The sequence below is a fragment of the Cibotium barometz genome, chromosome 4 (genome assembly GCF_041138505.1).
Source record: "Cibotium barometz isolate CiBa-2024 chromosome 4, ASM4113850v1, whole genome shotgun sequence".
Lineage (NCBI taxonomy): Eukaryota > Viridiplantae > Streptophyta > Polypodiopsida > Cyatheales > Cibotiaceae > Cibotium > Cibotium barometz.
Genome location: NC_141049.1, coordinates 5,500,235 through 5,572,323, shown reverse-complemented (window position 1 = coordinate 5,572,323; position 72,089 = coordinate 5,500,235). Strand labels below are relative to the sequence as shown.

Sequence of the window (72,089 nt, the reverse complement as noted above, 5' to 3'; positions counted from 1 at the left end):
AAATGCACCTCCCAATACCATTTTCCATGCCGACAATGAGCGTGTCATCGGGATTTATGTCCCTTGTCAGATAAATCCCTCTGATGTGGTCCTTTACCTAACACTACCACAAGACCTAAACCTTTAGAAGTGCTAGGCACCAACCCTTTGCAACCCCTAAATGCCCAAACCTTGGACATATTAACTAATCTAGGAGGAGGGGTTGTCCAAGGACTAAATGAGATCTTAACCACATTAGCACCCACACACGGCCTCAGTGACATCCAAAAACACGGCTGTATAGATTTCCAAAATCATGAGCAAATACGATGGCACGACTGATCTTGTTCAATTTATGCAAATGTTTGATCAGAGATGTGAAGCCTTTGGAAATCCAAACTGCCCCACCAAGGTACATGCGTTGAACCTTTGCTTAGTGGAAAAATCTAGTCGATGGTTCATCACATTGAAGTTGCCGATCAAAGCAAACTTTAAAACCTTGAAAATAGCCTTTATCTCTAGGACTTTTTAAGACAAGATGATCAGTGGAGTGCAGTAAGAGAATTCGATTAAGCGAAAACAAAATGAAACCATTAGAGATTTTATCATTCGAATAAAAATCTTGGACCATGACTCACGATGTGAGTCATGGGAGAAACTAAACAATGCTCAATTTTGAAGAGATGTTTTATGATGGGCTTAAAGAATAAGAGCTTACACAACTTGATCATTGTATCCAATCTAGAAACATTCAATCAATGTTGTAAAGAAGCAATACGTTTAGATGACAACATGATGGAGGATGATCATGATATAAGATGTTCGTCATCTAAACCATGTGAAGTAAAGACTAAAGAGAAATTGATTTGAGAATTATCATTCCTTGAATTCTACACAGCCTTGCTTAAAAGCTTTGAACCAGAATCTCTGAGAGAGGATGAGTTCCCTCAAAACCAAACATCTTTAATGCCTCTCAAATTGATGGGTGAAATGCCTTGTGTTCATCATTGCCATCACTACGTCCATCCCAATTCCCAATGTGCATACCCTAAGCCTATCTTTCTATACTATATACATTGTAAAACCTTTGGTCACAAAACCCACAACATGAGTTATACTAAGATATCAAGAGGTACATAGAAAAGGCCTTTAAGGATTCAACATTTTGGAAATAGACCTCAGTTAAAGTTGTCAAAGAACCAATTGTGCCATTGTACACATTGGGCACTCTTGAAAAAGCTGAGAGCCAAGAAGAGGGTGATAGTGAATGGGAATATGAAACTAAAACAGGAATTGATCCTAAAACAAAAACTGAAACTTCCATGGTTCTGCTTGAGGATTCTTTCATGATATGGTTAGATTTCCCTATGAGCAATGATGTTAAGCACAAACGCGCATTGATCAGCCCTCGAGCTAGTCATAACATCATGACAATAGACACTTGGGTATCATTAAGATAACCTAAAATCATCCCTAAAGACAACGGTCTTGTAAGAGGTGCCAATGGACAAAACATTGAAATCCCAGGTTGCTTTAGCTATGCTCAAACAATCGGTGGAAATGTGGAATTTAGATTCCATGTTACCCCAGATCCCCTTAAGTATGATGTCACCTTGAGTAGATGGGTACATGACTTGTGGTATTCAATTGATGAATCCATGCAAACAATCACCTTGAACACTCCTATAGGCATTTTGAAATTTCTCTTACAGGAGGAAGAGGCCTTGGAGGAGCTGGAATTTCCAACATATCTAACTCAGAATATTCCAAGAGTTATGGTGGGACTAGAACTTTACAATAAAATTACCACAATCTAAGCACAGCTTTATCCACAATGAGAACATAATCTCATGATCCTCGAGTTATTGGATTTGTTAGGTCAACCAACCCTCAACGCCGCTCACCCTGAAAAAATTCCGTTTACACAAGACATCAACATGCCATGTTTGGGGTACTTTGAACAAACAATGCATATAGAATCTAATCCCCTTACATGTAAGTTTTTTGTGGTTGAGTATGTGTTAGAAGTAGTTTTGATCTTGGGGCATAAATGGACTATTGCTACCCATGCACCACTGTGCTTTACTAGAGCGATAGAGTAATCATGATGGTCAGTGACATAAAGTTGACAATACCATACTACAAGGAAGAGGATCCAACCCTAATGGATTTCTATGATGCTGAATGTAAAAAGCTATAAGCCTCTTCCTTGGAAGCCCCTCTACACAAAGACCTACCATCTACATTAATGAGACTGACTCCGATAAATCATAAACCCCTTCAACTCCATCCTCACCAATAAAGTCCAATGCCAAAACCTCGTAATCAAAAGCTATTCTTAAAGAAGTTCCCAAGCACAACCATCTATCTCTAAACAGGAACTCAAAGAAAAAGCCTCGACCTTGACAACTCCTCTCATTGACCACCCTCACCACAGGAGAAGGTTGCATGCTCAAAAGCCTCCTCATCTAAAGCCACTCAACAAGAGACTCAAGCCTCATTGTCAACAACGCCCATGAGTCTCAAAACTGCAACCTCAACCTCAACGCCACCCAACAGGAAGGAAGGCCCCAAACCTTCCACTTCAATAAAAAAGAAAACTACACCACACTAGACAAAATTAAGGTATCTTAATGGTATCAAAATGTGGGTGGAAAAGCAATTACTTGTAGCTCAAGGCTACTATGAAGGTGCCAATCCAATTTGGGTGCCTCGACATTCAAAGCCTCTTTCTAAACACAAAACTCAAAGGCCAAAAAAGAATAAAAGTACTCCAATCCTATCATATGGTTGCCAACATCTAACCAAATGAAGAAATCCTCACCACATCAACTTTGACTCCGAAAGCTTCACCTAAAGTTCGACAAGAATGGAGGCCCAAACAACACCAAGCAAGCCACTCAACCTTTCTCATGCATGTAACACATACACAAGAGCTTGCTTATTCAGTTAACCCCAAGGGCAACTAGCCAAAAGCTGTACCTATCGCCTCGACAACACTTGAGCCACAAATTAAAGAATCAATCCCCATGTCTACAATAGAAACTTATGAGCACATCAAGGACAAACTCACAATGCTCTTTTCACCCCTCTGGATGAGAATCATGAGTGCAAAAGCTACACGACAGACATAAGAAGTAGCCACCATAACCTATTACTTGCAAGGTGGTAACCCACAACAAAAAAGAAAAAGATAAAAGAAAAGACAAAAACACAAGGGAGTCACACAAATGACCTACTGAAAAATGGTAGAATATTATAAGAAACTCCCCACGATCTTCAATATCAAATACATTTTTGTTCAACTTATAGCTTACTATTCTTTTGGCTAAGTTAATGTAGCAGTTGCTGCATGAGTACACATCCATACTCATGCACTAGAGGACATTTGCACCACACCTCACCGTTGACAACTTTCCAAGTACATCTCTGGATGGGGGGGCCATGGTGGGTGAAAGTCCATCAATGGTACAACCCATCGCCTAGAATTTTCCTTCAAATTACAAACCTCTCTAAACAAAAACTTAAGTGTTCACAACACATTAATCTCCAATCCTTAGTGAAGATGTCTATATTCGCCTCGCAAGGCGATGTAATTCTTTCATGCCTTGCTAACAAGTGGCTACTTCAACAGGCATCAGCTCAATAAGAGTCTATGTACTTCATGTATATTTGCTTTTATAGAGCACTTAAATATACATAAAAGCATAAAAATCACAAGGGAAGAAGCATGCAGGAATAGGTCCCACTTAACAACATTTGACAAAAATCATGCCACAAAAAGGGACATTATCGAGAAGGCCAAATTCTGATGATCATAATCTCATTTTAATGATTTTGTCTACGTTTCTCTGGATCCTTCCTTCTCTTCTCTCCCACTATTGTAAGATTCCTCTCTCTAGCTTTTGATGATGTAAAGATGTAAGAACCTTCCCCTCAGTCTCTTGTAATCATTCCCCCCTTCAGAAATGGAAAAAGATCTTGTTTGACCCTATTTTGGTCTAGAGAGAGAAAATATTCTAGAGAGAGAGAGATAATACAGTTTTAAGGATAAGTATTTTTTTCCAGTCATCAATAGGAAGTGATCCCCTAAAACAGAATTTTAATTAGAAATTCCTAAGTTGCATTAAATTTGGATGGTGGGTGGACCAAGGAGTCCCCTAGTTCAAAGTTCTAAGCTTTATTAAATTCTTTTGAGATTAAAAAAGTGATATCCTTATCCATTAAGGTTGGAAAATAAGAATTAAAGAAAAATGGAAAAATTTAGAATTATCCACAAAAAAATATTAAAGAAAGACTCACATAAGGTGAAGGTTCCACAATTATGAGTTTCTAGATATTTTAGGAGACTTTTGTGAAGCTTTGTGACACCTCAAGAGAGGGAAAACCCCTCATCAAGGAGGTGCCTAGAAATCACATCAAGGGGGCATTTTTTTATTCAAAAATATTATAAAGTGGCTAGATATTTCATCTCTCATCTCTCCTCTTCCAAACTAGATCAAAAAGTGGGCAAAACTAGTCTAAAACTTGTCCAAATTGCATCAAACTAAAGCTGGAAGCCTCTAGATCTCAGTTGGGCTTGGTTGGTGGCCTCCCTCACCTATAAATAGAACCCCATTCCTTTGTATTTTCATCTAGAGTAATTCTATGCTAGTGTAATTTTCATTTTAGTGTAAATCCTTCTTCCCTCTTCCTTGCCTCTCCATTGTAAAGTGGCTAGATATTTCATCTCTCATCTCTCCTCTTTCAAACTAGATCAAAAAGTGGGCAAAACTAGTTTAAAACTTGTCCAAATTGCATCAAACTGAAGGTGGAAGCCTCTAGATCCCAGTTGGGCTTGGTTGGTGGCCTCCCTCACCTATAAATAGAACCCCATTCCTTTGTATTTTCATCTAGAGTAATTCTATGCTAGTGTAATTTTCATTTTAGTGTAAATCCTTCTTCCCTCTTCCTTGCGTTTCCATTGTGAAGCTTGGTGTTTCACTAAACCTCTTCTTCTCTTTAAGATTACCCTCTTTTCTTGGTGGTCAAGCCTCTTCCTTGAGGGCTACACAACTTTTGCAAGGTAAAGAATCAAGAAAACCAAGGGTAAGCCTAAATAATGAAGTTTATTCTCTCTTTTTGATGTTAATCTTCTTCCTAGCCTCCCTCATGCTTGGGAAGCATTTATTTCATGGTTTTCCTCTTAAAGCCATGCCTTTCTTGATTTATGTTGTGGTTTAGATGAAATAATGTTTATGTTTATGCATAAACTAATCTTTATACTAAAAGTGAAAATTTGAGTATTTTCATTTCATAGAAAATGCGGGGAAACTATGGCAAAATTTTTATCATTAGAATATGAGTTTATGCATATATTAAATTTTATGCTAAAAGTGTAATTTTGAGCATTCTTATTTCATAGAAAAAGTAAATGCAGGGAAGTTATGGTAAAATTTTATCATTAAAAAATGAAGATTTATGCATAAACTAATTTTTATGTTAAAGGTGGAATTTTAAGCATTTTCATTTCATAGAAAATATGGGGAAGCTATTGTAAAATTTTTAGAAAATAAATTTAAATTTATGCATAATAAATTTTATATTAAAAGTGAAATTTTAAGCATTCTCATTTCATAAAAAATGCAGGGAAACTATTGCAAAATAAATTTTATGCTAAAAGTGGAGTTTTGATCATTATTCATTTGCCAAAAAAATAAGGGAGGTTATGCACAAATTTTTCTAGATTCATTCAATGAGAATTATGGAAAGGATTATGAATATAATTCATTTAGATCAAAATGAATTAGTAGGTGTGCATAAATATTTTATGCTAAAAGAGAGATTTCCATGATATTTTATTTTGGGAAAATAGATAAAAGAATGTGAAAATATTCATAGGGGGCATCGAGAAAACATAGATAAATTTTAATCAGAAAGAGAAATTATGGGTATAATTGATTTTGTAAATCCCATGAGATTGTATGCATAAATCTTTTATTCAAAAAGAGGAATATTGAGCATATTTTATTTTGGGTAAATTGAGAAAAGAATGTTAAAATATTCATAGGAATGCGTTGAGAAAACATGGATAAATTTTTAATCAGAAAGAGGAATCATGAAAATAATTAACTTTTGGAATTATGAAGTATACGTCTAGATTCTTAAAAAATAGAATCTTAAGTACACTTTGATGAATGGGAAAAGGATTTCCCAGAAAAAGACCAGAAACATGCTTAGTTCGATGAATGTAAATCCTTGTGACTGACTTATTCTTAGATTCCTTTGGGAGGAAAGGAATCTGGAATTTTTAAAAGGATCGAGGATCCAAAAGTGAACGGAAACTTAGACTTAATTGACATGAGCCGAGAAAAATTTACCTTTAACTAAGTCGAGTAATGGCCGAGACTTAGAAAGTTATGTCAGTATGAAAATTAGAGTAATTATACCTTTAACCTGGTTGATTGTGGAACAAAAATTCTGATAACTAGATCAAGGAAAGTTGACAGTCAAAACTGATTCGCTCAAAGCGAAAAGAGACCCTCTTGTTTGTAGAAATTGGAATGATGAGAAGTGATGTGGTTGATGTGGATTAATGTGGAATGATGTGAGTGATGTGTGGATTGATGTGGAGTGATGTGTGGAAGGATGTGGAATGTGTGGGTTGATGTGGATAGATGTGGAGTGATGTGGATTGATATGGATTGATGTGGTTGATGTGGATTGATGTGTGGATGGATGTGGATTGATGTGGAATGATGTGGATTGATGAGAATTGATGTGGATTGATGTGGATTGATGTGGTTGATGTGCATTGATGTGAAATGAATGTGGGATGATGTGGAATGATGTGAAATGATGTGCAATGATAAGAAATGATATGAAAAGATGTGGAATGATGATAACTGATGTGGAAAGATGTGAAATGATAAAGAATGATATGGAAAGTTGGGAATTTTGCTTGGAATCTGTATTTGCATGTGAAACTTGTTTTTTTTAAAGATTATTTTACGTCAAGAATGTGGGAGAAACATTTTGACTATCTTATGGCGGAAAGAGGTCGTAGACCTAGGTTGAGAATGTTACAATAGCCAGACGGAGAGTCAAAGATCTCTTGTCCGGACATTTTGTGGGCGAGGCCCCGAGTGGGAAACTCTGCCTTACGTGTGAGGTTGCTACTTCTGCTCTGCCAGCACTCCATAGAGGGCAAGGATCTCATAATTATTAACATCTCTCAGTTTCCCAACTAACACAAATAACATGTAACTCTGCTTATGATTGCCAAAAACAAAGTGAGCAAAAAATATAACCCACATACAAATGCTCACAAAAATACAAAAATGTAATCAATAAATAAAAGCCCCCATCCCTTTAGGAATTCCCGCTAATCTCGGATCTTTTCATTTACTACATAGCCTTTCTTATTCCTACCGGAGGAATAAGGACCATTGAACGTCACTTAACATCAAAAGCCACCATCACCAAACCTTGTCAATTCTCCCCACACAAAGGTCTTCAATGCGATTATGAGGACGTGATTGGCATCAAGAAGGGGGGGAATGCTAACTCATTACTAGGGTTAATAAGAGCTACTGCCATTATCTTACATCAAGGATTCAAGGTAGATACACCAAAAGATCATATATTCAAGATATGAAGCAATGGTGTCCAAATCTACAACTTGGATGGGTGCGCGTAATGGTCCGATGGAATACTTATGGGCAATTTCTGCTTTAAGAACATATGGTAGTAAGTTAGGAGATGAAGTCCCAAGTGATGTACTTCATGGATATATTATGAGAGTAGTCATTGTAATAGCATTAACCCCCTTATAAGCCTTAGGGGCCCGACTGGCCACATTTTAAGTGAGTGTGAACACTTATGGTGGCCATGTATATAAGTGAATATCTCTCATATTACAAGGGACTCTCCCATTGTGCAATAGAGTCTTGCAATTGCTAATCACTCTCCAACACCCATGCTAGAGTGAGTGTGTGTGAGTGAGGTGAGGTGAGAGGAGGGACGAGTACACGTAGTGCAATGGGGCGGTGTGACAATGCTTGTGGGAGGCATGGTGGAATTGCTTCTCAAGGAGTTGTGGAGCTTGGAGACCTTAAGGGTTACGAGATCGGCCAATAGATATATCCTTACGACAGTTGCGGTTTACTAGGTAATCTTCTTGTTAGATGTGTTTTGAAGGGGGTTTGGGTGAGCCATAACATGATGCAAGGGAGGAGCAACTCACAAATTAATCTTCTCTTATGGAAGTACATGAAGAAAGCAATGTCAATGAAGCGGCACATGAGGGTGTTAATGTGTTGGAGATAACTAAAGTTACAGAGTACATGAATGGTGTCTTGTACTTCATGTGGAAACTTTGACCGAATGGGTAGAAATTATAACTTAACCATGGAAAGGCATGAGAACTTGCTGGACCGCATGGATCAAATATTTCAATTCATGGTTTGACAAGTTTCATGCTTTGGAAATCCAAGATGGAGTCTCTAAATTGAAAAAAGAGTGGAGTATAGGTAAAGATATGTTGGGTGAGCTAACAAAGCATGCTTATGCATCAAACAAACCACAAGTTAGTGGGACACAATCCTGTATGCCATTTGTGGATGCAAGACATATAAATGGATCAAATGCTTTACACAAGCTAGTTTTCCTTTCGACCATGGCCATCATGGTTTTACGCATGGAAAAGAGAATTTGTCTCTGCTATTGATGCACTATAGTAGGTCCCACATGCATGGAATGTCTATGCAACAAACAAATGCAAGGTTCATCATCAATGCGAGGAAGAAGCCTTGACAAGGACAAGGGCTTAGCTTTGGATGAGCAAATTGTGGATGAAAATTGGAAGGCATCACCTATGGTTGGTCATTACTTCAACAAGCTTGGAGCTAATCATGCTAAACCACATGAGAATCATAGAGGTGATGGGAACCAATTTAAATGGATGAAGGATAAAATTACCTTCACAAAGTTCAAAGGTCAAGGCTCTTCTAATGAATAATTTAAATAATGGATCGACAAGGTCAAGGCTCTTCTAATGAACAATTTGAAGAATGGATTGACAAGATAGATCTTTACTTTGAGCTTAGTCCTCGTATAGTGATAAAACCAAAGTGTTGTTTGCTACATTGCATTTGGAAGATTATGCTCATGCGTGGTGGCGGCACTTGAATGCTCATGATTACACTAGTTGGGTAGATTTTAAGAATAAGATGAGACATATATTCATTTCGGCCCTAAGCCAATCTAGGATGGTGGAGAAATGGGATGATTTCACTTAAGTGTTAACACAATCCTAGGGTTAACAAGAGATAGAACCAATATCTTATATCAAGGAGTGAAGGTAGATACGCCAAGAGGTCATACATTCAAGATATGAAGTAATGGTGTCAAAATCTATAACTTGGATGGGCACCCATAATGGTCTTATGGAATACTTATGGTGATTCTTGCTTCAAGAGTGTATGGTAGTAAGTTAGGATAAAGTCCCAAGTGATGTACTTCATGGATATAGTTTGAGTGTGAACACTTATGGCCATGTACATAAGTGAATATCTCTCATAATACAAAGGACTCTTCCATTGTGTAATAGAGTCTTGCTCTTGCTAATCTATCTCTATAATGCATGCTAGGGAGTGTGTGTGAGTGATGTGAGGTGAGAGGAGAGACGAGTACACGTAGTGCAACACGGTGGTGTGACAACGCTCATAGGAGATGCGATGGAATTGCTTCTCAAGGAGTTGTAGAGCTTAGAGACCTCAAGGGTTATGAGCTTGGCCATTGGAAAGATCCTCACAAAAATTACAGTTCACTAGGTAATCTCCTGTTGGATGTGTTTTAAGGGAGGTTAAGGCGAGCCATAACATTTTTGGCGCCACTGTGGGGAGTCATCCATTGGCTTTTCCATGATTTGTCTCTAATCTACACATTACGCATTGCCCATTATCTTGATTAATGGTTTCCAATGAAAAGGATGTGGTTTTGATAGAGATTTGTGTGTGATTTTACTTAAATGTGTTGTTTTGTTAGTTTAAATTTAGTTTTTAGTGTTTGTTAAGTGTACACATAGTGTATGCTAGGTTTAATTTGTATCCATTGCATCAAACAATGTAATAGAATGCAATTTTTAGTGATTTTTAGCTCTTTTTAGAGTTAAACATAGAGCGACAGTTGCGGTTCACGAGGTAATCTCTTGTTGGATGTGTTTCAAGGGGGGTTAGGGTGAGCCATAACATTTTTGGCATCGCTATCTCTCGGGGAGTCATCCCTTGGTTTTTTTCATCATTTTTCTCTAATCTACACATTATACATTGCTCATTGTCTTGATTAATGGTTTCCAATGAAAAATATGTGGTTTTGATGGAGATGTGTTGTTTTGTTAGTTTAAATTTAGTATTTAGTGTTTGTTATGTGTACACATAGTGTATGCTAGGTTTGATTTGTATCCATTGCATCAAACAATGCAATAGAATGTAATTTTTAGTGATTTTTAGCTCTCTTTAGACTTAAACATAGAGCTAGAATCATTAATTTTTGTTTACTTTGTATGTTTTTTGTTTAAATTGTATGCATTACAGTGTTAGTAAGCATTAAGAGTAGCTTAATCATTTAAAAAAAATCTCAAAATCATAAAAAATCCTTGAAATAGACTAATCTTCTTTAATTGACTGGTTTTTATCATTAAGGGTGATTAATCTAGCTCAAAAGGCAAAAGGTTAGAAAATATGTTTTTTGGAGTTGAAATTAATCATGTAAGAGGTCAAAATTAGTGTTTTTGAGTGTTTTGAGAGCATCTAGATGCATCAAAACACCTAATTAAATCAATTTCTTCATCAATTGGATGAATTTCTCTCACTTTTGATTAATTTTGCATAAAGAGGAGATTAAAATTAAGAGTTTAATTAATCTCCAATTATAGATTAATTTATATATTAGCTGATGCACATAGCTTAGCAATTTCAAGCTCTATCCAATGATGTGCTCAATGGTGTGAATTAATTAGTGATTAGTGGCTAATTAAAGTCCTTGATTAGTCTAAAAAAGGAGAAAAGATTAGTGGTAGGATTAATCTTTGACTAATTTCTAAGCACTTTTTTACATAGCTCATTAAGACTAATAAGCATTGAATGAAAAGATGCCAATGAGTTGTCAAATTATCCATTTTGGGGATCATTTATGAAGGGTGTAAGGGGGTGTCATAAAAGTGTTGACTTTTTTTTATTCCCACTTGCCTTTTTGGAAAAATGCCCATATCTCCCCAATTTAAAATTCAAAAAATATTCCCCCCAAACAAGGAAATTTGAATTTCCCTCTAGACTAAAAAAAAGAAAAGAAAAATTGTGAACCACCCAGTTCATGCTATGAACCGTAACTGCTGTTTCACATCACGAAACAGTCTCCACACTAAAAAAATAAAAAATAAAAATAAAAATAAAAATTCGTGAATCACCTCGTTCACGCCATGAATTGTATCTGCTGTTTCATATTGTGAAAGAGTCCACATGCCAAAAAAATAAAATAAAATCGTGAACGACCTTGTTCGCACCATGAATCGTTGCCTACTGTTTCACGTCATGAACCGCAACCCTACTGGTTCACGTCATGAACCGCAACCCTACTGGTTCACGTCGTGAAAGTGGTTCGTCGACCAAAAAAAAGTATGGAAAATAGACTTGTTTGGAGGCTCATATATCTTAAACTGTGAATCTGATGAACGCCCTCTAGTACTCATTGGAAAGTTGGCATCGAGCTCTTCAAAATTGGTCTTGAGCGTCCGAGGGAAAAATCCATCATTTTGGCCTCTGACGAGCAGCCTTAAAATTCGACCCCTAAATTGAGGCAAAACGGCCCTTAAAGCACTAAAAATTGACAAAAACGTGGCCGTTGTAATGGTCGTGGATGGCAGGACAGGTCACCACAATAGAATTTTTAGCTTACATATGGTGCTAGAGGTGGTCATGGATGCGAACCATATTTGGGCTACTTTTTGAGTGTCTAAACAACGAAATCACGAAAAACTCAGAGAGACATAGTTGTAGTACTACAATTCTCTCATACAAAGTTTTCCTTTTGGAACACATTCAAAAACGGGCTGCGAAACATGAAAAATCTTTTCAAAAAAAAACTTTATCTTGAGATAGTGATGGAAAACAGGTTTTGAGACCTCCTCTTCCATATGGGGGGTGGTTGCAAGATCAGGGTGCCCAGTTTTGTCCACTCAGGCACCCTGTACACAGTAAAAAAATAGGCATTTGTTTACCTTTAGTGGCTAATCTCTCCTAGTAAATGAAGGAATTTCGTTTCAATTGCTTTTGTTGGAACATCATATTCAAAGTTGAAAATATAGTTGCATAATTTGATTAAGCATTAGATAGTCAAAAGTCCTCATTTTCTTAGGTACAAAGTCAATGTATACACCCTGTCCCAAATTAGAACTTATTTCATAAAATGCTAATATCTTTTACATATAAACTCATATGAGATTCCCACTTTGTACCTTAGATCTTCACATAATATGGAGCTTAACTTGATTTTTTAAGAAAATTTTAAGGTATTTGTCTATTTTCTTTAAATATTTCAAGGTCTTTAAAGTGTTATAATATACACCACTTTTTGTACCCACAATAGCTACCACTTAAAATCCTCAATCTTGTAGGTCAAAAGAGTGGGTAGATACTAAGACATTAGTACAATGTGGTGGATAGTAAAAATTACAAATCCAATGGTTGGATTTTTTATGATCTCTTTTTCAAAATTCTTCCAGACTATCAAAAGGCCTGCAAATATTAATAATCTAATTAGTAAAATTACATTTTTGATGTGAATCATCTAAAACCTATAGGGACTAGTGTACTTGTAATGGTGCATCTATGGAAAAATAAATTGGATCACTCTAAGTATGGAAAGATCATTTGTTTATCATTTCGTCATATTTTTGATTAATTTTGATTAATTAGACTAATTTATATTAATTTAAGTTATATTGGGTTAATTTAAGGGCAAGTGTATTATCTATTATTTGCTTGATCTCATTTTAAGTACCTTACCTCCCAAAATTTGCTCTCCAAGCATTGTCCCAGTCCAGCATAAACTGGACAAAACTGGACACCCTGATCTTGCAAAGACCCTGGGATGCTACTGGCATACACTTTCTCAGAAAAAATATCTCTAAAAGATTCACATACGTGTAGCGTCTAAGCTAATTAAGGCAAACGGACACCCGTTTGACCCAGCTAAGGGTACGCTAGGCCTTTTGAGGCTGTAACGGGCTGTAAGAAAACCTAAGAAGAAAAAAACTATGCTATTTATTAAAGGAGCAATTGACAACATCAAGATATGGCAACGATAGAGGGATTATGTGGCCTCACACCCCAATGGCCAATATCTTTGAGACATTGAGGTCCATGCCCCAAATGCATCTCCCCATTCCTTTTGCCATGCCTACAACAAGCGTGTCATTGGGTTTTACACCCCCTGTCACATCAATCCCTCTAGGATTTGGTCCCTTTCCTAGCACTATCACAAGTTCTAAGTCTTTAGACATGCTAGGTACCAACCCTATGCAATCCCTAGATTCCCACACCTTAGACGTATTGACTAATCTAGGAAGGGGGGTATCCCAAGGTCTAAGTGAGTCCCTACCCACATTAGCACTCACACACCGCCTTAGTGACTCATACAAAAACACGGCTGTACAAATTTTCAAAATCATGGGCAAATATGATGGAACAACTAATCTTGTTAAATTCATACAAATGTTTGAACAACGATGTGAAGCCTTTGGAAATCCAAACTGCCCCACCAAGGTACATGTGTTGAACCTATGCTTAGTGGAAAAGACTAGTTGATGGTTCATCACATTAATGCCAACGACAATCAAGATGAACTTTAGGACTTTGAGAACAGCCTTTATCCACGGCTTCTCAAGACAAGGTGATCGGTGGAGTGCAGCGAAAGAACTCTATTCAATTGAACGGAAACAAAACGAAACCATTAGAGATTTTATCCTTTGGATAAAAATCTTGGACTCACGATGTGAGCCATGGGAGAAACTAAATGATGCTCAATTGAAAAGATGTTTCATGATGGGCATAAAGAATAATAGCTTACACAACTTGATCATTGTATCTAATCCGAAAACATTCAATCAATGTTGTAAAGAAGCAATACATTTAGAGACAACATGATGGAGGATGATCACGATACGAGATGTTCTTCATCTAAACTAAGTAAAGCAATGGTTAAAGAAAAATTGATCTCGGAATTGTCATTCCTTAAATTCTATTCAACCTTGCTTAAAAGGCTTAAACCAGAATCTCCAAGAGAGGATAACCAAACATCCTTATGCCTCTCCAAGTGATGGACGAGATGCCTTGTATTCAATGCAATCACTACATCCATCTTAATCCCCATTGTACGTATAAGATGCCTATTTTTTTGTACTACATTTATTACAAAACCTTTGGTCAATGATGACACACCCTAATGTCCCAATTCACCTACAATTAACGCAAAACCTCCATCTCCCGTGCCCCAACCAATCATAGTTCAAAGGGTCGAAACTGCTCAAGAAACAGTTTAATGAACACTTTAGTGTTTCTATTGTCGTGGATTGCACAAAGTAGTAGACTACACAATTTGGAATACTTCCATGCCCACAATCACTGACACTTTGCAACCCATATGTGAACGATGTGGCATCGATCACATATTCCAAGATTTCCCAAGGTGACTTGCTTCACTCTGCAACGTCTCATAGAATATAACTCTTAACATCTTAAGTGTACAAAACGGCCAATTGTCCACGGTACCTTTGAATGTGCTTACACACCTACAAGGTAAGGTACGAGAAACAGTAAAAAAGAATGCAAAGGAAAATACTTCGAAATGGATAGAAGAGCATGTTTTAAAATAGAAGCCAAAAGAGGAAACAAAACCTTCTAAGCTCAAGAAAAACAAGGGCAACCAAACTGTCAAAACTAAGGTTGAAAAAAGAACAAGGGAAAAGAGCCTGTGGTGGAGGAATGAGCCAAAAGCTACACATGATGTTGAAGCATCCACCTCAAAGGCTACCACTCAAACCACAAAACAAGAAGAGTCATTAGAGATAGATTGCACGAATGATGCGGTTAAAAAAGCACGTGAGAAATTCGATGAATTCCTAACAAAATTAAAGTAGTCTCTCAAATCCTCATTTGGAGGAGTGCTCTTCTCTCATAGTGAAGCTAGCATAGCATCAGCATTTGCACCTTTAAAGGCTAAACATGAGTTATACTGGTCAAGACATAAAGAGCTACCTAGAACATGATTGTATAAATTCGCAAGTTTCCAAACAGACCTCACTTAGAATTGTCCGAGGGACCAAGTGTGCCATTGTACACATTGGGTATTGTTGAAAAAGTTGAGAGCCAAAAAGAAGATGAAAGTGAATGGGAATATGAAACCGAAACGGGATCTGAAGCTGAAACAAAAATTGAAATGTCCATGGTTCCACTGGAAGATTCTATCATGGTATGGTTAGATTCTCTCGGTTAGATGTTAAGCGCAAACATGCATTGATTAGCTCTCAAGCTAGTCATAACATCATGAGACAATAGACACTTGGGTGTCATTGGGACAACCTAAAATCATCCCTAAAGACAACGGTGTTGCAAGAAATGCCACTAGACAAAACATTGAAGTTCTAGGTTACTTTAGCTATGCTACTCAAACAATCGGTGGAAATGTGGGATTTAGATTCCATGTTATCCCAGATCCCCTTGAGTATGATATCATCCTTGGTGGAATTTGGGTAAGTGACCACTTGTATTCAATTTATGAATCCATGCAATAGTCACCTTGGACACTCCACTAGACTCACCACAATTCAAGTATAGCTTTATCCAACACATGATCAGAATCTCATGACATTCGAGTTATGGGATTTGTTAGGTCAACCAACACTCACGCCTCATCATGAAAGAACTCCATTTACAAGAGACTTGAACATGCCATGTTTAGGGTACTTTGAACAGACAATGTATATTGAAACTAACTCCTTTACTTGTGCAAGTTTTTTGTGGTTGAGTATGTGTTGGAAGCAGATTTGATCTTGGGGCATAAATGGACTATTGCTACCCAAGCACCACTATGCTTTGCTAGCGATAGGGTCGTCTCATGATGGTCAATGACACAAATTTCAAAATACCATACTGCATGGAGAGGATCCAACCCTAATGGATTTCTATGAACCCTGATGCATGGAGAGGATTCAACCCTGATGCTGAACGTAAAAAGTTATAAGCCTCTACCATGGAAGTCCCTTTACACAATGACCCACTATCTGCATCAATTACCGACTCTAATAAAGCATCTACCTCTTCAGCTCCATTCGCAATCAGTAGCTATTCTTGAAAAAGTTCCCCAAGTGCAACCATCTATCTATAACAAGGAACTCAAAGGAAAAGCCCCAGAGCCAACACCTCTTCATCGACAAACCTAACCAAAGGAGACGGTAATATGCTCAAAAGTAACATCTTTGAAAGCCACTCTGCAAGAGACTCAAGCCTCATCGTCAACAACAAACATGACCATGAGTCTCAAACCTGTAACCTTAGCGCCGCCAACCAAGGTGAAGGAGGGCCCACAACCTTCCACTTCCATCAAAAAGAAAACTCCACCAAGACAACCAAGATCGAGGTATCTTAATGGTATCAACATGTGGGTGGAGAATTAGTTACTCTTGTAGCCCAAGGCTACTATGAAGGCACCAATCCAATTTGGGTGCCTCGACAACCAAATCCTCTTTCTCAATGTAAAACTAAAAGGCCAAGGAAGAATAAAAATACTCCACAACACCATCCACAAAAGCCTATGCGAGCTCCTTAAAGAACTCAAACATCTTAATAAGTGTGGGTACCAAAAAGATTACTGCCAGCACAACGGTACTACCAAGGAAATACCAAAGCTTGGATTCCCAAGCGAATCTAAAAAGTTCCCTAAGCCTCCACAAAAAAAGAAACCTCAACACCAAATTCATAACCAAAAACTCCTAATGTTCATCAAAGATGGGTGCCTATGAACGTGCTTTAACAACAAAGGTATTATGATGGTAATATCTTCATATGGTTGCCAAAATCGAACAAAGTGAAGAAAGACACCACCGACTTCAATCCCAACAGCTTCACCTAAAGTTCGACAAGAACGGAAACCCAAGTAACACCGAGCAAGTCACTTAATAAATACACAAGAGCTCGTGTGTTCATTCATTGAATCGAATGGCAACCAACTAGAAGCTACCTGACCGCCTCGACAACACTTAAGCCATAAATTCAAGATTCAATTCCCACGTCTGTAAAACAAAGACCTATGAGTGGATCAAAGACAAACTCATAATGCTCTTTTTACCCCTCCTCTAGATAAGAAGCAGAAGTGTAGAAGATATGAAAGATCCCTGTCCCCTCTGCGCAACGAATTCTGGGGTACTAGCAACGGAAGTAGCACTTCTTGCACAGGGCAAGGTCCCTCACTCGGGGCCTCGCCCATGTATATCCGGACAAGAGACTAATCCCTCGGTTCTTCCAAAACCGAATCCGGAAAAATTTCCCTCGCCCGGAAAGCACCGGCGATTCCTCTAGGATATTTTTACTCTAACGTAGTCAAGAGCCTTAACTAACTGAACTGATCTGACCGAACCCGTAAGTCCCATAGTCAGATCAAGGAAAAGAATTACACTTGGATCATAGAGACCAACGCTTTTTTCCTCATTGAGAGGCACAGCTGTTGATTCTTTTCCATAGAATAATTTTTATTCGGGATTTACTTCTTCTATCGTACCATAACAGAATTGAGTCTCATTTTAGGGATCCATCAGTCCAGCCTACTAACCCCATCCAGACCTGTGGGTTAGCCAACCGCCTAACCACTGTGGTGATGGGATCCATTTAAGAATTTGATTAGGTTTTGCCTTGGGTACCAGGGAAAAGAGTTCCCAGGCCCCCTAGCCGGATATTCATGCAAACTTAAAATTAGTCACACCACTTACACACCCACCAATATGGAATTGCCCTTTTCACAGATTCAGTTGTTTTTAAAACAATCTTTTAATAAAACTATAGTATCATTGATCATAATCCTCCAAAATATCCGGTTGAATCCTAATTTCTAAATTTTCCCATCGGTGTACCTATGGCATCATTGGCAACCAGAACGCTCACCACCTGTCCACTCTAGGGCCTTTTCGATAGTTCCTAGCTCATAGTACCCGGCAATATATTCACTTATAAAAATCAAAATGGAAACTCTGTAGAAGATCAGCAAGATCAACCAACAGATCCAGATAAAAGAGTCATGGACTCATCCGTTGAGGACCAGCAAGGTCTATCAACCAAATCCATGCCCAGTTTCAGAAAACAACTCTTACTCCTTGTTCCAATATCTTCCACGACACACGTGTGGGTATCTTCGATGACCTAGAGCACGAGCACCGTATGGTTAGCACCCTTTAGGATCCTTTGCAGCTCACCTAGCGCTTCACTCATAGGCCGCTTTTTAGTCCCTCATCCACCGTACCGGAAGCTCACCATTTAAATAGAACCGAGGCTAGTCAAGACCTCGGTCGACGACCTTGCTACGCGAGATGTCCTCCATTGACTCTCCGTCAACTGTTGCAACTTTATCAGTTAGGTCTCCAACGACCTCATTCACAAGACGGTCAAAATGCTTCCCCAGCATTCTTGACATAAAACAGTCATTTAAATACACTTTCTATAATGAACTCTCGTCTTTCCACTTCGTTCCACATCAATCCACATTATTTAATCCACATCTATTTCATATGTATTCCCATTCTCATCCAATCACATCATTTTCATCTCATCACATCTTTTCTCATTTATCCTCATCAGATCTCATCCACTCGCATCTACCCATATCCACATCTCATCACATCACATTCATTCACATCTCATCCATTCCTATCTACCTCGATCCACATCGCATCCATTTCACCTCACATCTCATTCATTCACATCTATCCCGATGCACATCCCATCACATCTCATCCATTCACATCACATCACATCATCATTCACATCACATATCATCCATTCACATCTATCCCAATTTACATCACATCCATTTCACATCGCATCTTATTATCACACATTCCGATTCAATCGTTCACATGTACGACTACCCACATCTATCCATACATTCATATCTATCACTTCACATCCACATATATTCATGTCACATCACATCTCTTTACATCACATCACATTCTTTCACATACACATCTACATCCATTCTTTCACATACACATCCACATCCATTCTTTCACATACATCCACATCCATTCTTTCACATACATATCCACATCCATTCTTCACATACACATTTACATCCATTCTTCACATACACATTCACATCCATTCTTCGCATACACATCCACATCCATTCACACCTATCTTATTCACATGACATCTTATCACATCTATTCACATCACATCCCATCCATCCATTCATTCACATCTATCTGATTCACATGACATCTCATCACATCACATCTATTCACATCACATCCCATCCATCCATTCATTCATATCTATCTGATTCACATGTCATCACATCTCATTCTGGCGTAAGACAGTCCTTTAAAAAAACAGGGTTTCTATGCAAGCTTTCAGTTTGATTTTTTTTAATATAAGGGGTATTTCTTGAATCAGTATCCCCAAAACTTCTTGATCGGAATTCTGAATTTCATACTAGAATTCCTCGAATTCTATAACCTTGATTCACAGATCAATTCGAAGGGTCTCAAACTTAGTTTCAGATTTGGTAGGAGTTTTGAATGTATTTTTCTAAAGTGATAACACCTTCTTTCCTGGAAACTGACGAAAGAGTTGGGTCTTGGTCATAGTCTGATTCAAGGTTTGAGTCGGATAAGATTTTTCCTGAACTATCTTTCTCGAAAAAATTTGATAATTTAGTTATTATTTTACTGAATTTCTTTCTTTGAATATTCACTTAACTGATTTCTAAATTCGTTACAAATTTCAATGAGAAATAAATTAATCATTTATCTGAATATTTCGATCTCGATAGATTTCATGAATTTTCTTTTTTAAATCCGTGTGAATATAAAACGATAGAAATTTCTCTCTTGGAGTATTTAATTTTTCATTTATCAAATACTCATAGAATTTAAGAGAATTCTAATTTTGATATAAAAATTCTTTATACATCTATTTATGCATAAAAATCAACTTTAATGGGAATAACACTTTTATAAAAAAAATCCCTTATGCATCTTTCTATGCATAGAAATCAAATTTAATAAGAATATCAGTGATATCCATGCATATTCATAGGTGAATATGTACATGGAGTAATTAGAATATTTCTTTTAGATGCAAAAATGGTGGGAATTACTCTTTTGGAATAATAGAAAAAAAACTTTCTTTTTCATAAAATTTTAGAAAATTTTGCAATAACCTCCTTTGTATGGCTGACCATTTCTCATTTTTATCTATCTTTATTTACTTAATTAGCCTAATTTAGAATTATAGAACTCTAATCTACATAATTTAGAATTATAGAACTCTAATCTACATAATTTTCTAAATTCAAGAGAGTAAACAATAAGAAGAGTTTTATTAATCACTTAGTTAATCTTTCTAGGATTAAGAAAGGTTGGAATGTAGAGAAGAGAAGGGGGTGGCCTTTTCAACAAAGGCATAGCATTTGAATTTAATTCAATCATTTGCAAAACATGAAACATTAAGAAAACTATAGATTTTTCATTAAATTCGTAAACAAAGTAAGCTCACATGAAGCTTGTAAGCTCTCCTTTGGCTTGAGGGATTGAGGGTTCTACTCTTGTTTGAGGCAAGAGTGGCCACCAATTCACTTTGGAGAGGATTAGGCCAAAAACAATTGAATTATTAAAAATTTAATGTAGATGGCTCAGGACAGAAGTAGAGTAATAGTGCATAAACACCATTTTTGGGTCAGTTCAGCTTACTTTTTGGATCTAGTTTTGAAATAGGAGAGAGGAGAGATAAAAATATCTCATTTTATTGATTAAAAATTGGGAGTAATGACGAGAAAAAGGTGCCTACTTCATGAGGGGAGATCCCCACACTGAGGTGTCAAAATTCAGTTTTTTAATTCTTTTCTTTGGTCCTTAGTCCACTCTTTATCTTATGTGAGTATTTACTCATTTTTGGAGGGTTTTTCGTTTATTCTTCAATTTATCTTCTCCCTACACTTGGATTGATCCTATTGGCTCCCATAGGAACCTTAATTGGACCATAATCCAAAATTTTTTGAAAATATGGACCCTTAGAATAAGGTCCTTTATACCTATTTTCAATTAATTCCAATTTCACATTGGAAAGTTCTTTTTGAATTTCTGTTTCAAGGAAAATAATTTTAGACACTAGGAGGATTTTTATATCCAAAAATATCTCAATTTTGAATTACCTCCCTCTAGACATTTTCTCTCTCTAGGCCAAAACAGGGTAAAACAGGATCTTTCTTTTATTTCAGAGAGAGGAATAAATTATAAGATCAGAAGGGAAGGTTCTTACACTTGTATACCTCAAAAGCTGGAGGGAGGAATCTTACATCCTACCCCACTTAAAAAACGTGAGATGTACTCATCTCACAAACTAGAGGACAACTCTTTCCCTTAAGATCCAATTGATTCTTGGGTTCTTTATAGTCTGGTCAACCTAACAGAATCTTGGGATAAAGATTCCTTATATAGAACTTCATCAGATAACAATTCATTCAGATCATATCATTCATATCTTTAACATATCATTCAGATAACATATCATTCAGATTATATCATTCATATCTTTAACACAATAATGGTCCATTAGACCAAAGTTTCCATCTGAACAGTCCTCCATGGGAATTTCAATTATACAGATTTTTAATTTGCCATCCCTTAACTTGATCCACTGGGTCAAGTGTTAACAGTAGCAATCTGTCCAGCACAATCCACTAATCTCATAGTGATTTACTAAAGTCATTATCATCATTCCAGTTACGAACATCATCACAGGGACTCGTCCCATTCATCCTCATTCTGGTTTTGCTCAGCTTATCAATTTTCAACCAAAATTCAAGAATCATCATTTTTTAATTAGAATCCAAATCAACTCATCAGTTCTCAACCAGAATTTTAAAATCATATCAACAACCACATTCGAATTCATCATCTAGATAGCATTTTTGCTTCTAATTTCAAGGTCTTAGATTTACTCATATATACTGCAAGTAAAGATCTGCAGTTATACCCTCGGTATATATGGATAGTCACCGTCCTTGGAATTTTAAGGTAAATACCATCATGTCTAGGCCTCAAGCAAGTCAGGGATTCCATACAATTGCGGTACTTCCATTTGAATACCCAATTACCTATTTATAAATCTTCATTCTGAATATCAATTTGTATGAATTTCATCACACAATTACAACCTTTTACTGCTACTTCATAAATTTTTGACATTTTTGGCTTCTCGGTTGATCCACTTTAGCCAATTTGCTCTGATACCAGCTGAAAGATCCCTGTCCCCTCTGTGCAACGAATTCTGGGGGTACTAGCAACGAAAGTAGCACTTCTTGCGCGAGGAAGGGTCCCTCACTCGGGGCCTCGCCCACGTATACCCGGAGAAGAGACTAATCCCTCGGTTCTTCCAAAATTGAACCTAGAAAAATTTCCCTTGCTCGAAAAGCACGGGCGATTCCTCTAGGATATTTTTACTCTAACATAGTTAAGAGCCTTAACTAACTGAGCTGATCTCACCAAACTCGTAAGTCCCATAGTCAGATCAAGGAAAAAACTTGCACTTGGATCATAGAGACCAACGTTTTTTCCCTTATTGAGAGGCACAACCGTTGATTCTTTTCCATAGAACAATTTTTATCCGGGATTTACTTCATCTATCGTACCATAATAGAATTGAGTCTCATTTTAGGGATCCATCAGTCCAGCCTAATCCCATCCAATCCCATGGGTTAGCCAACCGCCCAGCCACTGTGGTGATGGGATCCATTTAAGAATTTGATTAGGTTTTGTCTCGGGTACCAGGGAAAAGAGTTCCCAGGCCCCCCTAGCTGGATATTCATGCAAACTTAAAACTAGTCACACCACTTACACACCCAATATAAAATTACCTTTTCAACAGATTCGGCTATTTTTAAAACAATCTTTTAATGAAACTATAGTATCACTGATCATAATCCTCCAAAATATCCGGTTGAATCCTAATTTCCAAATTTTCCTTCATCGGTGTACCTATGGCATCATTGGCAACCAGAACGCTCACCACCTCTCCACTCAGGGGCCTTTTCGATAGTTCCTAGCTCATAGTACCCAGCAATATATTCACTTATAAAAATCAAAATGGAATCTCCGTTAAAGATCAGCAAGATCCTCATAAAAGAGTCATGGACTCATCCGTTGTTGAGGACCAGCAAGGTCTATGAACCAGATCCATGCCCGGTTTCAGAAAATAACTCTTACTCCTTGTTGCAATATCTTCCATGACGCACATGTGGGTATCTTCGGCGACCCAGAGCCCGAGCACATATGGTCAGAACCCTCTCTAGGATCCTTCGTAGGTCACCTAACGCTTCACTCATAGGCCGCTTCTTTAGTCCCTCATCCACCATATCAGAAGCTCACCATTTAAATCGAACTGAGGCTGGTCAATCGGCCTTGCTACGCGAGACGTCTTCCATTGACTCTCCGTCAGCTGTTGCAACTTTATCAGTTAGGTCTCCACGACCTCATTCACAAGACGGTCAAAATGCTTCCCCAAGCATTCTTGACATAAAACAGTCATTTAAAAATAGGTCATAAATATAGTTTCTATAACGAACTCTCGTCTTTCCACATTGTTCCCATGAATCCACATTATCCACATCCATTTCATATGTATTCCCATTCTCATCCAATCACATCATTTTCATCTCATCACATCTTTCCTCATTTATCCTCATCAGATCTTATCCACTCGCATCTACCCATATCTACATCTCATCACATCACATTCATTCACATGTCATCCATTCCTATCTACCTCGATCCACATCACATCACATCACATCCATTTCACCTCACATCTCATTCATTCACATCTATCTCGATTCACATCCCATCACATCTCATCCATTCACATCACATCTCATTCATTCACATCTTTCACATCACATCACATCACATTCATTCACATCACATATCATCCATTCACATCTATCCCAATCTACATCACATCCATTTCACCTCACATCTCATTCATTCACATTCCGATTCAATCGTTCACATGTACGACTACCCACATCTATCCATACATTCATATCTATCACTTCACATCCATATATATTCAGTCATATCACATCTCTTTACATCATATCACATTCTTTCACATACACATCCACATCCACATCCATTCTTTCACATACATCCACATCCATTCTTTCACATACATATCCATTCTTTCACATACATCCACATCCATTCTTTCACATACATATCCACATCCATTCTTCACATACACATCCACATCCATTCTTCACATACACATTCACATACATTCTTCACATACACATCCACATCCATTCACACCTATCTGATTCACATGACATCTCATCACATCTTATCACATCTATTCACATCACATCATATCCATCCATTCATTCACATCTATCTGATTTACATGACATCTCATCACATCTATCTGATTCACATGACATCTCATCACATCTATTCACATCACATCCCATCCATCCATTCATTCACATCTATCTGATTCACATGTCATCACATCTCATTCTGGCGTAAGATAGTCCTTTAAGAAAACAGGGCTTCTATGCAAGTTTTTAGTTTGATTTTCTTTTGAATATAAGGGGTATTTATTGAATCAGTATTCCCAAAACTTCTTGATCGGAATTCTGAATTTCATACCTGAATTCCTCGAATTCTATAACCTTGATCCACAAATCAATTCGAAGGGTCTCAAACTTAGATTCAGATTTGGCGGGAGTTTTGAATGTATTTTTCTAAACTGATTACACCTTCTTTCCTCGAAACTAACGAAAGATTTTGGTCTTGGTCATAGTCTGATTCAAGGTTCGAGTCGGATAAGATTTTTCCTAAACTATCTTTCTCGAAAAGGTTTGATAATTCAGTTACTATTTTATTGAATTTCTTTCTTTGAATATTCACTTAATTGATTTCTAAATTCGTTACAAATTCCAATGAGTAATAAATTAATCATTTATCTGAATATTTCGATCTCGATAGATTTCTTAAATTTTTTTTTTCAATCCGTGTGAATATAAAACGATAGAAATTTCTCTCTTAGAGTATTTAATTATTTATTTATCAAATACTCATAGAATTTAAACATAGAATTTAAGAGAATTCTAATTTTGATATAAAAATTCTTTATACATCTATTTATCCATAAAAATCAACTTCAATGGGAATAACACTTTTATAATAAAAAATTCCTTTATGCATCTTTCTATGCATAGAAATCAAATTTAATAAGAATATCAGTGATATCCATGCATATTCATAGGTGAATATGTACATGGAGTAATTAGAATATTTCTTTTAGATGCAAAAATGGTGGAAATTACTCTTTTGGAATAACATAAAAATAAACTTTATTTTTCATAAAATTTTAGAAAATTTTACCATAACCTCCTTTGTATGGCTCACCATTTCTCACAATTTTCTAAATTCAAGAGAGTAAACAATAAGAAGAGTTTGATTAATCACTTATTTAATATTTCTAGGACTAAGAAAGGTTGGAATGTAAAGAAGAGAAGGGGGTGGCCTTTTCATCAAAGGCATAGCATTTGAATTTAATTCAATCATTTGCAAAACATAAAAAATCAAGAAAACCATAGATTTTTCATTAAAATTCATAAAAAAGGTAAGAAAATTAGCTTACATGAAGCTTGTAAGCTCTCCTTTGGCTTGAGGGATTGAGGGTTCTACTCTTGTTTGAGACAAGAGTGGCCACCAATTCACTTTGGAGAGGATTAGGCCAAAAACAATTGAATTATTAAAAAATTCAATGTAGATGGCTCAGGACAGAAGTAGAGTAACAGTGCATAAACACCATTAAGCTTTTACAAAGGAGAAGGCTTCTATTTATAGGAAAAAGTGAGCCTCTATCCAAGCAAACTGATTCTAAAATTATCCAGATCAGTTTGGTCAATTTTTGACCATTTTTGGGTCAGTTCAGCTCACTTTCTGGATCTAGGAGAGATGAAAATATCTCTTTTTATTGATTAAAAATTGGGGGTAATGATGAGAAAAAGGCACCTACTTCATGAGGGGAGATCCCCACACTGAGGTGTCAAAATTCAGTTTTTTAATTCTTTTCTTTGGTCCTTAATCCACTCTTCATTTTATGTGAGCATTTACTCATTTTTGGGGGGTTTTTCTTTTATTCTTCAATTTATCTCCTCCCTACACTTGGATTGATCCTATTGGCTCCCATAAAAACCTTAATTGGACCATAATCCAAAAATTTCTGAAAATATGGACCCTTAGGCTAAGGTCCTTTATACCTATTTTCAATTAATTTAAATTGCACATTGGAAGTTCTTTTTGAATTTCTATTTCAGGGAAAACAATTTTAGACACTAGGACAATTTTTATATCCAAAAATATCTCAATTTTGAATTACCTCCCTCTAGACATTTTCTCTCTCCAAGATCTTTCTTTTATTAGTAATATTGAATTGATATATATAAATCTACTTACATTGTGTGGATTAAATGGCTGACATTGAGGTAAAGCCACCATACAGATCCACAATATGGAGTGACCCATCTATTGTTCAAGGGATGGTTCAAATTGTTAATATGGTTGTAGGGGCTCGATGAGTTCTTGTTTGTTTTTTTAAACATTTAGATAAGCAAATGTTTAGCTTTTTACTTGCTTTCATTTAAAATGGCTTTATTTATTTTCTTTCTTTACTTGAAATATTGAACGTCCCATAGAGAGAGAGAGAGAGAGAGAGAGAGAGAGAGAGAGAGAGAGAGAGAGAGAGAGAGCTCAAAACTTGATTTGATATCACAGGTATATTTCTTAGCATGGATGTGGAAATGAGATTATTTACATTTATTTATGGTGATGGACAAGATATTGAAGGTATCCTTCTTAATGTTCGCTATAATTTAGTCATCATTGTTTACCATAATCTATTTAATTTTCGTGGTTCAATTGTAGACCCGTCGTTTTCGGAAGGAGGACAAGCAACATCATCTCTAATAATCGAACTATTAGAGAGCACATGTGTATTACAGTATGAAAAATAGCTTTTTATGTTGCTTTTGTGTTTTATGTCAATAAAATTTATTAATGATTTTTTTACAAACAGGGAATATCTTTATTTTTTGGAACATAGATTATTGCTAGATTTGTCTAGTCGAGACACTTATAACAATAGTTTTGGGCTCCTTGGAATTTACAAGCTAAGATTGCAAAAGATTATGGATCAACTTCATGTATATAATGTTTGTAGACTATGGAAAGCCTAATACGTTAAATATTCGCTGCATAGGCACTGGACACTACAAAAATATTCCACTTTGCTGTCTACAAGCCTATTGAAATGCCATTCGTCTCAAATGTTGATCCACCGAATGATTTTTGTAAGGTTCCATCTTTTTGCTTTTTCTCGGCATAAATTAAATCTTGCAATAACTAATGTTATTATCTTAAATATATTTTTTGGACAAATGGAGACGAGGAGTACAGGCTTCCAAGGAGAGATAATCCTGTCGCTCGAAGATTGTTTTAATGCTCTCAGATGTGTTAAGATTGTCAACACTATTTTGGTTGGAATGCTAGATGTATATCTTTATAAAAAGTTTGGTACTTTATTCAAAGAAATGTAAGTGCTTTAGGAGCTTCTACATGGATATATATGGCAAGCATGGTGTGTATATATAGGTTGGCACGTTGAGGACCATGAGACCCAAAATGGGCTTCAAATATAAGGCTTATCTGTACTAACTTTACATGACAAGCCTTTTATTTTTATGCATGCAAGAACACTCTTACCCGTTAGGGATGGGTCATACCACTAGGTACGGGTATAGGTTTGTGAGTGTGTAAATAAGTAAGTGCCATGCCACTAGGTACGGGTATAAGTTTGTGAGTGTGTAAATAAGTGTGTGTGTGTGTGTGTATATAGGTACATGTATGCTATGTTTGTTCTTATGTATGTCTAGAGATAGATAGATGTTGTTCATATGTATAGGTAGTCTACATGAGTACCATGTACACATATATGTGCAAATATATGCATTTACATAAGGATAAGTTAAATATTCATATACATGTATGTATACTTGATTGCTTCTAGATGCATGGGTACATATGGATGTATAGGTATGAATGCGTATATATAATGTATATATGTATGTGAACATATATATTTACAAAAACATAAATATGTGTATCTATTTGTATGTAGTCATATATGTGTGTGTACGTAAATATATATGAATATACATTGTAGATGTATGTGTATATGTATATATGTTATATATGTGTGCTAGTTCCTAAAGTATGCATGTATGTGTGTATGTATATGCAAAGAGATTTTGTGTGCACGTATAAACATGAGAGAGAGAGAGAGATGTCCATGATTGTCTTCAAATATAAGGCCTACTCTATGGTATCAACCTTCCATGTCCGGAGGATGGGGGATGGGTTATCTCCTCATGAAGTTGTCTAATTAATGGTGCGCTTAGCTCAACCCATCGGCGGAGACAGGTCTTGCCCCCACTAGTGTATACAATACCCACTCCACTCTTTCCCAGAACATAGGTAGACACTTGGCTATGCTTTGCTGCTCTGAGTTGGGTTGCCGGCTGGCATTCCTTAATGCATTGTGCGTACTTGTGTCGTGGCCATGATAGCACCTCTTGGCCACTTTGCATTGGCCATTGGGAGCAAAAGTTTGTCCTTTCACTTCAACGGTGCATGCACCCTTCCTCTCTCTTCTCTTTGGCTCCAACATTAAATGCTTTAGCTCCAACATTAAATGCTTTGGCTCCAATATTTGTCATGTTTTCCTCCACTTTCCTCCCTTATCCCCCCCTACTGTGAAAAAAGGATAGGCTAGCTTTTCTATTTCTAGATTTTTTGTTTTTTGTTTTTGTTTTGTTTTTTTTTGTTTCTCCCTATCCTAATTAACTAACTAATACTAACTAATTAAAACTAGTGTCATAACACTAACCTTATATTTAAAAAACACTAACTAATGATGAAAAAGGAGAAAACCCTAAAATAAAATCACCTACAAATTAAACCCAACCAAAATGATACTCAACAAAATCGAAACAATGAAATCCAACCACCACACCAGATCTCTCATCGAGTGCTACGATGCTTGCAACTCTTCACACTTAATCTTTCACAAAGTATTAAAAGGAAAAAAAAACCTACACGAGTCTACGTAAATGCTAAGGAAAGCAACTGTGCTCCCTAGTACCAGTGCTAATGGTGGAAAGCCCAAATACACAGCATTCTAGCACAAGGCTAACCAAATGAGGAGTACTTACCTTTCACGTGTCGTGGGAACTTAGTAGCTTGTCTACCATCTCATAGAAGAGAAAATTGCACGAATACAAGCTAGCACTTGTGTAAGGTCCCCACCCTAGCTCGGTCAAGGGGATCCTTTTGATAGGCAGCTAAGTCCCCTTATCTTCGATTGACGACAACTCGATCTCTTGGAAATACGAGGATATGAGCAAACAGAGGGACCTAACTCTATCTTTCAGGAGAAACATAATTATTCTAATAGAAATCTATTCCTTTGATCAAATGGCACTCAATGTGCATGATTGAGGATGAAACAAGTCCGCACTTAAATTGAAGCCAACGCCTTTTTCCTTTTTTCTTTATGAGGCACGACCATTGGGTGGTTCTCCTAAAACGACACTTGTTTGGGCGGTATTCTATTACGGATTATAAATAACTAATTTTGTTGGAAAGCTATCTAACTAATTGAGTCCACCTGTCCATAGGATGGTGCCGTTCACGACATTCCATTCTCCCACTTTCCACCCAACTCACGTGGCAATCTTCTAGGGTCTTCCTTTCTTGGGTTAGCTCCAAAAAATCATTCATTTTATCCTCCCGAAATCTTGGAGGACAAAACCTTTCACAAAGGTTTACTTTCATGGCATCCCATGACAACTGATTCTAGTTCCATTGGTTGGATTCACAATAGTTCTCCTAACTAATCCGACATTTCTTGCGATTTTTAAACAAGCAACAAGGGAAAACTTTCTTCTTTCATTGTATCCAGCTACATCAAAATACTCGTCCATGGAATCTATCCAAGCCTCTATTTCTTCTCCCAAATTCTTTCCTTCACCTTTGAATAGTTCCAGTTGGGCTCTATGAAGGACTTCTTTAATGCCATTATCCAAGCTTTCTTGGTGAGACACTTCCTCTTGCCTAAAAAATATCTAAGAAGTCTCTCAAACTCAAACTCTCTTTCTTAAGGAAAGGCCTTTACTTAGTTGGTCTATATAAATTTCATAATATTTCCTTTATGATATTATAAGTACAAGACTTAACATGGTTAACTGATGGGACACTCTCCATCCACTCGATAAGTCTATTCATTTAAATCAACTCCTCCATAAAATCTAACCTCATATATTATAGGAAGAGTAATACTCTCCTTAGATTGCTCTAATAGGCTAAAGTAATAATTATTCATTATCGTCAATGATAGTTGACTAATTTTACTTATATTCTTGGTCATGGACATGTTAATCTAGAATTTTCATCACAATAAAATCATGAAAGGGTAAACTTTCAAGTTTCCCTCGGTAATACTCGAGATTTTTGTTCAATTGTTTACTTATTTATTTTTGGCTACTGAGTCACCTTCCTTTCAAGAAATAACCTTCTTAGAATTTTAACCCTCCTATTCTTATCGGATAATAAAAAAGAAAATCATACAAACTTCAAAAAAAGACTAAGTGTCATCAAGAAAACAATTCAAAATTTAATCTTCCCTTTCCTTCTACCATAAAATTATCATCCATGAAAAGTTCAAAACTATCAAATACTTATCATAGCACCACATCTGAAGGCACTGAAGATTAATACATATGAGAGATTCATTTTTTTGGGAATTACACATCCAGAGTTAGATCCATGTTCGTTCGAGATGGCGTCAGGATCTCAGACAATTGTCCTAGTGTAAAGCATCTAGTGATGGCATTCACACATCAACTATTCAAACCTATGTTGGTACCTTACACAGGCCTCTCCTTAATGGAGTTATAATCCTAATAACTTACAATATACAAATTAATGAAATATATCCTGAAAATAAACAAAGTTTTGGTCTATCCTTCTAGTCATTCAGTCACACACTAATTTCTTAATTAGATCACCCTATGTTTTTCCTCAAAAGGTTTCCTCCCCAATGTTATTTCTCAAATTTATTGTATAAGCATCTTGCGTGTGCACCCCTAAGATGCAAGCACAATTTCATAGGATGATTGTATCAACATGTGAGGATATTCAAATCATTTCTATGGCCAGTAGAGATGATTGATTCATCCTCATATGATAAACAATCACTTATTATTTAATCCCTTCATAGTTAACCTTTGAATAAAAAATCCTAGGAACTAAGATCGGCTCTTATACCAATTGTAAGGTCCCCACCCTAGTTGGGTCAAGGGGATCCTTTTGATAGGCAACTAAGTCCCATTGTCTCATGGAAGCCAATGCCTTTTTCCTCTTTTCTTTAATGAGGCATGACCACTGGCTCGTTCTCCTAAAACGAAACTTGTTCGGGTGCTATTCTATTATGGATTGTAAATAATTAATTTTGTTGAAAAGCTACCCGACTAATTATTTTTTGTTTTTGTTTTTTGAGCTGCCGACTAATTGGGTCCACCTGTCCATAGGATGGTGCCATCAGGGCATTCCATCCTCCCACTTTCCACCCAATACATGCATCAATTTTTTTTTTCTAATTAGTCCTATCACGTTGTGTAACATATATAAACAAGTTCCTTAATCAGTGACCTTACACATTGTTCCTTAAAATAGCTTTTGAGAACAATATTTACATCAAACGATTCTTACAGAAAAAATATTCACAAAAGAGATCCTGAAACTGGGTCAATAGCAAAATCTAGGCTTATATATCCATGTCCATAGACATATCAAAACCAATAAGAATCCACCGATGATCTAGAATTCAATCTTCCAGCCTAAACCAGCTGGGCATACCTCACGGACCATATTCCCTTGTCGTAGACCAGTCCGGCGAGGGCCAAGCCGGCCTATCACCTCCTTAGGTCTTGCCGCTTGTACCAAACCCTCCTGATCCTCAGAGGGGACGTCTACTTATGAGGTGGGCTAATTCACCACACTAGCTTAGGTGGCCTAGAGAACTAGGCAGCATCGTAATAACATGTCCACCCTCGCGGGGTGGAAATCTGATTCCCAATGGCATAGGAGGGGATTACCTTGGGCCGACTCCCGAGCTTGCTAGCCTCCGCCTGTCGATTATGCAAGCCTAGGGCGGAGTTAGCAAAGTAGGGAAGAAGATATACATGTAGATTAGCAATGAAACCAGCAAACATATCCATAGCAATGAAACCAACAAACATATCCATAGAAATCAAGAAAAAATCTTTTCTTTTCAATAATTTATTATACTATTTCTATAGTAATTTTATTCTTAATTAAACTTTAGCTAGTAAATCAATCAAATAGATCACTATTGACAATTAATAGGGAAGCCAGGGCCATACACATCACAAGTCATAGAGTCTTCAAATGCTCTACTTGTTTTAAGAAAAGTCATCACTCATAATCATGCAAAAGATAGTGTTTGATTTTAAAATTTTCTTCTAATTCAAGAAAAGTTCAAAAAATTGCTGTGCCTTGTGATTTAGACCTCGAGGTCTGTCCAATCATTGTATTTTCTAGCACGGAAGAGTGAAAACTAGAAGGATAGTTTCAACAAGGAAATAATCCTTAATATATTGTTGTTTAATCAATGAACATGGTGGATGGTGACTTTGTTTAGTGTTCTTTTGCTATGGACTTCCAAAATTTTCATCAATTGTGCTTAACAAGCACCTAGTATGAAATGCATTTGCAAGCATATTATTACAGTGCAAAGCAGAGATTGTTACAATCCTTGCTTGTTGAATTGTCTGCTCGCATCAAACACATAAGGTTGCACGTTGGGACTATATGCTGCCACATGATAGGTACCCGTAAATTATATCACATTACATCCAAGTATTCAGAATAAAGCAAATGTGCTGCTTTATTCGTCGCTGTTGAAAATGAGACCCTACCTACACGATCACCATCGCCGTCGTCAGATTCGCGTCCTCTGTGGTCAGAGCCTGCGGCGGGAACACGCGTGAAATAATGAGTTTCAAAGCAATTACACGTCCACAAGCTACGTGTTCATACCTGCTCTTGCCCTGCAATTATATCTTACCTCTGGTACAATTGGCGCTGCTGCTGCACCTGCTTCTCATATAGTAGCCCAGGCTGTCGATGACAGTCACAACAACATACACAGGTGCAGAAAGATAAAAGCTTATATATATATATATATATATATGATGCATCGTGAGCGCCGCCTCCAAAGTGTACTACTGATCCTTATACGTCCTTCCTTGCGCCAGCCTGGTTTGGTATAGCTATAAAAGCATGCCTTCTTCACAACAGATAGGGCACCTACAGCAGCTGTAACTTGGGCATAGTTGCGTATAGGAGAAAGGCTCTGTCCTCGCGCTTGTTGGAGCTGCTCCTGTGCACAATATGCCTTCAGGATAATCAAGTGCGGATATATAATAAATTCAACAGCATGCGTGATGTGCAATAATGAGAATACGAATATTATGATTAGAATGGAATGAATTTTGGTAAAACATTATAAGGTTGATTTGTGTAGATGATAAATGTAGTCCTGCCACTCTGGTGGTCGCAAATTAGTGCAGGGGTAGAAGGAGAGCACACACCATCATCTTGTGGGGGTATTGACGGCGCCAGGACAGCCCCCGGAGCAGGCTCTGACGGAGTATCTTCCGCTGCTGGCGGCAGCGGGGTGGCTTCAGTGACTGCTCCTTCCGCTGCAGGAGCAGGAGCAGGAGCTCCTGGATCAGACGAAGGTCCATCGGCCGCAACTGCAGCTGGTGCATCAGGAGATTCTGCAGGCGGGGCTTCCGGAGGAGGTGGCGCTACAGCGGCTTCTTCCGGTGGCTTGTCAGCGGGCGGTGGCGGCGGCGGCGCCTCGAAGTCGCCGTCGATGCAGTTGTGGCACCGCTTCTCCACCCACCCCTCGAAATCATACTGCGTGTCCCCTCCCCAATGCCGCCCGCGACACACCCGCCCGATGAAGCCCGCTATCACTGCCAACACTATGATGATCGCCAACACCAAGAACAGCGGCCCTACTGCTGCTCGTCCTGCTCCGCTGCCGCTATTTAAATCAGTTGCGTGGTAATTGTAGGTCCCTGTGGAATTCCCTTGAAACTCCATGTGGCGCCTAATTAGCTCTCACAAACTACTCACAACTTAGTTATAGTAGTGCTACGAGAAGGCTGTTGTGAGCGACGGCAAAGCACAGGAATCAATGCATTGAACTTCCTTTATCCACCTACCGGCCATATCAGTGCGTGGTGTATGATATACCCCTTTTCTCCTTATCGCTCGTACCATGCGTTTCCTTCCCCTTTGCCTTACTTTTGACGGATTCTCTTTTGGCCTTTGGTCCTCGCATTATTATTGGGAATCTTTTTTTGAAAGGTTGCCCTAATATACATTGTCTCTTGTTAAATTATTGCATACAAGGAACCTTATCAACTAGAGTAGCTTATTATCTTTCAAGTGAGCATGCACTTTGATTGTATTTTAAAACTCGATGAAGTAACGAAGAACACTATGATACAATCAAAGAGCAAAAAAATATTGTTATATTTTAAAGCAAGTCATGTGCTTATGGTGAAATTTATGCTGCAAGAGCATATAATTAACTCTTTATCTTGTGAAAAAATACATCACACGTAGAACCCTCAAAAGTATCAACAGATTTGCATTTTGGTTATGATAAGCATGATTAAAGCTTGTTACATGACCCTCAAAGCCCAAGTGATCTTGTACAGAACAATATCTTTTTCTTTTCTCACTCATATTTTGTAAATAAAAAACCAGGTTTATTTGGCAAGCTAGAAGAGATCCCCAACCCCCTATCCCGAATGGCCCAAACAACCTGATGCTTGGACCATCTTATGCTTAAAGTTTAAGATGGTAAGTGATATCAAGACATCACTCAAGTTTTCAAAGGCATCTAGGTGAGTAGGGCTAAATTGGTTTTGTCCTTTACATGTTTTTGTGCACATGTTCAATTCCATGCGAATACACCAAACAAAAACAATGTATACTTGTAAGGAGGTATGGTCTGACCTCATTCAAGGATTACTAGGAGAGGGTTGGGAGGTTAATGAGGGGTCACATCAAGGTGATGTGTACAAGTGCAATGTAGTAGATTCTACACTGTCTTTCGGGTTCTTAAAGGCATGCTCTATTTTGTACATTCGTCTGCACTACCAAACATGGATGCAAAAGCACGGGACATGGATCCCACTTCAAGTCTCAAAAGAAGAAATTATGCCTATTGAGGTAGCTGTGAGTGATGATGCAAAATGGATGGATTGAGCGAGTGGCAGCAAGCAAGCATTGGAGCCTAGCAGACTTGCGTCAACACTTTAGCATCATGGGCTTTGACAATGTGGAAGAGTCAAGTTTCAAGTTGATGAGAAGAAAGGTATATCTGATTTCACTACATGTCTAGAATTAACCCTTACACTTTCTGGTTACTGTGCCACTTTCTATATTTTTACAGATTGGGAACGTAAGGAGGGGACAACCATGGTCTCAGAATCATGGCAAATGGGGGACCTTGAATTTTTAGCAGCAAGGTGCATAGCCCTACCAACACATAGTAGGCATGTGGAAGAGCTTGAAGATGAACTGGGTATATAGGAAAATAGCCTCTGTTTTGATGCATGTGAGGGGCAAGAGTTTCAGGATCGAGGTGAAGGCAATGACAAGCTTTCAAGTCAACAAGGAGATGGAGATCAACATGAAGTAAATGTCACAAGAGGGACAAAAAATGAAGACATTATAACAATTTTAGATTAGATGACAAATTTTGTAGCAGGCTCTTTTTTAACCAATCTTTATTTCATTGAAATCTTAATATTTTTGCAAACTGTAATTTTTTTGTCTAGCGGTCTAGTGTGAAAAGGCCAAACTTTAAATTTTAACTATAAATAGCCAAAGGTGCCTTCTTTCTCATTTTCACATGCGATAGAAACCAAGCACGAGCTCACACTATCTCTTTGCATTCACATGGCTATCCACTTTGACAACTTCTGTGAGTTCCTCTCCACCACCCCGTGGGCGGGCAAGAGTGACCTCTTTGTCATGTTCTCTCGTGTGAATTCGACTTTGAAAAGTCGCTCGCCCTTGCGTCCCAACATTATGAGACGCAGATTGCATACATGGAGCAATACTTGGCTTCCCACTCCATCTCCTTTCCCCATTGCCCTAATGATCGATGGGTGCTTGTTGAGCTGCTTAAGTACATTCAACAATATGCCCACCCCTACATCCAGCGCCTTGAATGCTTCATCGACATCTGCATCCTTGCAGGAGCTTACTGTACCTTCAATAAGCAAGAGGGTGAAGAGGTTGGGGAAGGGCAATTTAGGAACTAGGTTCCTCTCGTGGCTCGCCACTTTTGCGTTCCTCATCAGTGTGATGAGGACTCGGATGAGCAGGTAGAGATGCCTGCATTACAGTTGGCAGGTATTTGAGGGATGACAAGGAAGTGAAGGCAGTAGGAACGAGTGCTGGTGTGAAAGAGCAGCTTGCATCAAAGCACTTTTCAGAGGGTGCACAATCTGTAGTAGCTGAACAACCCACTGTAGTAGAAGATGCGGGGCCATCTTTCCCACACGAGGAGAGCAAGGTGCTACCAGAGCTTGAGATCAATCTCTGGAGCACCATTGTGGTGGAAGAAGGTGAAGAATACTTATTCATGACCTTGAAAAGGCAGCTCGCTTGAGAATGGATGAATGCTTGGGCATTATATGCACACGATGTGAGGTGGACCTTGATAAGTCCAACCTCAGTCCTCACCTAGATAGTGTTATATTACCCCTTGGAGAATCTATCGCGCAAAGACAGCTGCTTTGGTCAAGGAAACTGTGGTTGAGACCGTGGAGCAAGCCCTAGTTCCAGAGGAGGAATTCACAACCTTACAAGATAAGCTAGAGGCTGAAAAGGATACCCTTTTGCTGCTGGAGTGATGGAGTGATGGAGGAGACCAAAGCACCTAAAAAGGATACCCTTGCTGCTGGAGTGATGGAGGAGACCAAAGCACCTAAAAAGGATGAGGCTAAGTCCTCGATTGACCTCTCTGCCCCCACCAGCACTTTGGCAAAAGAAGACATTGAGCAAGAGGTAATAATCAACCTTTTACAACTTAGAAACATTTGTAATTATGTATAAGAAAATATTTTGATTTTTCCTTTGATTGCAGAGGGTGGTTGAAATTGACGCATTTGCTTGGAAGAGGCGGTGGCAACAGAGACCAGGCCAAGGTCCATGGACATGATGCTGTGTTGGTGCACTATCTTGGTCGGCTTCTTATGGATGGCATCGCCATTATCCACAAGGACTACACCCCTCAATCTGCCTTCACTCTCTTCTTTTTGAAAGCCCTCTCTAAGGTGCTCTGTGTAGCCTCTATGGCACAGAGCACCAAATGTATACTTCTGATTAAAAAATTCCTTACCTTTGATGTTTTTGGTTCTGGATTTAGGAGTAAGCTTCTTGCTCGTATAGGTATAGCCAAAAGCATAGGCATAGAAGATCCTCAAGAAATAGCCCAATCACTCCTTGAGCACACTTTGCCCCCAATAACAAGAGAAGGAAGCTCAATATTGTAAGAAAGCTTTTGTAAAGATGATGTATCACTTCTTATTATGAATACAATACAGTTTTTGTAAACTTATTTTCATCATGTATATCATTGTTTTTTCTAGTTTGTACCATCAATGTTTTTGTAAATACATCAGAAATGACCCTGGGAGCTTGGGGGAGCAGTGCCATAACAGTGCGAATTTTGAGCTTGCATCGGTGCTGTAGAGCCCAAATTCACATTGTTTTGGCACAACTTCCCTAGCCCTTCAAGAGCAATTCTGATGCATTGGATAACAAATAATGTATTTTTACACATGATTAAAGGTATTTTTATCTTGTAAATTACTGTTTTTCATAATCAATGTATTCAACTTCATTATAAATGCATTAGAAATGATTCTGAGTGGTTGGGAGAGTAGTGCCAGAACAGTGTGAATTTTGAGCCTGCACCCCTGCTGTAGAGCCCAAATTCGCACTGTTCTAGCATAGCTTCCCCAGCCCTCCAAGAGCAATTCTGATGCATTGGATGACAAATAATGTATTTTTACACATGATTAAAGGTATTTTTAGCTTGTAAATTACTATTTTTTATAATTAATGTACTCAACTTGCATAAGAAATGATCCTGAGTGGCTGGGAGAGCAGTGCCAAAACAGTGCGAATTTTGAGCTTGCACCGCCGCTGCAGAGCCTAAATTCGCACTGTTCTGGCATAGCTTCCCCAGTCCTCCAGGAGCAATTCTGATGCATTGGATTGTCAACAAACAATGTAATTTTACACATGATTAAAGCCATTTTTATCTTATAAACTATTGTTTCTCACAATTAGTGTACTCAACTTCATTATAAATGCATCTGAAATGATCTTGAGTGGCTAGGAGAGCAGTGCCAGAACAGTGCGAATTTTGTGTTGGAATTAGGGTTGCAAGAAAGCACACAAAGCTTGGAGAAGAAGAAGCAAGAATGCACACAACACAAAAGTGTATTAGATTGTGTCAATATACAAAGATAAGTTAGCCCTAGAATGATGGGCGTATATACAAGCCGGGGGAAAAAACCTCCTAAAGAGGGAAAAAGTGCCCCGACGGTCCTAAGTGTGTTCACACACATCACTGCTTATGTATATGGCAACAAATCCCCCCTGGGAGTGATGGTGTGAACGAGAGCTGGCACTCATGTATAGGGGAGTGCCATGCCCGAAGTAGATCAATCCACAAAGGGAAGCAAGCCCAAGGCTTTGCGGAAAGCTTCGAACTTCTCACGAGAAAGCGCCTTTGTGAAAAGATCGACGAGGTTGTCCTGTGTTGGCACATAGGCCAAGCTAATCTCTCCTGCTGAGAGTCTCTCCCTGACATAGTGATAATGCACCTCAATGTGCTTTGTGCGAGCATGAAAAACTGGGTTTCTCGCAACTGCCAATGCGCTCTGACTGTCAGTGTAGATAGAGGTGGCAGACTCCTGTCTAACACCCAAATCAGCCATAAGCCATCTGAGCCACACACACTCAACCGTAGTTGTGAAAGCTGCCCTGTACTCAGCTTCACAACTAGAAGTGGCCACAGTAGGTTGCTTCTTGCTCAACCAAGATATGCATGAGCTACCGAGCATGAAACAAAAACCACTTGTGGGGACACTCTTGTGTCATAGCAACCAGCCCAATCTGAGTCCGAAAAGGCATGTAAATCTGGCGGCGGCAACGATCCCCCCTTGGGATAAAACAACCCAAGATGTATGGTGCCACTCAAGTAGCAAAAAGATGCGTTTAATTGCCTTCCAATGCTGAGACCCTGGGCTATGCATAAACCTGCTCACTGAGACTGCAAATTGAATGTCCGGCCTCGTAATGCATACATAAATGAGGCAACCAACAGCTGTCTGATAGAGTGTGACATCAAAGTGATCTCCAGCATCATGAAGACTCAACTTCAAACCTGTCTCCATTGGAGTAGCAAGAGGCTTACAGTTTTCAAGGCCAAATATCCGCAACAATGTCTCAATATACTTTGTCTGACACAAAGCAATACCTCCATCACACTACTTAAATTGTATCCCCAAATAATGATGCAAATGCCCCAAAACTGACATCTCAAAAGAGGCATTCAAATCAGCCTTAAAATCAGCAATATAATTTTCATTTGGTCCGGTGAGTAGCATGTCAGTGACATAGAGAGCAATGATTAGATGCACATCATCCACACGTTTAGCATACAAAGTGCTTTCTGTTGGACTATTCTGAAAACCATGTGCAGTCAAATATGCATGTATCTTTTCATACCAAGCTCGTGGAGCTTGCTTTAAACCATATAAAGCCTTTTTTAACCTGCACACTTTGTTTTCCTGCCCTCTTTGAACAAAACCACGAGGCTGCGATACATACACCTCCTCATGCAAATCTCCATTCAAGAACGCAGTCTTTATGTCCAACTGATGCACATTCCAACCATTATAAGCTGCCAATGCACAAATGCTATGAATGGTAGTCATACGACAAGTGGGAGCAAAGATCTCATCAAAATCAATGCCCTTTTCTTAAGCATAACCCTTTGCAACAAGTCTAGCCTTATAGCGATCAACACTGCCATCTGGCTTTCGTTTCAACTTAAAAACCCACTTACATCCAATGGCCTTTTTACCAATAGGCAAATCACACAAAGACCATGTACCATTCTTGATTATAGCATCATATTCACTTTGCATTGTAGCCAACCAATTTTCTGATTTTTGTGCCTCATCAAATGAAAGAGGTTCTTCCTCTTCACACATACTAGACATAGCCAAAGCATAACAATCTGATGCATAAGAGGCATGCTGAAAACCTGAACGAGTACGACTAGATATAGGTGCATCAATTTTACTATCACGCAAGGTTTACACAAGCCATTTAGGCATACCTCTAGCCTGCTCATTTTCAGCCCTATCCTCAGAAATTACATCCTGTAAATCTGCATCAGAAATAGGCTGATCTATGATGTCTTTTGAAATCTGCATAGACTGAATATTTGCCTCATTAGGACTTACATTTGAATTCCCACCTGTAAACAGAGGCAACAATGTATCAAATACATCCCGTGAGCTCACACCTGTCTCTTTGGTACATGATAACAAAGGCTGCACAGCATCTTCCACAAAAACAACATCTCAACTAATCAAGATACACTTTGACTGCGGATGATACAATCTGTAACCCTTGCTCTCAGCACTGTAACCAACAAAAATGCATTTGACAGCCTTATCATCCAATTTTCTGCATTGTTGCATAGGCACTAAAGCATAGATCAAGCAACCAAAGACACGCAAGTGAGCAATAGAAGGCTTCCTACCATGCCAAGCTTCGTATGGAGTAATAGACTGCAAGGCCTTAGTGGGACACCTATTGAGTACATATGCAGCACACATGACAGCCTCAAGCCAAAACGCATGTGGCAAAGCTTGGCTCTTGACCATACATCGTGCCATCTCCATAAGTGACCTGTTTTTCTTCTCAGCATTTTGCTGAGGGGTATACGGCACTGTACATTGGTGTTTTATCCCACGACTAGCCAGAAATGCATCAAACTCTTTAGACATGTACTTCCCCCTCGATCAGAACGGCGGAGGGTGCCCACATTACAATTAGATACATTTTCAACCATAAGCAAAAACTGTTTGAAGCACAAAAACACTTCGGACTTTGCCTTTAGTGGATATACCCATGCATGCCTTGAGTAATCATCAATGAAAGTCACGAAGTACAAGTGTTTACCAAATGACGGAGTTTGCATAGGCCCACATACATCACTATGTACAAGTTGCAATTTGCGAGTGGCCCGCACAGAACCATCCTTTGGAAACGCAGAACATTGCATTTTGCCCAAAATACAGCCTTCACAAACATGTTTTAATGGTGCCTCAAGAGGGGGCAATGAAGCAACCATATCAAATTTCTGCAAACGCAGCAAACTAGCAAAGTTCAGATGACCAAAACGAGCATGCCATAGTTTTGCATCTGAAACTGCCTTTTCATCAGAAACTGAATTTGCTGAATCTTCCACACACTTGTCATAAGAATTGAGCCTATACAGCCCACGAAACGAGGTGCCAGATACAATAATCGTATCACCAGAAGTCAAATCATGAACAGTACATCTGTCATCCACAAATTTGACTACAAGTCCAAGTCTAGCAAGCGCAGAGACAGACAATAGATTCTTCTTTATCCCTGGCACATACAAAGCATCTGAAAGTGTGAAAGCGCTGCCATTTGCGGCAGTAAGCATAATTTTACCAATGCCCTTCACTGGGTAAGAAGCATTATTGGCACATGTGACAGTATTCCCATTAGGGACAGCCTCAAGAGAAGTGAACATATCACGATGCGAGGTAATGTGCTTTGTAGCACCACTGTCAAAATACCATACATGAGAGTCAACAGAAACTGCCAAACATGCATCATGTGCAGATGGGTCATACTGGCAATACACGCTAAACGCCCATTCTGTATCCTGCACAACATTTGCAGAATCTGCATTTGTAGAAGCATCCGCTATTGTGGCTGCATTTGACTCTTTCTTCTTTGCCTCTTTAGCCTTTAGCTTAGGGCAATTCTTAATGACATGATCATTTGCCTTACAATAGTTGCACCTGGTCTTTTTCTTGCCTTTATCAAGAGCCTTCTCAGACTTATTGTTGCTACCTGTGGAAGGAGAAGAAGTTGCAGACCTACTAATAGGAGAAGAAACAGTGGAAAGGGCTGCCTTACCACTTCTTCTCTGCTGCTGGGCAGCAATAAATGCTTGATCAACTGCACGCTGTGCCTGGCCCTATTTTGCCTGGACTGTGCTTCTTGCAAGAGCTTGTTGACTAAAGTATCATACTTGACAGCATCAGGTCTATCCTTCGCAAGAAGTCTCCATGTGGAAGTAAAAGTCTGATATGTCTCAGGTAAGTAAAGCATCAAGAACAGTTTGCACAAGAGAATGATCAGGAATAATCTCACCTGCAAAAATCAACTGTTCTTTGAGATCTTTAATCTCAGCAAGAAAAACATTCATGTCATCATCTTCTTGCATAATCTTCAATTCTAGCTCTTTACGCAGGTAAGCGATTTTTGCCTCGTTACGACCTGCATACAAACCAGCTAGAATATCCCAAGCCTGTTTTGCTATTTTAGCTGAACGAATATGTGGGGTGATGTTACGTTTGATAGAAAGTGCCTGAGCCTGCGCATCTTTACCCTCCCAACGAGCTTGTTCAGCAGTGGGTAAAACAGCAGCAACAGTAGAGCTGCTAGAACCTGCAACATCCTCAACAGATCCTACATACATAGAACCTGGACGTACATCCATACCCTGCACAATGTTCCACACTCCTTTTGCAGCCAAAACATGCTGCATCATGTATGCCCAAAGTGGGTAGTTGCTGTCTCCATCCAGTTTGTCTTCAGCGGACAACATGCGAAATACATCATTGTTGTTATCAGCCATGGCCACTGACTGAAACTGATGCAAAAGCTACCTATAATGAAGCAAAGACTGAACAGAGAACAACTCGTGCTATGTAGCACGGTCCACAATAGAGTACGTATGCTATTTTGCAGAAAACTACACTGTCAAAATTTCTGCAGAAAATGACGAAAACACATGTGCAGAACTTGAAATGCAAAAACGGAGCCTGAAATGACCTCAGATGCGATTTATGAGAACGCCAAGCCCTATGGGCTTATTTGTAGAGTATAGGGACCTGCAAGCACTCGTGAAAGCTCACCTCAATCGGAGAACGTGAGTCGGAGGGTGCTGGCGGTGTAGCCCTGGGAGTCGATGCCTGCTCTGATACCAATTGTTGGAATTAGGGTTGCAGGAAAGCACACAAAGCTTGGAGAAGAAGAAGCAAGAATGCACACAACACAAAAGTGTATTAGATTGTGTCAATGTACAAAGATAAGTTAGCCCTAGAATGATGGGCGTATATACAAGCCGGGGGAAAAAACCTCCTAAAGAGGGAAAAAGTGCCCCAGCGGTCCTAAGTGTGTTCACACACATCACTGCCTATGTATATGGCAACATTTTGGGCCTGCATCACCCGCTGCAAAGCCTAAATTCGCACTGTTCTGGCATAGCTTCCCCAGTCCTCCAGGAGTAATTCTGATGCATTGGATGATAAACACTGTATTTTTACACATGATTAAAGGTGTTTTTATCTTGTAAACGACTGTTTCTCATAATTAGTGTGCTCAACTTTATTATAAATACATCAAAAATGATCCTGAGGAGAGAAGTGCCAGAATAGTGTGAATTTTGAGCCTACATCGCCGTTGCACAGGCCAAATTTGCACTGTTCTGGCACAGCTTCCTCAGTCCTCCAGGAGCATTTCTGATGTCTTAGGTGACAAACTAGCACATGATAGACACTCCATGTTAAACAAACATGATGACACCGAGACATTGTAAGAAAAACTTAAAATTTTAATTATCAGAAGGTTACAAATGAAAGCCAGATAAGCTTGTTACAAAGGGGGGGTTTGAAACAAAAGAGTTGCTTCAAAAAAAAAAGGTTAACATCTAAGATCTCTAGATCATGTCTCGCTCCCCTCGAATGCACCGAGCTAGTTGCATGTCCTTGGCAGATATGGTAATCCTCTTTGCATGTATTGCAAGGAGGTTGGTGTCTTCAAAAAGCCCAACAAGGTAAGCCTCAGAGGCTTCTTGCAATGCTTCAAAGGCAATCCCGTGCACACGAAACTCTGTTATATACCGTTGGAGAATCTCCTTCACTGTGCGAGCGAAAGGGGCTCTTCTTATCAAAGCAACTCAGTGTTCCTTTGATAAAACTTGATTTCTTGTAGAGCCCTATGCCCTTGGCGCATCCTTCTCCTTGGAGCTCTCTGTGTTGTGTTGGTGCGTGGCGAGGTTGGGACTTCCTTAGCTTGAAGTGCTTGACCTTTCTTTCTTGCATGCACTTGCAGGAACCTCCTCTTGGTCTCTCTCATAGTCTGAATCCTCCTCCTCCTATTGCTGTGGTCCCTGTGTATCAAGTTCCTCCTCCCGGGTAGGTAGGGAACCCTGTCCTGGTCGTAGGGTCTTGCCACCTATAGTGCTACGCAATGTAGGAATGTTTTCACCAACCCAGTCGAACTGCTCATCATCGGCCTCTTTGTCTTGATCTCTGGGGTGGCTGCATTGTGGAGTCTTCTTCACACGCTTGCTCCCACTAGAAGGGCCTGCATGTGTGTGGGAGGAGGGTTGGACTCTGGTGATCCCATTGGGCATGTCCTAGAATCCAAGGGGTCACTCTCTTCCGTGGTGTCGCCCCAGTATGTGGTCGTTGGGTGCCTCGCACTGTGTTTTGTGAAGGCATGGTAACACGTGCGGTGTTCTTGGTGCGTGCCATATCCATGTATGACTAAGCTCTCTAAAAAAGATGAAGTGAGAGAAGGGCAAAAAAAACCTAGCTAAACTTATTTTCTTAGCCTTATTACATCTAGATTTATGCTGGTGCGTGCACAACCCAACGCCTCCCTTGTCTCCTCATTCGTTGCTACACGCCAAGCACCATGCCTATGGGGAGCATTGGTCTGCAACCATTCAAGCTGAGCATGACTTTTTACAGCCTTGCATACCTCTTGCGCAAGCTTAGATTGTTGGGCCCGCTCCCTAACCAATACCCTTCCAAAGGTTGTGCGATAAAACCAATTGAACATCTCTTGTAGATAGTTTGTACGTGTTTCTTCTGCAGAAGCTCCACCTCCATGTCTTGTATTTTTGAAATAAACCCCTCTTGCTTTATAATGCAACCATTCAAGCTGAGCATGACTTTTTACAGCCTTGCATACCTCTTGCGCAAGCTTAGATTGTTGGGCCCGCTCCCTAACCAATACCCTTCCAAAGGTTGTGCGATAAAACCAATTGAACATCTCTTGTAGATAGTTTGTACGTGTTTCTCCTGCAGAAGCTCCACCTCCATGTCTTGTATTTTTGAAATAAACCCCTCTTGCTTTATAATGTGATTTCTCCATCCCTTGGGTACTCCACATGTCGAGCGATCCATACTTGTTCATGAAATATGCACCATGCACATAAACTATGTGTTGTACACATGACAATAGAATTTAATTAGAAAAAGTCAAGGTTAAAACACCAATTTATTTTTTTATTGTACAACTTACCATATAGTATCCGGATATCCGTTGGGCGAGGCCTCGAGTGTGGATCCCTGCCCTGTGCGAGAGGCTACGCTGCTTCCGCCTCCAGTGACCTCGGAGGGGGCTCGGGTCTCACAGGAAAGTTCTTGGATTTGATGGATGGGATGATCCCAATCCATTCTATATTTATATTGTCTTAGACCCCTATAGGCTAGATGACAATCTTAAGCTCCTCTTAATCAAAGAGGCATTGTGATTAGTAGATGGCTTTTACATTGTGGGTAGTAGATGTAGGAGCTCCGAGAGGAAAAGCGCTTCATATTCAGGGAAATACTGAAGTGCATTCCGTTAAGAAAATTGGTAAAGATAATGTAATAATCTTTAAGATTATTGATTGATGTCTCTTCTCTCTCTTCTCTCTCTCTCTCTCTCTCTCTCTCTCTCTCTCACACACACACACACACACACACACACACACACACACAAATGCTCCACACATGTAGTATACATATAGTTACTCTTGACCTTTTTTCTTTGTATTTGGTGTGAAATGTAGCTAGGATATGTAGCTAGGACAGGGTGAGAAAAATAGAGAGACCATAAGCGTTAATTGTTTTGGTGTTTGTGTGTGATTATGTAGAGGCAAGCAAGCACAAGGACGTTAGCATCAAAGTTGGTGGTTTTGAATATCATTCTCTCCTCAACTTGAGGTTAGTTTAATTGTTGTAATTTTTTATCTTTATCTATTTGTGTGTTTGAAGTTAATATGTGATGCATAGATAGAGTTTTTTTATGTTGATATACTTGGTTAGCAAGATTCAGAGAGAGGGAGAGAGAGAGGGAGAAGAGACAACACATTAAAATACTTTTTATATCCCTTTCTATTTACGAGTGTTTTAATATTGGTGATTTTTATTTTATGTTGATATACTTGGTTAGCAAGATTCAGAGAGAGGGAGAGAGAGAGAGAGAGAGAGAAGAGACAACACATTAAAATACTTTTTATATCCCTTTCTATTTACGAGTGTTTTAATATTGGTGATTTTTATTGCAAATGTGTATGTACTTATGATCTTTGCCACCAACGTCTAATACTTTAGTGTGTGCACAAAAATGCCATTTATAATATTGATATGCTTGATTGTCTAAGCTATAAACTATTCTTTTTACATAATGCCTTCTAGCTTTGCCTTTAAATAGGTGAGCTAGTGGACCATAAGTCCATTCACACACACACCCTTCTCCTACCCTTTTACATGACCTTAGTCTTTTAATATTTATGACCTAATTTGTAATTATGAAAGCATTTGCTTGAGTGGGTGTTAACTCTTCTTTTTGAAGGTGAAAGAGCATGTGATGGCTTCACTATACTACACACTAGAGAAAGGATGATTGTGCCATCATCCAATAGCATGTAATGATTTGTTGATTATTGAGTTACATGGGTAGACATGTGGATTTTGTTTTTCTCTCTTAGACAATGATGCATAGTAGGTATAGGTATCTTATAACAATGACGGTGGCTACCATTGGTAATATACTTGGAATTATTGGCATAGAGAGAGAAAGAAACAAAGTTATATTAGCGTCTGCAAAAGGCCAGTGGCCTATGAGACCAAAACATAGTACACAGCTAATGGTGTCTCATCAAAAGTAAGACAAAAAGGACTAAAAAAGTCCTAAACAGCTATAAAAGGAAAATACTCCTACTGAGGTACAACAAAAGTGTATAATATCTACAACTAGTATAAGACTGGTGTAATCTTCTAATCTCAGTATCTCTCTCATGGGGTGCTGTAAGATAGAGGAACTAAAGTGGCAGGGCAATTGTCTCCTATGGTGGGTGATGATGGCACTAATCCACCAGTGATGAAGCAGCCATGGATGAGGTCTTGTGGTAAGCATGGGCATCTCGCTCAATAAAGTGCTATGGCTCTGTCAAGGGTGACTCCTCCTGAAGGATGTCTATGGGACATTTGACTCGTCGAGGGGGTAGTGGAGGTCCTGGTCGTATCTACTGGGGTGATCCTGGACCTAAAAAAATCTGTCATTGTTCAAGGCCTATTTTGAAAATCCCTTATCTGTTAATTCTTGTATGAATATAATGTATCCTTTTCTATTCAAATTTGTATTTTTTTTAAATTCAATAAATAAATTACCTCTTTAAATATATTTCTATAAGTTTCAAATATTTAAAATGTCCTTCTGTTGAACTCTCGTGTGATAGGCACATTTTTTGTAATAAGTGACCCCCCGCCCCCCCTCCCCCCGAGTCTGTGAGCCATGCCCTTTCAACAACATGCTCCAACATGAGCTGCAAATTAGCCCATTATAGCTTGCCACCAACTTGACAAGCTTGCACCTTCAAACTGGCTCTTTGCCAAATTGCAAGAGCCATGGGATTCACTCATCCCATAAATCAGTAACCCTTCTTTACATTGAGCATTCTTTTTCATAATAAACGAAAAACCATGCTTAATAAAATATACACATAACTAAGAAACTATACATAAGTATTGACCATGACTAAGAGCCCACCCAAGCTCTGATACCATGTTAAACAATCCTAAAATGGGATTGATCATGGTGATAGACATAGATTAAGCAACATAATTAAGGTGGATCATACCACACTAAGAACTCCATAAGAGAGAGAGAGAGAGAGAGAGAGAGAGAGAGAGAGAGAGAGAGAGAGAGAGATTGCACACTTAACATTAGGAACTCAATGGAGTCTTTTTGGGCCCTTTAATTTGCCATTGCCTAATGGAGGTGATTAAGAAATAGACAACTAGGGAGATTACATGTGGACTGAAACCAATGGTTTGTAAGAGCCTAGAAGGTAGTGGTCAAACTTAGAATAATAGGCTAAATAGGCTCTTTTTAAATTTTCAAAATCAACTAAAACTCAAAAATTTAAAACGTATATGCATTTTTTCCCTATTTTATATAGAAAAGGATAGCTGCAGCCTGCCAGCAGCCTGCAGCCATCATTAACTAAGGTCTCTAAAGTGATAGAGGCCCAAAAACGAGTTCCCATGCATTCAATGCACATTCCCCTTCACTTTCCACTATCCCTCTCTCCCACGTTCCCTCCAAAACGCTCTCTCTTCTCCCTTTCTCATAGCAAGGCGTTTTTCACTCTCTAGACTACTTCTTTTAGCTATCTACCTCTTGATCTACCTCTCTCTTCACTCAGAAACCTAGATCTATAGCTATGGAAGCTTGATCTGCAACCTCCTCTTAGAAGCTATGGAAGTTTGATCCTCACTTACATTTCCTTCCTTCATCCTTCTTCCTTGTCCAACCTCCTTTTACAGAGTGTAACAACAGAGCTTAGCTATGGAAGCTTGATCTGCAACCTCCTCTCAGAGGCTATAGAAGTTTGATCCTCACTTACATTTCCTTACTTCATCCATCTTCCTTGTCCAACCTCCTTTTACAGAGTGTAACAGCAGAGCTTAGCTATGGAAGCTTGATCTGCAACCTCCTCTCAGAAGCTAGGGAAGTTTGATCCTCACTTACATCCTTCTACCTTGTCCAACCTCCTTTTACAGAGTGTAACAGTGGAGCCAAGCTATGGAAGCTTGAGTTGCAAATGCTTTGGCTCTCATAATCTTACTCATTGTCTCCTCTCATCCCCTCCAATATCCTCTTTCAAAGTGCAGTAATAGCACAGCCAAGCCCTTGGAACTTGCTCTACAACTCCTTCTCTTTTTTACATCTCCCTAGTCTAAGTTTTTTTCTCACCATTCTATTTTTCTTTGCCATCAAGGTTTATAATCTCTCTAATATATACATCTGATGTCTTCTTCTAGAGCTCGAAGGCCTCCGATCAGTATTCAATCTCTCTCTTGTAGCAGTGGTCAAGATGAGGATGGGCACTGGAACATCAAACAGTACGAGAAGTGGAATTGGATTACGATGCAGCCTAGTACAAGAGGAAGCCACAAGGTGTCAAAGCGATACGTTGATATACAAAGTCACCATTGGAAAGGGCGGATATTGGAGCTCAAACAAGATCGTGATGGAAAAAAGCTAGCCAAGGTCCAACATGTTTACAAGGCAACAGAGCTGAAACTAGCAGACCATGACCAACGTCAACGATTTCCTGCAAATTGTAAGTTATTTCACCACTTTATATTCTTGTTTTTAAATCAATTGTGTGCTAATAATGGTATACTGAGCACTGCTTCGATTGTTCTTGGGTTCTTGTGCGTAGATATTTTTCCCTCAAACTATAGTGAATGGGAGCCTATGGAGGCAATTTCAGGAACCTTTGAAGCATACCATGTGGAGCTTGGTAGTTTAATCTTTGGAGGGTGTCCAGCTGCACAACTTCTTGCACGAAACATCTTCTTCTATGAGGATACATATGTGGTTCCCACGACAGCAAATGGTACTGGAAAATTAGTTCCAAAACCTACGCCAACTCTCACATCTATTGAATGGCCAATTCCAGACAATGCTTCAGTGGCCATGGCTTGTTTGCAGATCGAAAGCAAGGTGCAAAATGCTATGAAGTGCACATATGGATCTCACAAAGCAACCATAACCTGCTTCATACCTCTACACCTCTTTGTGTACCTGTTCCGTACAAGTGACACACATCGTACCCCAACTTTATGGATTGCAAAGGGGGAGAGAGCTCTGACTTGTTTCTTATCACCTGCATGGGATAAAAAAGTTGTTCAACACAATGGAGACACCATCAGATGCGGAGTAATTGTTGAGAAGGTTGTGATGCGCTATCATATTGCCAAGCAACAGTTGTCCATTGCGTTTCCTTACAGGCAATGGAAGCTTACAAATGGAGAATGGGAGGCGTTAGACTCCGACACAACCTCTACAGAACAGGGTGTGCTACATATATCCATGCAAGGTGGGGATGTAGAAGATGTTACTGTGAATGATGACTGGTCCCTTGCCAACTTACGTGACTACTTAGTTCTTCGATTCTCACTCAGTGGTGATTTTGCTTTGATAATCAATGGTAGAGTAGTGCGCAAAAGGCAGGAACGATCTTTTCTTTGTAGAGAAATTACTTTCCCTGGCTGTGTAGCTATCAGATAACCACTGGATATGTAATCTTGAATTGAAGTAAATACAATTTCAATTTTTTTGCCTCACTGTCTTATTAAGGTTTTTCAATTGTCTTGTGCAGTTTTATTTTTTTGTGATAGTGTAAGGTTGGTCACACAAGCATCTGTGGCGTGAGCCACTAGTAAATTGGAAATGACCTTGTGATGGAAGGATACGTTCTTGCTTTCGCATACCATTTTTTAAAAATTTTTTGGTACTTACAAATTTTAAAAGTTTTTAAAAATTTTATAACAAGGTCGCCCATTTATAAACGATAGTTTACTCATTTACATCAATTGACAATTATCGTTCTCTCCTAGCACTTGCTCTCAATTTCGCACACCTTTCTGTATCACACACTCTCTATTTCCTCCAATCACTCATAGACATGGCACCTCTACTTGACGCACTTATTGCACAGCTAGGAAAGCTTGAGTTACTTCATAGGGTTGATGAGATCGTCCCTATGTTTGAGGGAGCAATTGATGTACGTGCAACAATGCATCTACACGCGGATGCTTTTACAGATGTCATTCAGTATATGGATGAACACATCAGCACGTACTCCATCATGTTTGAGGGTGATGAGGGCTTATGGGTTCCAGTTGACCTCATCAAGTACATATTCAGGGAAGAGAAGAATTTTAGATTTCGCCTATCCAGGTTTTTAAAATCCCTCACAGAAACGGACTACAGAAATGAGGAGGAAGACTTACTCCTGGATCTACAAATGGGCAACATCGGCACTTCTTTCCTAAGCTGGGACATGGTTTTGGTCCTTCTGTTACAAGAGGGTGTGGCGAAAGAAAGTGGCAAGGAAAAAGAAAAGGGCAAAGTAAAGCTAATGGAGCAGGTCCAAGAGGCCCATGCTGAGGAAGAGAATGTTACAGAACAATGGGAGGCCTCAATGGCATTGGTGGCTCTACAAGATAATGTCCCCGAGGAAGTTCCGGACCTAGTTCTAGAGGGCGATGAAGTACTCGAGGAGGTCCCAGACCTTGTTATCATGTCTTTGCATCCAATCATTATTGATGGGAAAGAGTTTTTGTTTTTGGATGACATTGCCAAGACACTCGGGTTTCGTGAGGATGAGGCACTTTCTATTATTGCCGTGAATGCTGGGGGTCAAGACAAAGGAAAAGTGAAAATCTCTTTTGAAGATGACAACCCCACAAAAGCGCTTGCATATGATATTGGTAGCAGTACCTTGGAAGTTGTAGTGGCCAAAGCGCTCGTTGAAATAAAGCAAGAAGTGCAATTCTATGAGAGCGTAGCTGCCTTTGAACCACACATGCCCTTGGTTGCTGGCGATGCTCAAGACCAAGGAAGCATAAACTTGACGAATGAGCAACTAGTTGCAAGTGACGATGCAACTGAGGTATGTCCTTACTTCTTAGTTGTAAAGAAAATTATTTTTTGTATCATTTCACGCTTCCTAACTTCTATATTGACATGTTGACAGACTGCTTTTGAAGTGGACAAGTTTGCTATGTGCGTAGGAGGAATGCGGCCAAAGTCAGAGGGTCGAGATGCATCCCTTTGGCACTACATACCTGCCCTCAGAGCCGACATAGTGCGGGTTTTTCATTTAGAATATGCAGAGATCGCCTATGCCGAGCTCCTAAAATGTAAAGCACTTAGTGCAGTCTTGTCGGAGAGCCTCGAACATAAATAAATGTATTTTGGTAGCTAGGGAAGCTGCCTTGTATTGCTTCACGGGCAACCATCCCGGCTCAGTTTTAGGCCATTGTGCCCTTTCTCAGGCTTAAGGAATCAATGAGCCAAGTGATGTATTCCAAAGCTTAGGCCATAAACCAGCCTCTAGAACTCTCTCTCCTGAACTCTTCCAAGAGCTTATTAAAAAGATGTAATGCAAACTTCTCTTCCAAGTTTAATAAAAAAATTTTGTTGTGCATTGTAAGTTGTGATTTTTCCTGGCGTACTTGTGATATACCATTTCAAGCCTCGCAATTTTAAGATTTTGTTCATGTGTTCATAGAAAAAATTGTTTAGGATTTATTTTAATTGAGATCGTGATTAAAAAAAGTAATCGAGATTGGGTTAGAGCGGTATGAAAAAATATTGTATTTATAGATGTAAACACACTCACATATATGTATATATATATGTACATACATGTATATATATACATATATATATGTGTGTGTGTGTGTACCTATATATATATATAAGATTCTGGGACTATTGAATGATATATATATACATATATATACATATATATATATAAAAGATGTATAGGATATATATATATATAAGACATAAGATATTATAAGATTTTAAGGCTATTATCAGATATATATACATATATATAATATTTTATATAAATATATAAGATTTTGGGGCTGTTAGGGCACCTGAAGGGTCTTATGAGCCTCACCAGACCAAAGACATCAAAAAAAAATAAAAAAAATACCATGTGCGCTACGGCGCGTAAATCGACATTTTGACCTGGTCAAAGTACCGATTAATGCGCCGTAGCGCACATGGCAATTTTTTTTTTTTTTTTGGCCTTGAGGCTCATAAGGCACTCTATAAGGGTCTCTAGGTGCATTTATAGGATCTACCTTTTTTGTATATATAAATAAACATATATATATATATATATATGTGTATATGTATATATATTTGCATATGTATATATATGTGTGTATATATGTTTGTGTGTGTATATATATATGTGTGTGTGTGTGTGTGCACCTATATATATATATATAAGATTCTGGGGCTATTGAAAGATATATATATATATAATATATATATATATATATATAAGATATATAGGATATATATACATAAGACATAAGATATTATAAGATTTTAAGGCTATTATAAGATATATATAAATATAAATAATATCTTATATAAATATATAAGATTTGGGGCTGTTAGGGCACCTAAATGGTCTTATGAGCCTCACCAGACCAAAGATATCAAAAAAAAATAAAAAAAATACCATGTGCGCTACGGCGCGTAAATCTCCATTTTGACCTGGTCAAACTCGCGATTAACGCGCCGTAGCGCACATGGCTTTTTTTTTATTTTTTTTGCCTTGGGGCTCATAAGACACTCTATAAGTTTCTCTAGTTGACTTTATAGGATCTACATTTTTTATATATATAAATATTCATATATATGTGTGTGTGTGTGTGTGTACATATATATATATATATATATATGTGCATATGTATATATATTTGTATATGTATATATATGTGTGTGTATATATGTTTGTGTGTGTATATATATATATGTGTGCGTGTGTGTGTGTGTGTGTTTGTGTGTGTTTTTTCCTATGTGTATAGTGCTTTTATATTTTTTAAATGAAATGTTCATTGGCACTGAGCATACAAAAAAAATGGACTCAACAAAGAATGTAACACAACTCACAAAGTTTTCATTAATGTGTGAAAAAGCTACAAAGGAATTTGGGAACATTACAAAATTTTGTAGGGAGAATTACAAAATGGGTTAGCCTATTGAGGTAGAAGGCTACGCTCTAAACGTAGACGTAGGGCTAGGGACATATCTACAGGCTTCAAAGTAACTCTCTTGGCATGTACCATAGCCAGCACTGAGTCTTCAAAAACAGAAACTACAATATCTTCAGCAGCTTCTTGAAGAGCTTCAAGAGCTGTGCTCTGTATGCGGTCAACCCTGTCAGAATATTTTTCCATTGTTTCTCTCACCAGTCGAGAGAATGGTGCCTTGGGGATGAGAAGATCTGTGCTTTTCTGATATTTCCTAATCTCTCGTAGCGCGACTGTCCCTGGCCTCCATTTTCTCTTCTTCTTTGTAACTGGTGGAGGCGGTGGTGGTCTTTGATTCTCCCACGGTGGTCGTTCAGACCTGAACTTCTTTTTCTTTTGTGTACGCTCTTCCTCTTCTTGTTGGTCCCGAAACTTGCCCTCCATTCTTTTACCACACTTCTTGACTGGCCGTCTGGATGTTGTGGCTGCCTGTGGGGGTGGCTGTGCTTGGCTTGCCCTCCTTGCGTCCTCTTTGGGCTGCTGTCTCTTTTGCATTTCTGTCTCCCAAGCTGCCCTCACAAGAGCAAACTCTTTGTCAATGGTATCTTTCGTGATGCCGTAGGACAAGAGCTCGACCTCCCTGTTCTGTAAGATAACCTCTAGCTGTTCTAGGGTGTCGGCCTCAATAACAATCTCCAGTGGCTGCCCTTGACCTTCCTCGGCTTCTTTTTGACGCCGCTCTTCTTCTGCTTCTCTACTAGGCTCTGCTTCTTCAGCTTCCTTCCTGCGTTGCGCTTCTTCGGCCTCCTTCCTGCGCTCTTCTTCGCTCATCTCCTTTGCCTCTTGCTCTGTTACGATAGGTAGACTTGTCCTTTTTGCTGTAGCAGGTAGTGGGCCGAGTTGATCGAAAAACCGCAAGTCTTGCTCCTGTTCTTCTGGCATGGCCTAGGTATGTACGAGTGCAAGAGATAGTGGGAGGGCAAGAGAGAGTAGAGCACAAAGAAGAAATTGAAATGTGGTGGCTATAAATGAAAAATGACTTAAATATGTCTATAAATATAAATTTTTAAAACTTTTAGAAAATTTAAAAACACAAAAAGATTATAATCAGAGAGTTTAAGCCCATGAGGAACCACACCGACGCTTGCTTGCTACCCACTGTCGTAGTCTCTCCCTAGCATTTGATCTGTTGTATCCTTCAGTTCTTCTTGCATTAACAGTTTTCATTATTTGACGCCTAAGAGACAAATTACCGCGACTTTTCTGCCTTTTTTTGCCAACCAGAACGCGATAGAACCAGTTGAACATTTCATGGAGTGCATTACTCTTGACTTTGCCACCACCATGGCGAGTGCCCTTAAAATACACGGCCTTTGCTTGGTAATGTGATTTCTCCATGCCTTGATTGCTCCAAAGTGCTAAAGAGCCATATCTATCGAGAAAGTATGGCCCATGTGCATACAATATATGCTGCATAGAAAATTACAAAAAGTCAACAAACAGTATGAAGAACATACTACAAGGACACAATAAATACAACATTACCATGTAGTGAGTAATGTGTGTTTCTCCCCATGCCTCGACCATTTCTTCTGTGAATCTACAAGTGGCTTGTTTAAGTGCCTCAATACCATGGTCATCCAGGTGAGGTCGCTCTAGAAGATCGACCATTTTATTACACACCTCCCATACATGTGCACGTTTCAGGCCAAGCCTGGCATCATTTCCTCGATATGTTGTGACATCACATATCTTCTTCCAAATTTCAAAGTCTGTGGCTTTGAGAACCCAAGTGGTTTGATAGCAAGTGTCTTGCCTTTGATCCACCCATGCAAATTTTATTAGGGTTGTCTTGTGTAGGGTTTGATTTTCTGTCCTTTGTCAAGACCACTGCTCCAGCATGTAATCCCATAGAGGAAAGTACACCCTCTAGTGCATGTATTAACTCTTCTCGTCGATCTTCGGGCTCCATGTTCCAGACATAGTTTATGTGGAGCATCAATAGCTTATCCAAAATCCTGAGTCTTGCATGTAATGTGCACACATGCACTTGACATAGTGGAATTTCCAAGATTGGGTTCCAAGCATTGTCCTCCTGGTCACGACTAGGTGGCTTGCTCTGGTCACAACTTTATATGCCATTATGCCATACCTTTGATCCTTTCCTCTGTTCAGCATCAAAAACGATTGCTTTTTTTGCACATGAAATATTGGGTGCAACATGCCTACTGCGTAGGGTTGCATATTCTGTCTCCAAATCAACCTGAAGGCGGATCTTAGAAGGCTTATTGGTGATGTCTTGTAGTGCCATCTACAAGAAAGTAGGCTTGTAAGCTTGGGTTGAATAGGAGTGGAAGGAGCAAGATATGGTATCAAAAAATAATGGGAAGAATGGAGATGAGGGTTGCTTCTCTAGAGCTGCATTGTGGATAGAGAAAGAAGCCAGAAAAGGGAGCCAAAGAAACATAGAGAGGGTTGGCAATGGTGAGACGAAAATGCAAAGGAGACAATGCATCATGGGAAGCTTCTTTAGTGCAAGCTATGGCTGCTAAGCAATATAGAGAGAGAATACTTCATGAAAAGGTTCTTCTGTGCTACTACTGTGGGTTTGGAGAGAGAACCAAGTATTGTAGAAAGAATGCTCCTGGTAAGCTTCTTCCTTGCAAGCCATGGCTACTACTGTGGGTTTGGAGAGAGAAGGCTCATTTAGGAGTACAGACCTGCTAGCTATGGAGAGAGGACCAAGTACTGTAGAGAGAATGCTCATGGTAAGCTTCTTCCCTGCAAGCCATGGCTACTACTGTGGGTTTGGAGAGAGAAGGCTCATTTAGGAGTACAGATCTGTTAGCTATGGCTTTTGGAGTAGAGAAAGACGCTTTTTTCCATGGAGAAGGAGTGCAGGGCATTTTAGAGAGAAGATTTAGAGAGAGAAAGAGATCTGGTGTACACACAAAAAAGGGGGGAAGAAAGTGACGAATTTTTGGAATGTTTGGAGTTCGAAAAGGTTGCTGTAGGCTATGATTACTGACTGACAGCCCATTACAAAGCTTTAAAGTCACCTAGGTGGCCAGATCTAGGAATATCTCCTTTTTTTATTTTTTTTTTGTTTTTGTGAAAAATCAAATATATGCTTTTAGGACTAGGCCTCTAGGCTTGGTCAAAGATGGATTAGCATTTTAAGCATTTCACTAAACGTCCAAATTAAAGGGCCCAAGAAGACTCCATTGAGTTCCTAATGCACTCAATTCTATTGCATATCTCAATTGAACCATACAATGATATAGGCCTTAGAGCCTTATCCTAATTTACATGTCATCATCCATGTGGCAACTCCTTTTCCACTCTTTTGGTCAACACACACATCATTCAATATTACATGTGGCATTCTTATCTTGCCACAATATCTTGAACCTCTAGGGTGTTTTCACACACTCAACCAAATAACCCATTCATTTTATGTTGCACATTTCAACACCCCTCCTCAATATAAACTTGGTGGTGTGCATAACATCTCTCCAATCAATTTTATCACTCACCTCTCACCCCTAATCAATTTGGCATTGCCAATCTCAACAAATTAAAGTATTAGACGTGGAAAAGATCGTAATTCCATAAACATTTGCCATAAAAATCACCAATATTAAAACACTTGTAAGATAGAAAGAGATATAGAAAGTATTTTAATGTGATGTCCCCTTCTCTCTCTCTCTCTCTCTCTCTCTCTCTCTCTCTCTCTCTCTTTACTAACCAAGCATATCAACATTAAAAAACTCTTTATCTATGCATCACATATTAACTTCAAACACACAAATAGATAAACATAAAAAATCACAACAATAAAACTAACCTCAAGTTGAAGAGAATGGTATTCAAAACCACCAACTTTGATGCTAACGTCCTTGTGCTTGTCTCTACACAATCACATACAAACACCAAAATAATTAACGTTTATGGTCTCTCTATTTTTCTCACCCTATCCTAGCTACATTTCACACCAAATACACAGAAAAAAGGCAAGAGTAACTATATGTATACTACATGTGTGGAGTATGCACGCGCGCATGTGTGTGTGTATGTGTGTGTGTGTGTGTGTGTGTGTGTGTGTGTGTGAGAGAGAGAGAGAGAGAGAGAGAGAGAGAGAGAGAGAGAGAAGAGAGAGATTATAGAGAGAGAAGAGACATCAATCAATAATCTTAAAGATTATTACATTATCTTCACCAATTTCCTTAACGGAATGCACTTCAGTGTTTCCTTAAAAATGAAGTGCTTTTCCTCAGAGCTCCTAAATGTGCTACCCACCACAATGTAAAAGCCATCTACTAATACCAATGTCTCTTTTCTTAAGAGGAGCTTAAGATTGTCATCTCTGGACTATAGGGGTCTACCACTATATAGATATAGCGTGGATTGGCGCCAAGAACTTTCCATTTGGGCTAGGTTAGTATCCAAAAAAAACCCAATTGTGGTATCTCCTCAAAGGAGATTATATCGGCGAACAATTTATTATTGTCATAGGTCAACTTTAAAGTGTCTAATGCCATGTTCTACAAAAAAGATAATCAATAACAATCATGTTCTTTTTATAGTTAGCCACATAGAGAGCAAAGGAAAAGAATGAGACAGACAAACATAATATTTTATTGAAAAAATACCAAAAGCGACCTTCTAGCACTAATGGGCACAGAAGAAGAACATAACCATATTTATCTTCAAATGAGCTCCCGCTTTGGGATACATTTAATTACTTGATCAAATACTTGTCGTACTTGATCTCTATCACCAGGGACATTATAGTATATTTCATAATGATCAATCAAGCCTAAGCTTTCTTTAATATTCACTAGCGTAATATTTTCATCTAATTTTTAAAAATCTAGACGTATAATAATTTTAAAAACATCGTTCCATCCAACATCATGAACCGCCCATGGTCCAAATTAGTTTGGACCATGAAAATAGAAACGCTCAAATTCTTTAGCCAAATTCACCCTTTCCTCAAAGGAAAGAGTACTCCTCATGTGCTAAAAAAAATGCAAGTCACCTTCTCCATCTCTGTCAAACATACATACATACATACATATAAGTAAGCTCATGCATGACATGGGTGTAAGAACCATAATTGTAACTACTATATGCATGCGCATGGGTATAAAAATCATAATTGTAACTACTATGTGTGTTTCAATTTGTACATTTAGGTGCTTACATTTTTGTGTGTACATGTGTGTTTGAATAAATACATGTAAGTCCTTCATAGAGTGAACCCCCCGAGCTCACAGAGTTGCTCATGGAAGATGGGCAACAATGGTTGAAGCACTTAATAGCTTTCACACGTTTGGCGCCTGAAGATTTCTTGTGAGAAATCTAGTTGAAGGCACCCTTGGAGTGGTTTCCTTGTGAGAGAAGTTGCATGGAAATCTTGCTTGTCAAAAATGGAAGAGGCAAGCAATTATGGAGCTCATGTGTAAGCTCAACATGGCCATGTAAATGGCTATGATGAAACCTTATGAAAGAGGTTGTCGAGGCAAAGATTTGTGCATCAAGAAGGATGCATTAGTGAAGCATGCTATGGCAAAAAACATGTAATTTGGAGCTCAAGGAGCTCACAATAGCCATATTTATGGCCACACTTGGAAACCTCAACTTGGAGGTATGAAGAGGAAAATGAATGGCAGCAAGAGCAAGAATTGAGTGTTGCCAGCAACCAGCACATACTATTGCAGCAATCTGAGAAAAGGAGACAACAAGCAAGCATCAAAGAGCTCATAGTTCGCAAGAAGAGAGAGACTATCCTAGAAGTTATGAAAAAGCTAGGTGATAACAGCAAGGGTAGAAGCTCTAAAGGCTGCCATTGCAAATAGCAACACACAGACCAGAAAGGCAACGACAAAAGACAGCAATGCATCACACAAGCAAAGGGAATCAATAAACAACAGCTTTCAGTGATCAGAAGCAATAGTTACGCAGGCCTTTGAGTCGTCTTCTCCACCACCAAAGCCCCAGGCTACGTAGCACACGAACGATTGCAAAGAACGTGGATTGGTCACTGCCAAAGCCATGACCACCGTCCTCAGCACACGACACTCCTGTGAACCTTGAATCAGCAGAGACGGAGTAAAAAACATTGCAGCGAATAGCAGGCAAGGTGAACACACTCACGCGGCTGAAAGCGACGGAGAGAGGCGGTAATGGCAAGCTCCCATGGTTGACGCTTCAAGTCCAATGGCAATAAGGGCCGATTGTTTCAAGCGAGGTAGATAGGTAACAAGAGATGTTGTAGGGATTGCCAATGGCTTAGAGAATATACAAACTATAGTAGTCTTAGAATAGCAAAGATTATAGAGAGAGTTCTAGAGAGATAATATATGGGCCTTAGAGAATATACAAACTATATAGAGAATATACAAACTATAGTAGCCTTAGAATAGCAGAGAAATGTTCTTAAAAAGTAAAGAACGTTCTTTATAGTTTTGGAAATACTAGACTTCTAGAGAGACAATTATATGTATTGCTAAGAGTTATCATTGTGTACTTTTTTATCCAACGAGATGTCTACATGTGTATAGTGCTGGTATATAGTTAGGGTTATGCTATATGTTGACAAGGATAAAAAGATATGTTTGTAGAGCCTTAAGATATTCATTTAATTGGATTTCAGTAAATGGAGATCCAGAATGATAACAACGACTCCAATGCCTTAGTGGTCGCCAATGATGCTTCCAATGCTGAAGTAGCTTTGTGTACCCTACTATCAAGGTTGGCTTTAGAAAGTTTCATATGTTTGTCTTTGATGTTAAGTGGTTCAAGGTAGTCACAATAGGAGCACATGCAACCATATGAAGAGACAAATCCGGATTAGTTCAAGTGGAATCCACAAAGATATGGACAGACCAAAAGACACATTTATACTACCAGAGCATTGTGAGCAAATAATCTTTAAGGAGGACCCAAGAGATCTAAGATAGTGGTTTGTAATCCAAGTGGCACCACGTAATAAACAAATATATAAAAACATGGAAATAGATGGAGATGAAGCAGAGATTGGTGTGGGCCAGCAAGATCAAGTTCCACTACATATTGAAGTACAGCAAGAGCAAGGGCTAGACGAAGGTAAAGAGATCGAACAATCAGACACATGAAATGTTTCACACATAGTAGACGATGATCTTGATGAAGATCCAACAACATTAAATGAGGAACCAGAGCCAGAGCTAGAAGATTTAGAGGCTGACATAGATGCATCGTCTATTCCCACATGAATTAAAGATGGAGGGATTTTCCTTGAAATAGATATTTTTGGCGCTAATGATCTTTTTAAAGATGACAGGGTTGATAATGATCAACTTTGATTTTGTAAACATGTAAGTAATCTCACATGTTATGATTTGATGGTAATTTATTTATTAGTTTTATTTAATTTTACACATTAGGAATTTTTGGACCCAAAAAGTGCCTCCTAAGGATTCCTAATTTTAAGAGATTAGAGCTTAAAAAGCTGGGCTTAAGGGAGACAAAGGCTATGATGATCCCTATTTTTTACCTTGCCACATCAACCATACCCCCCCTAGTTTCACTTTTTAAAGGGAATATTCTCATACTCTCTCTCTCTTACTTTTTGACTTTTCTCATACTTTCTCTTACTTTTTGAATTTTTTATCTTCACTCTCTGCAAATTGAATCTTTCTTGTCAGTTTGAAATCTCGAAAATCATCTAACGGGAGAATTAATCTAACGAGTCAAAGTCTTAACTATTCAAACTGATCCGACCGAACCTGAAGTCACATGGTCAGATCAAAGAAGAGACTTGCACTTGGTCCATAGAATCATCGCTTTTTTCCTCCTTTAACGAGGCACAGCCCCCCGCTGATTCCTTTCCACAAAACAAGGGTCTTCTTAGGACTTAATCTAACTAACGACGTAACTATTCGTAGCTTAATTATATCGCAGGAATCCCTCGATCCTACCTAACCCCAACCAGTGGCCCATGGGTTAGCCAACCGCCCGCCGACCAGTGTATTGGTGGGATTCCTTTATAAAAATTTGGTTATGTTTTGCTCGGGTAGTACTGAGGAAAAGAGTTCCTAGGTCCCCTAGCCGGCGTTTCATGCAAAAGTTAAGGTAGGCATACCACGTACACACCCAATATGAAATTGCCATTATAACATAGCCGACTATCTTTAAAACAATCCTTCAATGAAAATCATAGTATTATTTATCATAATCCTCCAAACTATTGAGTCCATGGTATTACAAAATATGTCATCTAGACTCTCCGTTGAAGACCAGCTAGCCAACCAACGAGATCCAATATCAAAATTTGATTCACAAAAGTCATTCTTTTTAGTCCATCCAAATCTTCCTCGACGCACACATGGGTGTCCTAGCAACCGCGAGCCTGTGCATCACCTAGTCAGAACCCTCTAGGATCTTACTTAGGTGTCCTAGCACTTCACTCAGGGACCGTTTCGTCAGTCCTCGCCCATCGTACCGGAAGCGCACCATTGTAACCATATCGAGGCTGGTCAAGACCTCGACAGGCTTTGCCACGAGCAACGTCCCTCGACGACTACCCGCCAACTGTTGCAATGAGCCTCTTCTTAGTTGAAACACATACCAAATGCTTCCTATAGCATTCTGGCGTAAAACAGTCCTTTAAAAGAAAACATAGGTTCTATGCAAGTAAAATTCTCGGTTTGAGATTGGTTCCACAAAACTCTTTTTCCTAAATCCGTATTTTCATAATGAGAATCATTGATCTCTCATCAGGGTAATCTACCCATCATTTGACTGAGTGTCCAACTAGATTCTAGGTGATTTCGGTCAAGGAAAAACTAGGTTAATTCAACGGTAGTCTATTCTTTGTGTTAAGAAATGGAATTGGTCACGAAGTTTTTGCTTGATTCAGATCGAGAGATGGACAAGTAGTTTACTGACCGTCCGTCTCATAGTCGTGGTCTAACCAAAATCATTCGGTTTAGTTCTAGCTTTGATTCTAAGGATTTTCTTCATATAACATCTACTAAACTTCTAACCGTAAGAAAATTCTAACTTAATGAATTTCATTCCTTCTTAACCATAATAGATTAAGAAATGGTTTTATATGAGAATATCAGATTTTTATGAAAATACTCTTCTTCCATTTAATCTAATTTTGGGTAAATATTACTTTGGTGATTTATCCACATAAAATATCTAAAGATATTCTTTCTACCACTTTAAATTTATCAACTCTAATTCTCTAGGTGGAATTATGGTAAAAATTCCTCTTTTGTGACCAAAAATTAATTCAAATCTTTCTCATAAAAATTCTTCTTTTAACTAGATACAAATATCCATTTTTTAAAAAACAAGCTTAAAATTACTCTTTTTCTCACTTAATAGTGGATTCCAATTGTCATGGGAATTCATCTTTTATCATAAAATAAATTTATTTAAAATTTATTTTTAAATTAAATAAAAATATCCATTAATTCAAATATGCCAAGAATTTTATTTTTACCATTTAAATGATTGAATTTCAAATGTCATGGGAATTTCTCTTTTATCATTTAAATTTTCTCATGCATAAAAATAAATTTATCTAAAATTTAAATAAAAATATCCATTAATTCAATTATACCAAGAATTTCACTTTTACCATTTAAATGATTAAATTCTAAATGTCATGGAAATTTCTCTTTTATCATTTAAATTTTCTCATGCATAAAATAAATTTATCTAAAATTATCTTTAAATTTAAATAAAATTATTTATTATTTTAATATATCAAATTTTCTCTTTTTTCATTTAATTACATGGATCTCCATTATCATGGAAATTCCTCTTTTTGCATAAAAATAAAAATACTAAAAATTTCTCTTTTCTCTAATGAATTATTTACGCATAACTACTAAAAATTAGTTTTCCATGAATGTGATGAAAATCATTCTTTTAGCATAGGATGACTAATCCTAGAATATGGTAGGAAGTCATCGTTTCACATTATGCATAAAAATGAGTTATGTATTAATTTCTAAAAATTTTACCATAGCTTCGCTCTATTACTGATAATTTTTAATATTTCTAGAAAGAATAAGACTTTGTAATACAATTATGATAGAATAACTATCTTTAGACTTAAATCCAATTTATGGAATTAAATCATAAGTTTACCATAATTTTATTAGCATAAAAGCATAAAAAAGTCATTTTCTTAATCTCTAGCTTAACTAGCATAGAGTTTGATTTTTGAATTGAGAATTTATCAATGAGAAGCATCCATTTGAATAAAGAATTAGTCATAGGAATGACTATTCTTTTGGGAGAGAGAGATATACATAAAAAGCATCCTAATTAGGCATAAAGATTAACTTTTTTGTGATTAATCATTAGAATTCTTATAGAAATCTTGATTTGCATTGTAAACAATTAATTTGAAACTTCTCAAGCTTAAGAGAGGTTGAGAAGTGAAATCTTTTGAGAATATTAATAAAAACCATGAAATTACTTCTTGCCTCTAGATTTGGCTTGCTTCTTTATCTTATAAGGAGGCCCCCAACCAATCAATTGGTTTAGTATGTTGAGAAGAAAGCTCCAAGGATTGTTGAAGAGAGAGAGAAGCTTCAATCTCTCCAAAAGTAGAGGATTTTTAAGGGATAATAGAAAATATAAGTATTTTAATATAATACTGGCATGGTATAGTTCACAAATGAGAGTACAAAATAATGAGGGTCTATTTATAGATGAGGGAGGCCACTAACTGAGTCCAACTAAGGTCTAGAATTTTCTAGCTTGAGTTTGGCTGAATTTGGACAAGATTTGGACCAGTTTAGCTCCCATTTTGATCGCGTTTAATCCAGGAGAGAGGGAGAGATAAAAATATCTTAATATTTTTGAATTAAAAACCCTCCCACACATGTGAAGGAGGTGCCTACCTCAAAGGTCTCCCTTTCCTTACCTAGGTGTCAAAAAATCATCATTTCTCTAAAATATCTTATTTTTTAGTAATATCTCTTAATTTTTAACTAATAAACCTTGTACTTAGTCAACTCTTCATCTTATGCGAGCATTTACTCATTTTTGGGTATTTTCTTTTATTCATTAGATTTATCTCATCTCAACACTTGGAATAATCTTATTGGCAAAAATTTCTAAAAATCTTGACCCTTAGGCTAAGGTCTTTTAAATCATTTTCAATTGATTCTTAATGCACCTTGGAGAATTTATTTTGAACTTCTGTTTCAGGAAAATATATTTTTGATATTTGAAGAAATTTTATATCCAAAAATATCTCAATATTGAATTATCTCTCTCTAGAATTTTTATCTCTCTAAGCAAAAACAAGGAAAAATAATATTTTTTGCATTCAGAAACACGGAATGATTACAGGGGATTGAAGTAAAGCTTATTCATTATTCAAGATGAGGAGAAATCTTATATCCTCTCCACTTGAAAAAACGCGAGAAATCTTACATCCTCTCCCACTTGAAAAACGCGAGATGTCCTCATCTCGCAAAGTGGGGGTAATCTTTCGCCAACTCTTCTTCTTTCTCCCAGCTGGCGTCTTCTAGAGGGAAGAACTTCCACTATACTAAAAATTCTCTGAGGACTCTACTCTCCTGAGAATCTTCTCCCGAATGTCAAGGATTTTCTCAGGTTGGAGTACCATCTAGCCTTGAATCGAAGAAATCAATTGCTCATCATCAAGCACGTGACTCGGGCTGGGTACATATTTCTTAAGCAAACTGACGTGGAATACATTATGTACCTTGAGATGGGGAGAGGCAGAAGAAGTTTATAAGCTAGATCGCCCACATTCTTTATAACAGCATATGGTCCACAGTATCTGGGAGAGAGTTTCTTGTACTTCCCTAAAGATAAGGACCTTCTTTTTGGTCGTACTCGAATGAAGACCATATCTAATTCTTCAAACTCTCTCTTTGATCTCTTTTTATCTACATATTGCTTTTGCCTACCTTGGGCTGCCTTTATATCTTTATGGATTGATTACATTTGCTGGTCCATGTCATCAAGCATTTGTCTGGACATCTCGACTCTGATATCAATGGGTCGGACCAAGTCAACGATGTAAGGCAATCTTGTCCATATAAAGCTTTGAAAGGACTCATCCCAATGCTTCGATGATAAGAAGCGTTGTAAGCAAATTCAACCAAATGCAAATGGCTTCACCACTTCTTGGGTTCCCTGCCGTAGCATGACTGAAGGATATCTTCTATTACCTGGTTCACTCTTTCAGTCTAGCCATCTGTTTCGGGGTGATAGGCTGTGCTGAGATCCAAGAAAGTTCCTACTGCTTCTTTGAAGAATGCAGTCCAGAATTTCGATGTGTAAATTTGGAATCTCTGTCACTTACTCTCCTCTTGGGTAAGCCATGCAATCTGAAGATCTCTTTAAGAAAAACTCTGGCAACATCCACTGTAGTGTATGTTTCTTTCACTGTAATCAGATGGGTAACTTTGGTTAGTTTGTCGTCTCAACTACCACAAAAATGGAGTTGTAACCTGATTTTACTGAAGGTAATCCAGTGACAAAGTCCATACTGATACATTCCCACTTCGTCTATGGAATGTCTAGAGGCTACAGTTTCCCTGGCATCTTGACTCTCTCTGACTTGACTCTCTGACACATTAAGCATTTTCGCACATGATCAAGTACATCCTTTTTGAGTCCTGGCCAGAAGAAGCTTTTCTTCACAGACATATAGGTTTTTATAAACCCTAGATGTCCAGCTATCAGGCTGTCATGGGCTTCTCTCAGAATCCTTCCCTTTATTCTCTCATCATTGGGGATACATAGCCAATTATTATAATATATGCATCCTTCATCCAATTTGTACCCAAGAACTCGACTCATTTCCTGAGGAGTCTTGCTTTCCTGCATCAGAAGGGTAGCAATAGGGGCAAAGAATTTATCCTGCATGTTTTTTCCCCTTGCTCCACTGATCAATGGATTTGACATCGTTGTAATTGCAAGCAAGGAGGCTTTTCTGCTGAGCGCATCGCTGTAATTGCAAGCAAGGAGGCTTTTCTGCTGAGCGCATCTGCCACCACATTTTCTTTCCCCCGGCCGATACTTAATTTCAAAATCGAATTCCTGCAAGGTCTACATCCATCTCCTTTGGCGCATGTTGAGATCCTTTTGGGTGAAGATCCACTTCAGACTTTGATGATCTATCATCAAGGTAAACCTCTGTCCCAAAAGATAATGTCTCCACAACTTCAGAGCATAAACTGCTGAGAGTAACTCTAAGTCATGGACGGCATAATTTCTCTCATGTGTTCTAAGTTTTCTCGATTCATAGGCCACTGCATGACCTTCCTGCATAAGAGCACCGCCTAAGGCAAACCCACTGGCATCAGTAACTACCTCAAAGGGTTTGGTAAAATCTGGCAATTTAAGGACAGGGTTGGTTACTAAGGCTGTCTTCAATTTATCAAAGGCACTCTGACACATTGCAGTCCACTGAAAAAGGGTACTCTTCTTGAGAAGGTTAGTTAAAGGGGATGCTATCTAAGCATACTTGGGTATAAAGATCCTATACCATCCGGTTAATCCTAGGAATCCTCTGACTTCCTTTACTGTCTTGGGTTTCGGCCAATCTACGACTGCTTGGATCTTTGTGGGGTTAGGAGAAATCCCATCCCCTTTGACACTATCAATCCTAAGTATTCCACTTGGTCAACAGAGAAAGAACATTTGCACTTTTTTGCAAAGAGTTGGTGTTTCCTTAGGATTTCCAGGACCTTGCGCACATGATCTTTCATGATCTGCAGTATTCTTTGAGTATACCAAGATATCATCAAAGAAGACAAGAACAAAATCATCCAAGTATTCTCTGAGAATATCTTGCATAAGATGATTAAACGTCGTCGGGGCATTAGTCGATCCAAATAGCATGACTGTGAACTCATAATGCCCATAGCGAGTATTGAATGTTGTCTTCAGGATGTCCTGCTCCTTGATTCTGATCTAGTAGTACCCGGATTTGAGATCTATCTTTGTGAACATTTAGGTCCCACTTAACCGATCCAGAAGTCCATCAATCCTAGGGATAGGATATTTATTTTTAATTGTTAATTGATTTAATCCTCTGTAGTCAATACAGAGTCTTAACGTTCCATCTTTCTTCTTTTTGAAAGAGAACGGGCGTACCCCAAGGTGAGACACTGGGTCTAACGAATCCTGCTCTAACAATTGTCTTAACTGTTCCTTAAGTTCTATGGCTTCAAGGACTGGCATTTTGTATGTAGACTGGGCTACTGGGACTGACCTCCAGGGGTTAACTCGATCTCATGATCTACCTCGCGAGGTAGAGGCATCTCTGTCTCAGCTCTTCTGGGAACACATCTGCATACTCACTTAACCACTCTGGCTCTTTAGCCTTACATTTTATATCTACTGGATTCATCTTAATGACATAAATAGCTTGCCTCTTTTTGAGCCCTTTTAACAATTTAGAAGCCTTGACTAATTGCAGCACTGGGAATCTGAAAATTCTAGTTCCTTGAACTTTATTCCCGTGAAGGTCTCTGTGTGTGTGTGTGTGTGTGTGTGTGTGTGTGTGTGTGTGTGTGTGTAAACATATATGTACATGTCTCTCTAACACTCTTTCTATCTCTCTCTCTCTCTCTACGTATCTCTCTCTCTCTCTCTCTCTCCAACTCTCCAACTCTCTCTGTCTCTCTGTCTCTCTCTCTTTCTCACACACACACACACACACACTCCCTCCCTCCCTCCCTCCCTCTCTCTCTCTCTCTCTCTCTCTCTCTCTCTCTCTCTCTCTCTCTCTCTCTCTCTCTCTAACTCTTTACAAGAAGAAGCAGAATCTATCAACATGGGGAAAGTTGGGAAGGCAACTCCCAAATAAGATATAGTAGACAACAAGAAGAAATTGACTATCTTTCTCACTCGATGTTCCTACCACTAGAGCTTCATTTCCAGAGAGACTCATTGTGATTAGGGAGTCAAGACCCCATGGGGGAGACATCCACCTCGGCCCTAATTCAGTCACAAGCTTGTTATTTGCATTTCCCTTAATAGACCCATACCTTGACTTGGGAATGCATTTGGATTCACCATCTCTTGCTTAAATGCAATCATAGACACATTAACCTTATAACTATACATTACTTTAAATGGTGATATCCCAATACTCAAATCTATTGTATGCAAATTCAACCATGTGCAACCACTCATCCCATGAATGTTGGAATTGGGTTGTGGGTCCTCATCACTTCATAGGGGAGGTTTGTTGGGGATATCTTGAATGATGTGAGTTATGCCGCAACTTAGACACCATTGTGAGAACGCTGAGATGTTTTTGGCCACCTCGACAAAGACTCAGTAGGTGCACTCCCTTTTGAGGTGTGCTCGTCTACATGTATAGCAGGCTAAGGGTTGTCCGGGGTTTGTAGAGTTCATTTCTCATGACTTATAACCTACTAGCTACCCATGGTCATACGTGCCAAAATTTGACATTATGTAAATGGGAGCCAAGTATTGTCCAGGCATCCTTACAAACTCTACATCTGAGTCCGTAACTCAACATTGAGTAGGAGTTGTATCCTGGCGGTCCCTCTACGAGATCTGGTTCAAGCATATAAGTGTCGATGACATCCTCAATGAGTGGTCCTGCCTCAATTTGGCTCATGGGTGTCATGCCAGGAGCTATAGGTTGAGGTTCTAGAATAGGGGGAGGTGTCTCAGGTAACTTAAGAATTCCTCTAGTCCCAGTAGGGGGGCATAGGATCTCCACCCATAGAGTGTGGCGCAAGGAGTGCTAAAGGTTGGATGGTAGTAGGAAGAGCTGAACAACCATACCATGATTTACTAGATTGTACCTGCAACTACGGGTATCGTGATTAGTGTATCTCTTACAATAACCACACCAAGAGCCTATCCATCCCCTATTAAATGGACACTCATTACCAGTGTGATTGCCTCGACAATAAGGACACCGTGTGCCCTCTCCTTGGGTATGCTCTGGAATCTCTAGGGAGTACTTTTATAATTCTCCTCCATTTTCGTTAGCACATAGCAGCCATGTCCTTGACGCTCATTTTATCTGACTTTTAGCTATTGGAGGTTATGCTATGGGGAGCTTTGAATGGTGTACTAGATTTCTTAGACCCTTTTGTGTGGCCAGACATGTTATCATCAAAGTCAAGAGCATCGATGTAGCACTTATTCAAAGGTTGTCTGTCTTTGTAGGATAAGGGTAATTGTGCAAGTTTCGATCTTTCAAGAAACAACGAAATCAATCTTGGTTGACTCAGTTTCTCATCAATTGAGTAGCGAGAATGATAATTTCTAATGTGTCAAATGTATTCCCCTGCTGACTCATTCTCTTGTTGCTTGACATCATTCAACTAGTGTGCATGACTCCATTTAGGTCTAGTCTTTGAGAACTCTACCCTAAAAGCATTCTTTAAGGCAACATAAGTAGCCTTATAGGGCGGTTCTAGGGTTTGGAACATTGTCTGGCTCCTACATCTAGAGTCATTCCAAAAGCTAAGATTTGAGCAGGATCGCCACTAAATCTATTTCCTCACACATTTGCTCAAAGACCTCTAAATGATCTAGAGCATCATGTGCACCATCGTACTTGTTCATGAGTCTCTGAACTTGCTGGGCCTTAGATTGAAATTGTTTGTGAGGTTCTCTAGGAACAATAGGTCTCATTCCCATACTTAACCCTCTTCCCATAGCTTCGGGAAAGGCCAGCATCTCTGTAGACTTCCTCGCTAGCCCTAGAGGAGCCATTAATGGCCCTTGTGGAGCTAGAGGTGTTGATACTACTAGAGGTATGAATAGCATACCAAGTGGTGGTTCTGGTTGAGGCATGACAACCGTCCTTAGTGAAGGGACAACCATGCTACTTCTTAGCATAAATGGCAGTAGTGTAGGTCTCTCTCTTGAGTCCATCCTGAGGGTGAGTGCCTATATTAATACTCTCAAAAGTTTGGTCCTTAACGAATGGAATCTTGATGCGATGGAGCCTTAGCTAGGTTTATCAAAAAGTCTAGAGGCTCATTATTTAATTGAGACATTTGAGGCAGTCCCATACTAGATGCAATGGTCGTCTGTTGTGGTATTGTGGTGCGAATAGTTTGAATTTCCACACGCAAGAAATTCTTTGACCAAGGGTGGATAGCTTGAGGCAATAAGATCAAGCTTTTCCAATAGAGTTTTCTTAAAAGGATCTAGGTCTGGCAACCCGCCTATTGACACCGAAGGAGACCCTTTCTAAGCGAGCATTTGAGTGGTCAAAAGGGGTTTCTCTCGTGAGAATCTTAGGGTAGTAGATGTTCCCAAAGGTGTATGTGTACACTTTACACCCTTCCTTGTTTGTGAATCTCCGAACCTTAGGGTTCAAAGGTTCAACCACATTTTCTTGGTTTACCCCTTTGGGT

General features: G+C 38.7%; 1 protein-coding gene across 9 annotated transcripts; it reads right to left on the bottom strand.

The window, feature by feature from the left end:
• Nucleotides 1-32,875: 32,875 nt before the first annotated feature.
• On the bottom strand, nucleotides 32,876-60,970 carry LOC147638823 (uncharacterized). Of its 9 annotated transcripts, none has more exons than XM_086784848.1 (6): nucleotides 60,838-60,970; nucleotides 60,642-60,724; nucleotides 58,526-59,730; nucleotides 34,027-34,819; nucleotides 33,501-33,830; nucleotides 32,876-33,402 (listed from the first exon to the last, which is right to left on the bottom strand). In XM_086784848.1, exons 4-5 carry the CDS (start codon nucleotides 34,544-34,546, stop codon nucleotides 33,706-33,708), a joined length of 645 nt encoding a protein of 214 aa, XP_086640974.1. In that variant the 5' UTR covers nucleotides 34,547-34,819; nucleotides 58,526-59,730; nucleotides 60,642-60,724; nucleotides 60,838-60,970; the 3' UTR covers nucleotides 32,876-33,402; nucleotides 33,501-33,705. The 9 variants fall into 9 exon arrangements, with proteins under 9 accessions (XP_086640974.1, XP_086640940.1, XP_086640985.1 ...); XM_086784814.1 differs by having other exon boundaries at nucleotides 58,526-58,589; XM_086784859.1 differs by having other exon boundaries at nucleotides 33,501-33,815; nucleotides 58,526-58,589.
• Between the last annotated feature and the right edge of the window lie 11,119 nt (nucleotides 60,971-72,089).

Coding starts and splice junctions, on each gene's coding strand:
- LOC147638823 (XM_086784848.1), bottom strand. CDS start 34,546: ATGGAGTTTCAAGGGAATTCCACAGGGACCTACAATTACCACGCAACT. Junction 33,831..34,026: donor AATACCCCCACAAGATGATG/GTGTGTGCTCTC, acceptor ATTATCCTGAAG/GCATATTGTGCACAGGAGCA.